This window comes from Oreochromis niloticus, linkage group LG11 (assembly GCF_001858045.2).
Source record: "Oreochromis niloticus isolate F11D_XX linkage group LG11, O_niloticus_UMD_NMBU, whole genome shotgun sequence".
Lineage (NCBI taxonomy): Eukaryota > Metazoa > Chordata > Actinopteri > Cichliformes > Cichlidae > Oreochromis > Oreochromis niloticus.
Window position 1 is genome coordinate 27905662 of NC_031976.2, and position 72089 is coordinate 27977750.

At 41.5% G+C, this 72089-nt stretch overlaps 2 protein-coding genes across 7 annotated transcripts; one reads left to right on the forward strand and one right to left on the reverse strand.

Moving 5' to 3' along the window:
- The first annotated feature begins 15698 nt into the window (after window positions 1-15698).
- fam110d (family with sequence similarity 110 member D) lies at window positions 15699-33846 on the forward strand. The gene is made up of 2 exons (XM_005455319.2): window positions 15699-15846; window positions 29944-33846. The coding sequence occupies exon 2, from the start codon at window positions 30668-30670 to the stop codon at window positions 32009-32011; it is 1344 nt and encodes a 447-aa protein (XP_005455376.1). The 5' UTR covers window positions 15699-15846; window positions 29944-30667; the 3' UTR covers window positions 32012-33846.
- Window positions 33847-55170: 21324 nt separating this feature from the next.
- On the reverse strand, window positions 55171-69121 carry LOC102080552 (uncharacterized protein C1orf232). Of its 6 annotated transcripts, none has more exons than XM_005455321.3 (5): window positions 60099-60208; window positions 59465-59558; window positions 57335-57412; window positions 56997-57103; window positions 55171-56519 (listed from the first exon to the last, which is right to left on the reverse strand). In XM_005455321.3, the coding sequence occupies exons 2-5, from the start codon at window positions 59492-59494 to the stop codon at window positions 56165-56167; spliced, it is 570 nt and encodes a 189-aa protein (XP_005455378.1). In that variant the 5' UTR covers window positions 59495-59558; window positions 60099-60208; the 3' UTR covers window positions 55171-56164. The 6 variants fall into 6 exon arrangements, with proteins under 6 accessions (XP_005455378.1, XP_025767063.1, XP_019219801.1 ...); XM_025911278.1 differs by having other exon boundaries at window positions 59465-59565; window positions 60099-60184; XM_019364256.2 differs by lacking the exons at window positions 59465-59558; window positions 60099-60208 and adding exons at window positions 58034-58201; window positions 59015-59426.
- Window positions 69122-72089: the final 2968 nt, after the last annotated feature.

The following is a 72089-nucleotide window of genomic DNA, read 5'->3' on the forward strand; positions in this document are numbered from 1 at the left end:
GACTCTGGAGTATAAAAAGCATAATGTTTAGCAAAATCCTGGCCATCCAGATGTGTCCAATCACTGCTGCACTAACACTGAAACCCTTCTTTTGGCTTGACCGCACTCACAGGGCCTTTTCTGAATGAGCCATTGTCTTGTGTCTCTGGTCCACAGAGACAAGAAAGAAAGATGGCAGAAAACAACTAACAATTGTTGTTCTTTTGGAATAGGAACAAAAAGTGGAGCTGGTTGAGTTTCCCCACACCAGCGACTATAAGAAAAAAGGGGGATGGAGCAGGGAAACAAAGAAACATGTCATGATGCTTGTTTGGGGTAGAACTTGAACCGCAGCCTCTAATATCGAGAAGAACAAGGGGATTGTCTGATGTGGCGTGTGTGCATGTGTGTGTTCCTTGGTGGGTATGCATGTGATCTTCATTATGCTGTATGGTAACACAAATGTGCACATAATATGCACATGTGTTTGTGTTAGAAAAAAGATAACCGACACACACAAATGTCATTTCTGTGCAATAGATGCTTCTCTAATACGATAATGTCCAATCTAAGATCACTCCAGTGTGCATAACATGCTTTACTGAGCTCTCGCCAAAGCTGAATCTCTCCAACTCCAACCCTTTGACTAACATAGCACCACATTACATACGTGGCCATTAAAGTTAGCTAGACCTGCTGTGTATGTGTCAAAGCAGTGTTTTACAGAATTCACTTCAAACTACAATCAGTAAATATTTGAAGCTGCTCAGAGTGCTTTTATTGGCCACTCAACGAATCAAACTTGACACAGTAAAAGTAGATAAACAACGACTGCTTTGATATATTATTAATCAGTAATTTGTTGATTTTTCCACAGTTCCAGAGCCCTGTTACAAAGCTCCTTTAATAGGTTACCTGAATAATTTACCAGCATGAAATTTCACATCTTTTATATAAGTGTATGTTATTAAACGATAAATCTTCCACGGAAGCTTCTGGGGTTTATTTGGGTTCATGTGTTGTCCTCACATTACTGCTCGGCTGAATGTAACAAAAGCCTCCACCTAGCACAGTCTAACACCACCAGATACAAAATTAGTGCACAAAGTGGGAGTGTGTGTAGGAGCAGGCTCAGTTTCTCCTCGTTGGCCATAGTGAGCACTTAAATAATGTTCCCACTTCAGCAAATGCTGTGTTTATGTTTTGTCATTTACATATCTTGATTTTCTTGATTGTTGTATGAAAAATCTCAACCAGAGCAGAAAAACAAATGTACCCTTTTAATGTTTTAGTTAAAATTAAAGCCTAATTGCTGCAACGTTGCTTGTTCTTTGATGCAGAGTTTTACAGTGTTTAACTTAATTGCCTGATGGATCACTGATGGATGCATTTCTGGCATGTCAGTAATTTTGATTGGCTTTGGTTGGCTGCAGTTTTCAGTTTTGCTTTGCAGTTTAAGCAGTTTCACAGTACAATTTCATAGCTTCTGTCAAACAGCAAAGTGCAATTGATTCAATATTATCAGACTACTAATTAGTGGGGGTCTTTTTTTTGTTTAATCTGTCACTGGCATTAGAAAGGTGTTTTACAACTTTTTTGTCATGGATCGGCTGTGTAGTGGAGGCAGGCATTAGGACCTAAATGCAGACTCAAAGGCGGGATGTGAACTCAAACACACAGCTTTATTTGTTGGGAAAAGGTGATGCTAAACTAAACTGGAAAACTTAAGAATCTGAATACACGGGGAAACACAGGGAGAGAGACACACAGCCAGGAGGGAGATCACGACGCTGGACAGAAGAAAACAAAAGGCTTAAATACACAGGGAAACACAAAGGAACAGGAAACTCATGGGGAACGCAGCTGGGGCAAATTACACACAACGAGACAGAGGACGCACAGCTAAACATAACACATGAGACAAGGTACCTTCAAAGTAAGAGAAGCAAAGCAAAACATGGTGCACACAGACAGGAGACTACCAAAGTAAAACAGGAAGTAATGGGAACACATGCACAGAGGCGCAGACAGACATGACGGGGGAAACGTGGAAAACATTACAGGCAGGGAGGAACAGAATGAAACATGAGGGAAGCAAGACACATGAACTCACAACAAAGATAATCATAGCCACACAGACACAGAGGGCAAAGACACAAGGGGCAATCTCATAATCAAAAAGCTTAAGAGAATAACCTAGCTACTATAGAATCAACTTAAGACTCTGAAAGAGGACTTAAACATAAAACATAATACAAAATTACAAAAACACAGGAAAACTCAAACCGCTGGGTCAAATGACCCAGGATCATGACTTTTGTTTTTTTAAACCTTCGTAACTTGTCAACCATTTACTCAATTAAAAGAATTCCAACGCTTCCTGAAAGCAGCGACGCTATGCTTTTCAGTGAAAGTAAAAAGTTGCTGCTTTTAGAAACCGTTGGAATTTATCAATTGTGCCAGTGGTTCAAGAGTTATGGTAGTTTGACCTAAACATTTGACCTAAAATGGGTTAATCTGTATGGTTGTAACACAGATACCTGATATTTTCTGCCAAGTCACAGATTAATAAAATACTAGAATTTCACTCACCAAAGCAAAGAATCCTTGGACTTTTAATAATCTTTCTAAAGCTACTTCAAGAATCATCAGCACCTCAGAGGTTCAGATTATCTGACAGCCACCAAGGGGCCACAAGAGGAACTGCATGTTTGGTATTTGCTGCTTTATTTGGTGAGAGAAAAATGATTAGTATAGGGTGCAAAAATTGATGAAGAAATATCACACATTGCATTAACTATAAAGATGTAAACAACTTTGATTACATCTTCATACTTCACACTCTTACTTAATAACAGCTGTCATTAGGCAATAGGTGTGGTAAACCTTAGACAGACGCCAGTCTACTGCAGGGCAGGCATATCTCTAAAGTCGATTTTATATCAGTAGTAGAAATTTACGGCGTGTTTAACATGCTGTCCTACTTTTTGTTTTTGGAGGAATGCACTCAAGCAAACTTTCCCCCTTCACCTATCAGAGTCAATCAGAAGAGTTCTGAATCATCATTCTCAAATCTTTCGATGACCGACAGTCCTAAAGTCCGGCTCAAATCAGGCCGACAGGCGTCTGTCAGTTATGAGCACTTCATCATTCCCATCAGCTCCATTAGCGTTAACCTGCATATGCTGACTCAGTCATTAGAGAACAAAGTGCAGATACAAAGACAGAGGAGGGCTTGATTTAATCACACAGACCAGACACATTCAACATGTGTCAAGTAGAACACCAGGGACTGAAGGAAGGGGCGGGACAACACAAACACTCGCTTCTTATCTCTTCTCAGTCCCCTGCCTCCTTTTTTCTCCTTTTTTTTTGTTTTCCTGCTGACACAGCTGCAAGTCAGTCAGGTTAGACTCCCACTCGGATGAGCCTCATCTGTATGTGGGCGTGTGTTTGTCCAAGTGATCGAGGCTGAAGACTTAGGGTTTGTAAGAGAGGCATGGACAAATAATTCAAACGAAGCACGTTATTGTGATCCATGAAGCAACTTTCCACAGGTTTCCAAAAATTAAACACTTGCATCCTTTCAAGGAAACATTTCCTGCTGATTAATAGACATTGTTTTTACTCAGGTTATTGTCCTGAGAGTCAAAAGATAACAAAACTCATGCTGCCTGAAATTCACAAGGAAGTGAAGTAAAAGCATAAATTCCTTATTTCCAGTAATCGTCATTCACAAAATTTCCTCTAGAATTCCTCTCTTTCACATGCCTTCAGTGCAACAATGAAGTATTTCTTCCATCCACGTGCATCTCCTTTCTGAATCCCATTACTTTTTCAGGCTAGATTGATGCTCTCATGAGTAAATTTCCACTCGCCATGTCAACAAGTGGAGGATTAAGGTGTCAAGTAGGTAAATAAAGCCTGATACGTAATAGATACTTAGGACCTTTGGTTTGTGTGTTCTGGGTTGTGTCACTCATTCTCCGAAATGAGGTTGTCTTACTCCAATGAGACAAACCCAGGGAGCGCTGCTGTTTCCTGTTTATAGCCTGTGTGGGTAATGCTTTGTCTCTGGAGACAGCTCAGAAACCTCCAGCTGATAAAAGAAGGAGTAGAAGGGTTAAGAATAACATGAGGACAAACACATTTGGAGTTGCAATGGTGTTTTTTTTGCCACATCTAATCTCTTATTAGAGATATCAGGACAGCAATCTTGTTGTTCTGTCTGAAACATGGTGCTACTTGTATACCAGAAACTTTTTTTTAGACTTGTGTGTCTGTTTTGGAGCGTGAGTCCAGCTCCTTTTTCACATTTGAGCGCTTTAAACCAAATCAACATGAGTGGGAAAGGGGTCGACGCAAACGTAGGTCAAATCAAGTGTGTTGTTTGTGAGCTGGCAACTCACACAGTTACGCAAGAAAAATGTGTATAAAGGTTTTAAAAGGCACCGGCATCTTCTGTGGATTATAATGGAACAAAGTTCAACAACCCAAAACTGCAGAAGACACAGACCAAAGCAGACATGTGACCTTTGAAAACAACCTGTGACCACAAACAGAAGTCAAGCCTCATTCAACATTATTTTGAAGCACAAGGGTCTCCAACTAAGACTTAGCTATAGGCCAGCACACACTGCTGAGTTTCCCCATAAAACTGGACAGCCCTGGATTTTAGCACACACAGTCCCAGTGGGAACCAAATTCTTACCTCTCCCTGCTCAAAGATGAACAATAATAGTTAAAAAAAATGTGTTTGCCAGCCAGTTTATATGGTGTACCCTTCATCAGCACTATTTGTTGTGATTAAGCTCAGCTGGTTTAAATTATGGATACGCCCTTCCTCTGAGACCATTTCTGATGATGCTTCAGTAAAATGTACATCAACTAAAGGGCCAGATGCATCTCTCAGGTCCTGGACGATTTTCTATTTCTTAAAGACATGGTTTTCAGATACTGTTCATCTGTTGTAGATATTTTTTTCAGGCCTGTCACTTCTTTTTTCCCTCCACTCGTACCAATTTCCTCAATTTTTTTGCACAGCATGTTAAGATATTGCACACTTTTGACTAATAGCTCTTTGAGAAACCCTGTTGATGCAAAAATACAATTGTATGCCTGCCAAATTGTGTAATATTAGGCAGAACTATTTTGGTAGAACTATAGAAATGTTTTTGTGACAAGCTGCTGGCAACAAAGTGCCTAAAGATACTATTTAAATTTGGCCTTTGCCTATTATTATGTGTAGAAACAGTGCTGGTTCAACACTTAAATTAGGTGCCATTTGTACACATGAATGATTCATTGGCCAGTGTTAAGTAGTTGAACAAAAAGAAATAGTCACATATAAACAATGGACAAAAAATTAGTGAAAAAGCAGCCAATGTCCAAAGAAAGAAAGACCTTCAGAAAGCCTGGAGAACAGAGAAGTTCATAAACTTCATAAACTCAAGACCGTCTCAGAATCGAAAAGTGGCCTAAGGGTACATCTTTCACCATTTTACAGTGCGATGATTGCAGACATTCCCCAGCTCTCTGTGAATGGTACTCGTGGCCATAGATCAATGGTCATGACAATTTGCATATTAATGATAAAGAAACTGACCTCACAGTCAGTGGGCTAGTTTCAGTCACTATGCAAATGTATAAGGTTGGGGAAACCTGCATTCAGCTGAGACTGAAGAAGTCACTTGGATGAGTGATGAAACCTTCACCCACTGAAAACGCCACGTCCAGATGAACAGAATAAACAAGGGTATTACCAAGAGCACTTTAGAAACTCACAAGAAAGTCTGGCTGCAAGAGTTTTGCAAAGTACTGTTTGCCGCTGTGCAAAGCAGAGAAACGGGTTTAAACTGCCATTTACAACTAACAGTTTAAAGGCTACTATGACTTTATTTTCTTTCAAAATTAAATATATTAATTTTTTAAACTGTGATTATTTTTAATAGTTAGCTTCTGTGCTATCTTTCTATATACATCCTGAGAAAAACTGGACTGTAATCTATACAAGATAATCTTTACAATATGGTATACTACGCATCTGGTCAAGGAGCAGTGTTTTGTTAATTTATCACTGCCCTCAAGCACTGACAAACTTCCCTTATTGTTAACAATTGTGCGCTGGGCAATGGTCCCTGTAATGCTCACATAGAGAGTGTCAGTGTGTTAGATCTGGCATCAGAAGCAGTTGTGTCCACTTTAATGGAGGCTCCTTGATTTAATGACCATGTGACATTAGGCATAGGAGTACCCTGAGGTTATCCATGGTTGGAGCCAGACTGTGCGTCTGCCAATCTGGCCTTGTTTTCTCCTTTCAGTCTCCCCCCTTAATGCTCACATTATGGGTCAGTGTTCTCTCTGCACCCCTCAGGGAAGCTTGGACTGGTCCATGCACTGCTGATTAGGGGTACTAAAGCTTCCTGCAAGAGCTCTAGTAGATCAAAGAGCAGAGTATGGTGGGCAACTCCATCCAACTCCAAAGACCCGGTCTAATCAAAGTTAAATTCAGGATAAACTTCCAAGTCTTACCACGGGCCAATTTCTGTAGACAATGTGATTTTGATTAAGGCTGATATTACAGGGATAATCCATTCTCTTTCAAACTAAGACCACCTCTTGTGAATGACAGCCGTGAAATACGGGGCCTCACAGACGGCCAGCATCAGAATGAAATTTGCCCAACAGCAGAATCAAAGATCTGTGAGCATGGTGAGATCTTGCAAGGTTGCACACAGATTCTGCCGAAAGCCCCACTGGGACACATGAAAAGCTGCCCTCTCTCTACCCACATGTTTGAGTTGAACAAATTAACATGAAACGTTTGTTAGGGTGGGGACACATCTTTAAGGCAACTGTAAATTTGTTTCCCTGGGGCCACAGACTCATTAGTAACAAACAGATATATTCTCTCAGTGGAACTGACATCATATAAAGCTGTAAATTCAGATGGTGTGTTTGATAAATGGCTGTCATTTAAAATCACGATCAACCAATAGAAGACTGCAACATTAAAGGGATCCATATCCATGCCCCTGGCTTTGATCCATGGCTTGTGGTTTCACGGTCATTTGGGCACCGGTTGAATTATAACCAAAGCTTGGCACAGATGCTGGTTGCCTGTTGCTGTCCTCGTCAAAACGACAACAAGCGCTTTGGCACCTGGGTGCAAAGCCTCTGGACTGGCGGCAAGCTGCTGCGCTCCAACCCTCGTTAACTGGAGCAGCGTTTGGTGAACACATGGCCGATCCAAACAGTTGCAAGCCCTCTCTCATTAAAATTTGAACCTTGTTTAACTATACCACACGTTTCAAATTATATCATTCTGCTTACTTCTCGCTTTCATATCAAAAACCATTTGAGTATGCAGAGCTCTGCTCCAGCTTATGTGTTAAAGTTTAAATCAAATCCATCAAAGATCTACTTGTGTGAGCCGGATCAGTAACAAACTTGAGGCCGGGAATTTGTGCCACATCGTCACAGCTCACGTCCCTACAAGGTACGCCCACTTAGTCTCGTGTTTTGGGACAAGATAGGTGTTGACAAGCAGCTTTTTGTCTACATTCGACCACCTTGATGTTCAAAGAGCCGAGCCGCTCCACGAGGTAAGAGTGAGCCCACGCATGTCACCACAGGCTCAAACCCCTACATGGTAAAAGGAGTGTGTCTCCTGTTGAGGAACAAGCACAAAGGTAGGGCAGATGTCCATCCCTAAGGGGACAATAGGGGCTTTTGACAGGGCCACTTATGCTCCTCAACACCTTTTGCTAAGGGACACATGATGAGACCTCTGTCTTCCTGCTGAATGAGCATAAATCAGAGAGAACTATTGGACCACTGAGAGATAGACAACATCCTGTTTCAGTTGACTTCATCCAAGGGTGAATTACAACAAGAAAAGTTGTTGGAGCATTACTCTCTGTAGGTGAGGCTTTGTTTAGTTTATTCACTGACTGTGGGATTTGGACTCAATCTGCAAACCATCTTTTCCCAGATGACCCTGCACTCAGTGTAGCTCATTAGCAAGCATGGAGGAGCCATATATCACCAGAAACAGAAATACATATGGAAACCATTTTATTTTAACCTGGTTAATCTGCTGAAGAAGTACAGTCAAGGTGGAAGTGGCCTGTTTGAGATGTTGCACAATCCCTAATGTTCCTAATTGGTGGTGTAGATTTAGCATATAGACACAGGTTTATAGGTTTTCATTTGAGAAGAAGATTGCATTTGTGCAGACTGAGGTGATTAGCTTCAGCGAAATCTGCATCTGTTCTGTGTCAACTCTATGGCAGATTTTTGTTTCCTTGGGTGGCTGTTGATGACATCTTACATCTGTAATGAAAACCTTTGAAGTATGTTTGCCCTGACTGTTTATTACTGGTAAAAATGAACAAAAAAACTGTAAAAACAAACAAACAAACAAAAAAACAGCAAATACAGTCATTTGCAAAAGAAAGACCAGAAATAAAGTAAAACATTTTCACAGGATTCGAAATAACGTGCACCCTCACTTCCATATGAATGAAGAAGGTAAGTAGCAGCCAGGTGCTGCTGAACAACTGTACTTGATAAACTGATCATTATCAGGTGTCACCACTTCTACAAAGCAGAATTTCTGGCAGTTTGCTGGTCTGGAAAAGGCCACAATCTTCCCAGAAGTAGATGTTCCAGCAAATTCACCCCAATGGTCAGAATGTGTAGTGATCTGAGAAACTTAAAAAACAAAACAAAAACCACCCCAAAGGGCTAGCATGTTAAATACAAAAGTACAATTAGAAAAAGACTTACAAAAGAAAACCAGAGATTAGGTTTGCAAAATTACAACAGAGCAAACCACAAGAATCCTTCACCTTTGGACAGATGGCCCCAGATGGAGAGGTTTGGTCATAATGCACAGTCCTATATCTAGTGAAAACCAAACACAGCATACCATACCAGCGCAAACATATTCATACCAACTGTCAAAGCACAGTGGTGGAGGGGCAATGATTTAGGCTTGTTTTGCAGCCACAGGACCTGAGCACCTGCATTCATGAAGTCTATGAACTCCTCTGTATACCAAACTATTCTGGATCATGCACCAGGACAATGATCCCAAGCAAAAAGAAAATAATCAAGGTGTTGCAGTTGCTCAGATCTCAACCTAAAAGCACCTTATCAAAAATGTGCTTAAACAAAGGCCTACAAAACTCAACAAAGTGAAGCAACACTGTAAAGAAATGTTGACCACAACATGAAAATGTGGCAAAATTATTTAGAAACATTAAAAAGCTGCTACGTGGACACATTTACTTTCTAAAGGTGCAACAAACGCAGTAATATTCCACGCCTATCTAATATCAGTCCCCTACAGTGGTTGATTTAAGAGATTGTTTTTAACTTGTAAAATGCAGACATGATTAGCATAATGCTAACTGTACTCTTGGACTGTATGTAAAAGATGGACGTACCTCTTTGGTATGTAAAGGCCTGTTCTGAAGCCTGTATTTTAGCATTTTGTCAGCTGCCATGTTGGTGTTTTAATGAAACCGAAGTTACCATATTGTTGCAAGAAGGTGGCATGCTAAGTTAGCTGGTTTAACCAGACAAAGATACCTGCTTATTAGCACTAAATACAAATACATGTAACAGATACATATAAAACACCAGGATTTTACTCACCATGCCTGTTACTAAATGTGTGAATTTAGCCCATGTTTAGCTGTTATGAAGAGACGACAGCTGTATTTGTAAGCTGTAAAAATGCTAATTTCCATTGTAACATTTAGCAGTTTAACATAAAAGCAGCTTCTACCGATGAAACTATAATTTCTTAGCACCTCCTCTTTGGCTTGATTTTCTACCTCGATGGTTCCTGTTTGGTTTGAGTAAATTCAATATGTTTGACAGATAAGATGCTTCTATATCACATTACTAACACTACATTTATCTCATGGGATTCAGGATAGAAGGGTTTTGCTGTAAAATCTTTACGGATTATAAAGTTTCTGAGGCAAAGTTGTGATTTTGGATTAGAGTGCCACTTTAATATCAGGAATTATAGGGCTCTTAAACCAGCACACTGTCCTAATTTTCAGTCTTGTTCCAACAAATACCTCGACTTTTACAGTGTTCAGTATTATTGCAGGTGGCAGCGCTGCCATCCAGCCATGACAGACTCTCGAGCGCTGCAGCTTAAAGACTCTGACCCGCATGCAAACCTTAAACCCTTACTTTCCAGTGTTTGTTTTCATAGACAGCTTGAATGTGTTAGTTCGAGCTGTTTATGTGGAGACCTTTTGGCTGATTGACCTCTAAGTCTCTCTGCAGCTTTTCATAATGCCACCTCCTTCTGTGGTGCAGCCATTCAACTACAGGAAGGACGTTCTGCCAAAGGCTATGAGTCCCTCAGCCAGCTGGAAATACCAGGAGAATGTCTCCCTATGAGACACAACAAATAATAAGCTTTAATATAAGGGAATACTGCACCCTCTCCATCCCTGGCATTCTTATCATACACTTAAGAATTTCCAACGCAGTGTTATGACTGCCCTCTTTAGTAAACAATATGATAGAGCTCTGAGCTGTCTACAGCCATGCCAGCAGATGGCTACGATCCACAACGCAGACCTCCACGGCTTGCCAGGATTCGGCCACGACCCAGACATCAATCAGAGCAACGGCACATTGGAGCTAAAGCAAAACAAGACTTCACGTACACCAAGCAGCTGTAGCACTCGATCAACAATTCTGACATGTTTAAGACTTTGTGAACATTGTCCTCTTTTTTTTTTACACTGCTGTCCGTCTTCTGTTAGCAAGATTGTGAGCACTAAAACAGAACAATGCTTGTGCATGGTTTTGCTCCAACCAGATGTAAACTCCAAACAAAAGGCGTCGTAACTGGCAGCGGAGTGGTGGGGAGAGGGCTAAAGGTCAGCACAGAGAGTTAAATAAACATGAGGAGGACACGACGGTCCGAGCATGTTTAGCTTAACCAGCAGGTCTTAAGACAATACACTCATGGGTGGAAAACAGTGATTGCAAGATCTTATAGTGACTAAAATCTGTGCATGGCAAAAGACGCTCAGCTGAAACTTCTTAAAAAGTTCTTTAGAGGTGAACAGAGCTGCAGAGTCTGGTGATATTTAAGTTCATTACTGTGCAAGACCCCAAAAGAAATGTACTTTTTAGGAATACACTGTGGATAACTGTCTGTAAGTTAATCACAGCATGCATGTCTGGCCCATGCACATTTTTACGTCTTAGACAATTTAAGCCAAATCATCTGCTCTTTCTCAAAACTTTAACCCTGTGCCGCTTATTGTTTAACTTAACCTGCAGAATGCAAAGTGCTGCTACATCAGCAGGCACATCAGACAGATCACCTCTGTCCAAATAGCCACCACATGGCTCACGACGCCCTCGTCACCCACAGAGATGCCACCAAATGGGCCAAGATGGGCCAGGACAGGAAGCTGGCCAGTGAGCAGCTTCCTCCCTTTGAAGTGTCATTAATCCTCAGTCCCACGTTGTTTATGTGAGAGTGAGCTTGTGCTTCTATGTTTGCGAGGACCCATTTAACTGTTAAAGTGCATCCATAAATGCATCCATATGAAAATTAAAAGGTTGGGTTCAATCAGATGTTCCTTTATTAACCCGCAGGCCATAAAAAAAACCTTTTAAATGTAAATAAAGACAAACCTGGCAGACAAATGTGCCATTTTTAACTATGAAGTGATGCTGTACACACACCCCAAAAATCTCACAACTTCACTGTTAATACCTCCTTGATTTTTCATGGGAATTAAGCCTTCTTATGCTAGATAATACATGCAAGCAGAAGCTCCAAAGACGGTCCTGAGGAAACGAGTTCAGAGCTGGCTTAAGGAAAGAGGTACATTCAAATAAGAAGACATAAAAAAACATTTCAGCTGGGCATGACTCTGTCCATCAATCCTTTAAAGTGTGCTAAAGCAGACACGTCAAGAGTCTTGAGCATTAAAGTTTGTGGGAAAGTGCTTTTATAACTTCTTTCAGGCAGATATATGGGGATTTGACCAAATGCAACCTCTGATATAACCGTCCCAAAAGATAGATTTAGTGTACGTTTTCCAGTGTACACTGAAAAGTATTCAGTGTTATTCAGAATTTTTTCCATAAAGAGCCCTTTAGAAGTAGTTTAGTCTTTTACGACAATTTTGATTTAAGAGGCTTTTTAATATAATTGTTGTTCTTCTGCATGATATAAAATAGCATAAAGTATCACCTCTAAATTAAAAGAAATTTAACTAAAGTTAGGCACAGATAGATATACCACTGTGATGTTACTAATAGTTTAGTGAAGTCCTGTTGAAGCTCAGTGGTCATCACCGTCTCTGTTTTGATGGTCGAAGGGTGGAATTGACCGAGAAACTGACGCTACAGAAAAAAAATATCCTACTTTACCATATTTTTTTTACCCTAATGTGGACAATAATTTACACAATGAACATCCTGTTTTATTCACAAAGATTATAACTGCTGAGTGAGCCCATAAACTAATCAGGCAAGTGTCTACGGAGCTCACAGAGTAAGGCCTGTTTTCTTATAAAGTGCAATAGAGCCAGACATATTTTTGCTACCACAGCCATTAAACCTTGTTGGCTATTACAAATGATGCAGATTTAACCCATTTCTGCATTGGCTTCAGTTTTAAGAAGTTTTGTGTTTTACCTACAAACTATAGCGTAATCTCAATGCTTTCCTATAATCGTTTACTGACCACTCAATGCTTTTAGAGGATCCCTGACTGCAGCAAACTAGTGTTAATGTGTTAGTGTAAAGCTTTCTACCCATCGTTACGCATTTCACTTGTTTTAAAAGCCTACAGAGACTCTGTCTACCTGAGTTACAACAGTTTTGTTTATTCCCTCATTTGAAATTTATTGAGCATATCGAGAGTCTAAGGAGTTAAACTTCGCCCACAGATCAGCTGATCTCAGTACCAACCCACTTCATGGCTCAGCTTACGCAGCCCTACGCAGCATATCAACAAATCTCACGTCTTCAGACTACCGAGGTTGTTTTAGTCTGCCCACAGCTGTTGCACTCTGCAAGCTGCTTTTCAGCCCACCCCCATGCTGTGTCAGAGTTAATCAGGCTCAGGTCTGCTGTGACTTGTGCAAAATGTAAATAACTACAGATGAAACTATAAATCCTTTTATGACAATAGCCTTCGATATAGTAGTCGTATCTGAAGAGTATTTCTATTTCCTCTCATGCAGTAGCTCTTCTAGCTGGATGAGCTTCGCTGAAAATAGGTGGTGACACATCTGGTGCGGCAATCAGGATGCATTAACCTTTGAATCGGAATCAGAAGACTGTTGGCGGGTAGTTCTGGTTGTTGTAGTTAAAATAAAAATGTTAAATGTTAAAATTGTCCTGAATGAACAATGTTTGAGTACATAATAATGCTGTTTTAAATGAATAATGGCTTTTAGAGAACAAGACTTTGGGGGCTCAAGTAAAAAAATAAATAAAAAAAGTATGAGTATGACTGAGATATTGTTAAATGAACCTTTGCAGAGAGGTGGAGGATGAGAGACTCTCTCACTTCCACATAGCTCCACCAAAAATAAAACCCAGTTTTTCTCAGTTGAAACCTCACATCTCCTTTTTGAGCCTGGACGCAACCCTGTTGTCTCAGTCACCCTCTCAGTACGTGATGTTTCACAGCTTTTGCAGGATTATCGCCTTGAGTTAACAGGGTCTTAAATAACTCACTGGCACCAGGAATCGTACTGGGAATTTGCCACCTGCTGCATCGGCCATTCACAGCCACACAGCAGCGGAGAGAGATGGGGTGAACGTACTCCTGGGTGCGAGGATGGCGTCAAACAAGGCTGAGGGTCACGCGCCACCTCGCGCACCATGCTCAACAGGAAGTGTGGCTTCCTTGAGTCGTTGCCGTGAGGGCAGAGGTCAGAGAACAGGAACGGCAGATCGTGTTACGGCACCCAGATGTGGCAAACAAAAGCCACAGCTCCAGTCTCAAAGTGCCCCAAATGTACTGTGCAAGCTTAGCTCTGCAGAAACTGGAACTTGTATTCTGGAAGTGTCTTTCCTTTATAATAACGATGTTTCTTGATCTCGTTTTAAAAGATATAACCTTCTAAGGCTTTGTTGAGCCCTTTTGCTATTTTTATGGTTCACATTTGCATATTTTCCTATTTTAAAACATCAGTTTAACACTTACCCTGTGAGCTACAGAGAAGCTTCACTGGACGAGTTTTGCTCCGTTGAATGTAAAGTGTAAAGTGTTTGCCAAAGCCGGCACAGCACAAATGACTGGACGAGAGGAGACTTTGCGTATGATTTATACACTCTGGGTGGAATCACGTGAGCCTTTTGCACGTCTGTGTTTCGGAGCCTGTTTATGTTCTCAGTAAAATATTTCCAGTGGCTCTCTGCTACACCGTGCTTCCTCACCGGCCTGTCCGCTCCGTCGAGAGTGATGAGCTTGGGAATGAGAAACAGGTGTGTGTGAAACGTGGAGATCACTCCTTTATCTCTCGCTCTCTTTCCCTCTCGCTTGACCTTTCTGGCCGAGTCATGTTGAGCTGCAGAACAAGCAACAAAAACACAGGAGGAGGGGAAAAAAGCAACAGATCGATCAGCTTTTTAATTTGGTATCAACTGATCACAAACTGTCTGCAGCTAAAACAGCAAATAAATAAGGAAAGTGGAACACAAGATGTAAAAAAAAGCACTGAAAAGTAAATATTTCTGAAAATGTTTTAAAAACTGAAGCCTACACTACAGGCAACTTAGACAACAGATCACATGTATTACATGGTAATTGCATGTATGTGTTAATTAGTCAGATCATCTACAAGAGGACAATAATGATTAAAGACTAAATCCAATCAGATGCTGGACTACTGATAACAGTTAACGAGTAGAACAACCAATCATCCTGAATATAACAACTACTGGCAGTGTTAAGAACTAGTAATAAAAGTGAAGTGATTTAACAGTTTGATGATATCATCTTAGGACAGGGTGGGGGTTTAGCAGATAACACCTCTCCCTGAAAAACTTTCATATTCCTGCCGCACAGATAACATAACTGTCTGAGCCACACTTGTGAGTCTGACATCAGAGGATTTTTTCCTTCACGGTCACCATGTAATGAACTATTATAACTGTGAATTTCACAAGGTCACAATGTGTCCTGTTAGCATAGCAGCATCCACAAATCTGCTAGCATGGTCTCTTTTCACTTGTACTGCAATATTTGTTAGTGTAAGTCAACTTTTTAGCAGTTTGCAGGTAAATTAATAAACGGGTGATATTCTCACTTATGGAAAATAACCTGTTGCCCAATTCCTAACTAGCCTTCCAAATTAAAGCATATAAATTCACCAATGAAGGCGGCTTTTTTGAAAAATATATCTCTATTTTATTATTTATATGGCCATAATGTTGTTTATATGCCAACCTCCACTCTTCTTGAAAAATACATCAATCTACAGCTTAAAAGCTATAATTTTATTACTGTTTTTCATTTTTCTGCACTTCTTTAATGTGAGTGATTTTGTAAGTAAAGTTTACAAAAATAACTGCACGATGTCGTTATTTGTCACCATGAGCCTCACCGTAATCCATAATCTGACAGAGCACTCCTCCACTCAGCTCCTGCCCCCCCCCCCCCTCCGCCGCTGTGGGGAGGTCGGGAGTCCCTCTTTTACTGCCGCTGCCGTGCGTCTTCCCGTCAGTGCGCCAGCAGACCGCGCAGAGCGAAGAGCGCAGCGCCACGCCGACCGTGTGTCCGTCACAGAGCTCCACACCTTCACTGGATTTCAAAGGCAACAACAGCAACAGCGGATAAACTGAGCGAATGCGGTGAGTGCGGACACAACTACGGCTTCCACTGCTCGGTTTTTAATAACATTTTTGTGCTGACGGTGATTTATGACATGTTGCGTTTGGAAGTTTTACCGATCAGGCTGACTCGGACAGGAATCGACCAATCCGCTAAGTGATTATTTTGTACTCTCAGAATGTGAGTGAGTTATTTTAGTAAGCGTGCAGTTACGGGTTAACAGATGGCAAAGAATAAACAGGCTTTAAATAAGTCGGAATCTATGATGGGTTCCGTATTATTCCTTAACTAAGAATCCAGAGACTCACCTCCCAGATCGCACTTCTGAGGTATTCTTGGGTTAAAATAGGTTAAATATTAATAATCCTTAGTCAACAGGGTGTGTGTTTTCCTTTTTATATTTACTACAGAACTTCTTCAAGTCAAGAATCATGTCTGGAAACTTTATGGTGTTTTTGGCTTTTTCTGTGATGGACGTCTGATTCTAGGTAGCTGTTTGATAAGACCATAAACGTTTTTTTAAGTTGGCAAGTGCATCCATTGATCATGTGCTCTGTAAGCCCTATATGTGGACGCCCTGGTTTAACTCAACCTTGAAGTCCAGCTGATAATAACTGCAAATACCACCGGCCTGGAGCAGCAGGTCTTTGCTTAGCTTTGATCTGCACTGAATATTTTCATCTGGATGAAATCAGGAAAATTGCCTAAATGAGGATCTGGTTTCCAAGCATCTAATCAGCAAAGACAAATTTTGTAACCCTAATAAGTGAAGTTTTTTTTTTCTCTCTTGTAACTAGCCAATCATTTGAGACCACGACTAAAACTATAGGAGCTCATTTTAAAGACTAAGACGGTGCTACTTGAGAACTTTCAAAAGAATAGGAAAAAAAAAATGGGGAGGGGCATTATGCAATCCACCCACTCTAAAGTGAAAAGACTGTCTCTTCCAAGGAGACAATCACGTGCCCTCAGGGTCACCTCCACCTTGACCCACCTCCACCCCTGCAGCTCCACCTCTCTTCATAAGGGCTCAAGCATCCTGAGTTGGTTTGATCAGCGTGGGGTCAGGAGCATAAACAACTTAACAGTCAGACTAAACAGACCACACATGTCTTGTAAACACATTCGGATTCATAGGTGAGCATGTGCCGGTTTGGCCTGTGATAAGGGGCTGGAGGTTTGATTCGTGCTTTTTGATGCAGCTCATGAAGTGGCTCAAATGTTGCTCTCGCTCGTATCTTCTCACAAACACGCTCAGAGCTTTTAGTGGCCGTATTGCTGCTTCTGAGCACACTGTGAGTTTTCCTCAGCAGATGTGCTAGCCCTCTTCTCTAACTACTTTAAGTATGTTACGAAGATTTAAATATGAGCCAAATTTTCCACACAGTCTTTGGTGAATCACTTTCCAGGCCTTCTATTCAAGAGGTAGATTTAGCTCCCTCTCCTCCCTACCTTTCACTACCTTACACTTTTGTTTGAATCCCCGAATTCCGTGCTGAACCGTGCCCAACGGCTACGGTGATTCATAGGTCTTAAACGCTTACTGACGACATCAATCATTCAAACTGCATACACACGATTCAGCGTGCAGCGCAAACATCTCTCTGACTGAATACCTGCTTGCAAAATTACAGTGCAGAGGCGGTCGTAAACAGTCGCCGTTTTGTGCCCGGATTCATGTGGCAGTGTGCTAATTTTCCAGCAGTAATACAGCTGCATCTGTGTTTGATGCTGATCCCAGCAGAGCAGACAAGAATACATCCTCCAGCTACAAAGCGGAAAGAGAGCCCAGGGGCGCTGAGCTGCTCACTGCAGTCTCCGTCTGAGGTGTTGACAGGAGCCCTGACATCATTAACATGACTAAATAAAATGTGATTTGGGTCTTTGCCTTCCCGCTTGGCTCGTAGCACCAGCAGGGATATTTATGATGATGGTGTTATTGATGCAACGCTTAGAGGAGCATGCAGAATCATGTTCACTTTCTGACTTTTGAGAGAGTTTGGTTTGACGTAATGCGCATGTTCATGCATATTTATGCACTCACCACAAAATGAGCGTTTAAACAGGAGCTGAGAAACCAGCATCTCTCTGCAGCATGGCTGAAAAACTTGAGCCTATATCACAGGACAGCTAGATTCCTCATCTTCAAGTCCTTTATTTCACAACTTTCTCCGTGTTTTGTTTTTAATGAACAGAGTTTTTTTTGTCGAGGCTGCACAAGTGCATAATCTGATTGGGTTTTAACCACATTATAGCTGAATGCAGAGAACAAGCGGAAGCCGCAGGATTTTTCATGGTTTTACTTCACAATGGGCCACTCATGTGTTTCTTATCAAAATTCAAGGCTCGGTTTTGCTTTCCTGCAGAGCCGGGCTTGAAAACGCAGCCTTTTAAGAGTCCATGTCAAACATTTGTTTTCTTTAAACCCTGTTTTGTTGCATGTAAAGACCCCCAAGTTACGGCGTGAAGCTTGAGTTTCTAATTAGAGGGGAAAATGTGCCCTGCTAATGACATCATCTTCCCCCTGGCACTGCGTTAAGGGACTGTGTGTGTGTTTGTGTGTGTGTTGTTTCACAGCAGCTGGTTTTAGACATTTGACGTTTACAACTGTGTGAGACTTCAAACACTCTCACACAAACCGTCGGGCTTATAATTTAGCTTTTATTGCTCCTTGTCGCCTTGTTTGGGCCATTGTGGCAAAAGTCTCTGGGAACCGTTTTCAGGAGGAACTGCGTGTAAGAGAGGAAGAGCTTGTCGATAAACTCAGCTTCTAAGTTACGTCCAGAGACAAAACAAACCTTTTTAAATAGGCATGAAGTTGTGCATGAAGTTGGCTGAAAGGAGAAGTGAAACCTACCATCTATGTAGCAAGCTTCTTCTCTTTTGCAAACTAGTGTGGAATCATATCCGCAGAAGTATCAATTTGATGTATTTTTCAGGCTAATTTTGAGTCTTTGCACTTAATTTTTTGACATAATGATTATTATAACCAGTCTCGCCACTCTCCGAGACCTGAGAACATTACATCACTCCCATCTCCACGGGCTTCCGAACTCGATTTATAATTCATTGTGAGCAACGAAATCATGAAACATGATCTGACAGATCTCCATCTCCTGACGGTCCCCTGTGTCTGCGTGGGTGACAGCTGTGAGAGCGGCCCTTCTCCCCGCTGCTCTCACATCCCTGTAATTGTTCACAGTCCGACTGGGCGCCTCTGTAGCTCTGCCACATCCCATCACACTCAGCCGTGCCACGCTGTGTCCGCTCGACCGTGAGGAAGACGACACGAGCCTGGACATTCCCTCTGACAGAGGAGGAGGCCGCCGATGCAACTGCACAGACTCTTCCAGATGTTTTCTGATTCTGACAGAAGCGGGGGAGAAGAGGAGGGAAGAGGGACAAATCGAAGGCTGTCTCTCCGTGGCACTCGGGGTGCTGTTAGTGGGGAAGCAGGTCGGTTGATCGGTAATGAGAGAAGACAGCTGGCAGGTTCAGCAAAGGTTAACAACTAAGTATAGATGGCAGAGAGGACAAACAGAAGGGCTTAGTGTAAGGTCTTTGTGTGGGAGGCTGTGGGTGATTCTTGCAGTTTTTAAGGAGGAGTTACCTCATTTTAGTGAGTTTGAAATAGATGAATATTTCAAACTTATCTGTCCTTTTCGTGGTTTCTTGGGATTGGACGTGCATGTTTTTAGCGCGTGACGTTTCTTTTAATGTCCTAGTTTCTCTCTGGGTTTCAGTAGACATCACAAAGCTGTAAAAAGATCTCTTTTTAAAAGTTTTTGTGGCAGTCAGGATTTAGCATTTGCAGTATTTCTAGATTTAGGGGGTATTTTGCTTACGTTTCGAGCTGTGTCAGTCAGATTAAATCAAACTGCACCCACACATTCCTGATACAGCCGTCTTGCTGCATTCGCTTTTTGACTGCTCACCCCTAAATAATTAATGATCACTGTTCAACACTGAATATGGTGGATTTTAAACCAGGGATTTTCCTGGCTTAAAGCTAAATTGGATGAGCAACCTTCAAGTATCCAATCACCAGAAGTGTTTGAGAAAGTTTACATTATAAGAAGCGGCATGCGGAGCGTTTTATTTCATCTGGAGTTGCACACTTTTACACACGCCGTGTTGATTGCAAATCAATGCCGACACGTTTAAAGTGGTGGAGAGTGTGTGGGGACGCAGGAGGAGGGAGTAGATGGGCTCGGGGACACCATAGTTACAGATGACCTAGTGTTTGGGGACAAGGCACAGCTGGAGACGCTTTAAGCCTTAACCGACCCCAAACAGTCCTGTCACAAGTACTCACAAGTTAGTGCTAACCTTTTACCGCTAACATCAGCAACATGTGTTTAGAATAATTCTGCAAGGGTTGTGTGAGTGTCCTTTTAGCAACCCTGTGTGTGAAAAGAGGGTGGGGATACACAGATGCTACTCTGGCTGTCTTTCCTTTTACTTTAACTTGGAGTTCTGGATTGAGTTGCTGTTCACTCGTATGTGGCCCCTGTGCTCTCACACGGCTTTAATCAGTTCTTGTGTGCTCTTACTCATCTAGCTGTCAGTAAACTTTTTTAGTCAGTCATTGTGGAGAGTACATTTCTGCAGTGTTTCAGTCAGCAAAAAGGCAGGTAAACCACTGTTTGATGGAACACCGCTGACTATGTTTTGACTTTTTAGTTGCTGCTAAAGCCTCTTTTGTCACTTTGGTGAAGCCGACGTATGCCTGGCAGAGGGAAAAATGTGCCGACTTTGTGAAATAAAACATCTGGCAGTTGGCCAGACAAAGCTGTCTCTCAAAGCATTCACACCAGCTGAGAGCTTAATGAGGGTTCACAGTGTGAGAACAGAGCTTCATAATTTAAGACTCTGGGAGATTGAGGGACGTGTCCAGATTTATGCCTCTCTACTGTACTGTATAAACAGCCTCCGGGCAAGCTTTTATTCGAGGGAGGGGGGCTGTGTTACCCTGAGTTGCACGGTGCGTTCCCAGTCCAGGGATGTGCCGCACACACACTCGCACACACACACTAGGTCACAGTGGTTTGTATTGCTGGTCACATAATCCAGGCTGGCATGTGGAGGGAGCAGCAGTGGTGGTTATAGTTTACTAAACAATGCCGTCCAGCGCTGGGATATGCGCGTACTAACTCTATAAACGTAGCTCTTGCACACACTGTCTACGCTACACGGTTTCTTTCCCCCTTGAATGTACACATGTCCCCCACAAAAAACAGGTTATGTTTGGATCATAGACAGTATAAAAGATGGATGTAACCATGCTGATGCAACCCAACACTCGAGGTGAGAGTCTTCACTGTCAATATTTTGGTGTTTTGAAAGTGGACGTGGCAAGCATCCAAGTCAAAGCACGTTTATTGGCTGACAGCAAGTTGTTTATGAGTCCTTTCGGACTCTTAGAGCGGCCACAGTTTATAACATGAACATCATGGTGGTTTATTGGGGTGAAGAGAGAAGAGAGTGGAAGGCAAAGCGAAGCTTTTACCGGTCGATCTTTGGCCACAAACTGTGGGTAGTGACCCAAAAAATGAGATGGTGGATACAAGAGGCGGAAATTAGCTTCCTCCGAAGGCTGTCCGGGCTCTCCCTTAGGCCTTTATTATGCATTCTGCCTGCACTAGGATTCACTTTGGTCCGCTTGGGTTGGAGTGACGTAAATTTTGTCACCAGACAGTGAATGTGTGCAGACGTCCGCTGACGTGCCTTCCTGTCTTTTGTGATGGCGTGGATTCTTATATGGAGAACTTATAGACTTCAAGAGGATTTCAAAGAAGTATAAGAGAAATGACGACTAGGTCATGGTTTCCCCAGCTGACTGTGTCTGCAACAGAGTGTAATCAAGGCTTCAGAGGTAGGGTGAGGAGCTTGGTCATTCTGGATGGGCTCAGAGTAGAGCCACCTACCTCTCCATAATGAAAGAAACAAGTTGAGGTGGTTCTGGCATCTCCTAGGTGAGATCCTTTTAGGCATGAGCTAATGTTAAGAAGCTTCAGGGCAGACCAGGACACTGTGGAGAGATTGGCTTGGGAATGCCTCGGGATCAAACCACAAAAGCTGGAGGAGAGGGCTGGAGAAAGGGAGGTCTGGGAATCTCTGCTTAGACTGATGTTGACTGATGGTAACTAGTGATTAAGCCCGTAAAGTAATCAGGAAAGTGTTTATTGAGGCTACAGAACAGGGGATCCGAGGTCTGTTTTCCCAGAGACTCCAATACAACTAGAAATACTTTTGCAAAAAAGTATCAATGTCAGTATTTGGAAGTATTGTCACTCCCGATTTCCAACATATTGTATTCCAGTAGTAAAGCTGGTAAAGTGGGAAGTTTATCTATCACTAGCAGTACAGGGTAATACTTATTTGCAGTTAAAAACACAGCTGCTTCACCTTCATGGACAGAGCCTGGTCAGTGCTCTGTGTATGGTTTATTTAGCAAATCACAAATACAAAACAGATTAAAAGTTTTACAGTTTTATTACTGTTTATGTTCACTGCAGCCATCTCGGGTTATTAACTTGGAGTTGTTGGGACTGGTCCGACCTTTTGAGTACTAACTACGAGTTGAGGGGGCTTTTCAGATTTAAATTCTGACCGGGAACTCGGAAATTCTGACTTCGACCTAATCTGGAACTCGGCATTAGTGCGAGGGTCGGGGTTTTGTCCACGCGCCTACCAACTTCTCTGTGGAGAATTTACATCACAGTGCACCAACTTCGCATGCTCCCCAGGCGGTCAACTTCAAGTGGAAGTCAAACAGGAATAGCTAATCGGCCGTCGGGCCTCCAGCTGTCAGTGTCCGCAACAGAGTATAATCAAGGCTTAACTCAGTACCTGCACACTTTCCACAATTATTTTGCCTGTCGCTGGATTTCACGGACATTTCATGGTCTCTGCTTACCACATTGCTGCTGCTTCCTTCCTGTGCCCTATATTCACATTTGAGATGTCAGAACAAAGGGCTTTATCAGTCTGAGTGCCGGGTGACCTGCCTTTGTAGGACACGTTTTTCATGTGCGTAAATAGATCAATGCTCTGAAAACAGGGGCAGTTAAAAATCAATTCCTTGTTAATAACAAAGGCAAAATGGACTATATAACTGTGCTGTGAGCAGCTGCTCTCCAAATAACTGGTAATTTCCCCATAAATAAAACAGAAGAGGTACCAATTTACACAATGATTACTTTACTGTACGACTATGTATTGCAAAACAGATCATTTTAATCCAGTGTCTATGTGGATCCCTGCCTGCATTGTCTGGATATTTCTCTTTGATCATATATTTTCTGTACATTTCTCACAGTGAGGTATCATAAGGCAGCTTAACATTCCTGCATTACTGGCAGGCTCAGGTGTCTCTCTGCAGCGTGGATTATTAGATTTCCACGCACTTGGCACCTGGTGGACGGATCACAGGCCTCTAACTTTAGATCTTTACACTTATAAACTTTCTAATTTTTAAAATTGGCATTCGAATGATAAAATAGCGTCCTCGTTCTATCTCGATGAAGTGCAGATTTTAAGATGCCTTTTATTTTCAGAGACTTTGACAGGCAAAGCTTGCGTGCGTTTCTTTTTGCTTTGCTGTAATGTTGTAGCTGGAAAAGCAAATAGTGACTCATAAAACTTTATGGTTCAGAGCTATTCGGTAATCACAAGTAACAGAAGCCTTCCTGAGCCCTATGCTCAAGAGAAAAGGAACTTGCCCTGCCTGTTGATAAAAAAAATAAATAAATATGCACACTTTATCCTGGAGCTGGCCTTATCGACGTAAGCACTGCTTGGGTGTTACAGCCGTGATAAAGGCTTGGCTTCCAGTATAATGACTGTAATAGGAGGGGGAGATTGCACAATGTTAATTAAATTACTGTAATGTCTTACTGATTACTTCAACTTACAATTAAAGTCTCTTCTATTAATTAAGCTACTTATTATCATATTTTGACTGATTAGCCAGTGTAGTATAAACAAATAATGCTTGTTACACTTTGCCCATCGTTTATACGCAATATAATACCTTTGCTTTCCACTGCTAAAATGTTTTTCCAATGCTATAAAGTAGAACTGTGTCAACATTTACAAATAGGCTAATTCATTTTATTGATTATGCTGCAGAGCGCAGAGTTAATCGATTGATAATTAGCACTTATGTTCAAAAGGCTTTGGTTTGTTGTGAGTCGTTTGCTGCCTTGGGTAGGCCTCTGTGCTTTGATTGTGTGCTTCATTTTCTACAACAAGATGATGTAAAATCCGCAAATAAAGGCTTGACTTTAAGTGTAATGAAGTCATTAGTTAATTATTAGCTGTCCTGTTGGCCAGCTGCGATGATGTAAAATAGCAAGTTGAGATAATTTAGTTGCTAGCTCATTACTAGTTGTCTTTTAATTCTGCATTTTGTACGTATATGTACGATCTTCCTTTATTAGCTGAATTTTAGCTCATAGCTATGCTAATACTCTAATACCTGATTATCAGATAAGGTCAAATCTTTTTACAGTCTTCCCTGTTTTGTTTTTTCATTCTTGGCTTTTTTGTATCCAGTTCTCATGTACTTGTACCCACCATTAGCCTGAGTACATGTTTTTGGCGTGGCTCTCCGATGTTCAGTTGCCCCCACGATGATTAGCATTGAATGACAAAAGAGCCAGAGCGGTGAGTTTAGAGCGCATCTTGTCCAGTTTACAGTTTGCAAAGAGGTCTATTCAGGTTGGGGGTTTCTTAAGCCATCCCAGGTGGCCTGCTGCTGCTGCTCCTCATGAATGTGGAGAAGTCCCTTGCGTAGCCTCGAACCGTAGATCACGTGGCTAATAGCACTGAAGGCCTCACAGGCATGATAAGATTTACAGTTGGCTTTGTTTTTGAGGGGGGCAGTAGCCTATCTATCATGTGTCTTAATCTCTTACATTTTATTGTCATCATGTTGTTCTTTTCCCTCCCTGACTAATGAGGCAGACCAAGTCTGACTTACCTATAGGAGACCATTGTTGGAGCCCGTTAATGATGCGAAGACAGCCCAGTTTGTCTCTTTTGTTTGGAGGAGAGAAGACAACGCCTCCTTTGCTTTGTCCTGGCCCACGACAGACTTCTTGAGTCCTGTGTTTGCAGTGTTGGTTAATGACCGAAGCCTGCGGTCATGAATCGTGGCTCATTAGTGGCAGACACTTTTATCCACACTGTAGAGACTCTTATGTGTGCAGATGCTCCATCATGACATAAAGTCTTCTTTGAATGAGCGTTGGTTAACGTTTGAACACTGAAACATTTCAGTCCATTAGGGAGGATTGTTAGTCACTGTCATCCTTAATAGTTGTGCCAGATGTTCATATAAAGAAAGTGAGAAATGCAAGACAGTGAAAGAGAGGGAAGATGCTGGAAATGGCCAGTTGGCTCTTTGTCAGCAGCAGATGCCCCTCATCTGCCCAAAGATTAATTTGACAGGTAAATGTGCAGAATAACCTCCCGAGAGCTTCAAAGGTGGTCTTTTTGAATTTATTAACATCTTATCATGTGTTTACTTCACTAAATACATAATTCACAGAGAAACTTCCTTTAACCTTCTGATCCAGGACCAGCTGGGTTTTCTCTGGATTTCCAAGCATGCCTCGATGAAGCTATCCTTCTAGAGGCTCGCTTGAAGCAAACAAACACTTCCTGGGTCTTTTTGTGTGTTTAACTTCTGGGGCATCACTTTCAGAAGAAGAACCACCTGACAATATAACTGATAACGAGGCCTAAATGTGACCCGCTTTGTTCTCTCACTGGGTCAAATGCATGTGGCACAAACAGTGCTGCTGATTAAAAAGAAAAACGAACTCCACTGTGCCTTCCCATGACAGGTCTCTGTCCAAGCATTTTGATGTAGCATGACACAAAACATCTGGTTCCTCTTTAGCTGCATGGGGGCGCCTGGGTAAGCCTCCCCTGCAGGCTGGTCCATCCGCTTCACAGAGGGGAAATGCGGGAGGGATGAAAGGCCGAGAGAGGAGAGGCAGATAGACAGACAGAGGAGTTTTATTAAAGAACACATCGATGGAAATTGCACAGACATGGAGAGCTGGTGACGTGAGAATTCACTGATGTTTGGTTTTTGGAACTATGCTTTCTGCTGCACGTCCCAGGTATTACTTTTGCATCACATGTTTGATGTTTCTGCAGACTCCTCTAGTTTGTTAGAACTTTATGTAGTTGGATAAAATAGCTGTAGGCTGTTGTAATTATTTGTAATTCATAATTTGTTCACAGTGCCTGAAACATTTGTCCCCACACGTCGGAATCTGGTGGGCAGTGTTTGTAATTTTCTGACATTTGGATACGTTTGCAGCCTGACAGAAATTCCCTAAGAGTTTGAACTTCCTTTTCTGGGTTTCATTCTAGCAAAACTAGTTCAGTCAGTTTTCATATGTACAATCTAAACCTTCAAACTCCTGTTGTGTCTCAGCTCACTTTTACGATTATTGACTTTTCACCCATCCTTAAGTTTAAGCAAGTTTCTACTTATTCTTTTTTGTGTTTCATGTTGTGATGTTTAACATTCATTGCAAAGCCTGTATGTTTGGAGCCCGCTTTGCTATACATACACATAGTCAGTCCTGATAAATAGAACAAATATATGTCGGCGTAAGATGGGAAAAAGCTTGAAGATCACACTGTAAGTAACAGTAAATGGAGCAGGAAAAGGAAAGAGATAGAAAGAGAGAAAGAGAGAAGGAAGATATATGTTTACAAGAAGAGAGTGATGAGTAGGGAGTGAAATGAAAGGGCAGAGAAGCCCTGTAGCATGTGCAGAGGAGCTGAAAAGTGGGAAGTAACGCAGGAGAGTGCAGGCAAATGAGCTTGGGTAGCAATAGGAAGGAGAAGGTGGGGTGATGTTCACTGTAGAGACGAGAACAGAAGGGACGGGTTTAGAGGTTAATGACAACCTGCAACGAGAGACAAAAGAAGTCGTGAAACACGAGAGAAAATCCCAAGGCTATCTCACGCTTTGCACAAGCTTCAAGATCACAGGAGAAGGTGCTGGGTACTAATTTGGCTCATTACAGTCAAAAGAACTAATGGCAGCTATTGTTCTCCAGCAAATCCCAGTTGAGTCACTGGTGTCCCCTGTGGTTTTGTGCACATGTGTGTTTCTTCTCTGTGGTTTTCCCGATTTCTGTTTTAGTGTTTTATTATATTATGTTCAGATAAATGCCTTGTAAAATGACCTATGATGCTATTTCTCTTTTTCTGTCATATAATTACAGTCATAATGGTTTAATGTGGATATCAAGCACAGTCACATCAGTAAGTGATCCCTGTGAGACAAAAGCTCAGGCTTTGGCCTCATGCATTTTTTTCACTCTTGGGTCTGTGTGATGTCATTGTGAGTGCTTAGTATGGTCGTCATCATTAGCCGTGAACAGAAGCCTGCTAAACCTTCTGATCGTGAGGGGCAGCCAATGAGTAGAAAGTTGGCTTGAAGAGAGGGAGATGAGTTTAGAGGGACTGCACTAAGACCCAGTATGAAACAAATAAGGATTATCTTGAACTGTGAAATCATGCAAAGCTACCCTAAGTCCAAGATTGAAGAAATGGAGCTAAAGATGACCATAAATCCCAACACTTACACCAACGACTGTCTTCTTAGTGCAGTTTTTCATTCATATATTATGTTCCAAACAAACAACAGCAACCACTGTGACTCACTTAGTCATGTGATGTCCCAGATAGCACTTTGAGCAAGACATAACCTATGAAAGTGGCTTGTTTTCTTCAGGCTCCTAATGTCACATTCATTGAATGCACACTGACATCACAAGAGAACACAACAAGCATTAGCAGTAGAATAAATACAGATACTGCATATTACTGTGATTGTCAAGGATTAGCTGGCATTTACCAGTTCTTGTATTCATAAATTGTCCTTGTTTTCTTCATATTTCTTTCTATATTTAACTCCACCCCCGTCAATAATAACATTAATAACTTAGTTTAGACTCCTATGGCGATAATCTTCTTTAAAGCTTGGGTAGTTCATTTTGAACTCAGATGGGGATCAGAAGAAAGAAGAAGAAAGATGTCTAATAAATACCCCATAACTCTAACCACAGACCATAACCTGCATCGTCATTTCCTGCACATTTTCCACCAATTTTTCTCATTTTTTTTAGCTTCCACACCTGTTGTGATTTTTCTCGAAACCTACCAAAACAGTGGTTGACTTTCCCGAGCTCCCACATACCCGACATCTGGAAAAACTAGCCGGTATGCCGTTTCCCCCATCGTCAGGTAATTTATAGTGCCATTTGACAGGGTCTCTCAGACGTATGGAGACTGAATGAGGGTAGAAGGTTTGGTGAAATTCTAGCTCACCTTCTTAAATATCAACAATTTGATATTAGCAATTAGAAGCACAAGAGTAAAAAGAAAGAAACATATAAAAGAAATTGAGTGAATTACAAGAATTGGAAAGTTATGTAATCAGCTGTAATGATGTTTATTTAATGTAAGCTAAGTTGCTTATTTTGTAAAACAAAAATATGAAAAAAAATTTAACTTATGAATGTTATAATTTACATTAAGAGGTTAAATAAAATAGACGCACACAGAGTAAAAAATTGTTTAATGTGATATGATTTCAGAAGATTTCCTTTTCAAGAAAATAACTAATAATACCATGCGAGTGTGCATGTATGACTTTTTCAAGAAACTGCTCCAGTCTTATGAATAGTTGGATAAATTATGTGCAGTATTGTTTTCTTTGTTTTGTGTCACTCTGTTATCGGATTAGTATTAGTCAAAAATATAAGAAAGGGGTGTATGTTGTGGTGTTTTTGCCATTGCCGGTGTCATGTGGTTCATCCTGACTGGAGACACAGATCCTCTTTCCTGGTCATTCATTGTTTTAGCTTTTGTGAAGGAAAAGCCAAAATAGCATTTGATAACACTTGAGGGACCTGAGAGAACAGTAAGCGCAACGGTATAACACCCTCCTGCTGTCTAACACACCACAAGGGGCATTTGTCTCCCCAGATGGACGTTTAATACATTTTGAGGGAAGTTGAATTGAAAACACGCTCCACCTGTGGCCCCAGAGTATAAATAACAGCTTCAGGTTTTAAAGATGGCTTCTTTGGCTTTCCAGCTTGCACTTGGCAGACACTCACTGCTTTTCAGACAGAAAGGCTTTCACGCCACCCAAACTCTGCATGCACCCCTCTTTCATTTACAGGGCAGCCCCTCACTGCCTTGTGCTGACACACACACACACAGAAATGTTTACAGGAAACAAGTACCCATGACCGCATGCACTAACACGCACATATATACACATACATAGACATATGATAACCGTGCTGGGATGGTTTAAAGCTATAAATACTCCTCAGGCTGAGGCTGTTATAGGCACGTGCACCCTCCTCCCCGCTTGCTCCACCAAATCCTCATATAGCAGGAAAATGTAATATAAAGCAGAGCGTAGTTATTAAGAAAAAAGCAACGTCTGTCACGGTGTCATGCCTCATTAGTTTTACTGTCTTTACTGAACTCTTGTAGTGGCTTTTAATTTAAATAACAAGCAGCATTACTGTGTCTATAAAAGATCCCTTCAAAGGTGTTACCCAGCTTTATTTTGCATTAATTTAAAGAAGTGAGTTACGGCAAGCTGTCAGAAACCTTTATTTTTATGCCTCTCCAATTACACGTCATGTTATGTGAGTTTAGTAGCAGTGACAAAAAGAGGAATTAGTACCGAGACGAGTTTGGGTTTTTTTTCCTTTTAACAAGAATAATGCTTGTCATGTGTTTACGGTGATCAATAATAAAGGATGTTGAGTTTGCAGTCATAAACAAAGCTGAAACAATTGTTCTAATAGGAGATCATAATGAGTCTCTCTGCCTTCCTGCTCAGAAAACAGGTGGAGACGGACATGTCATCATCCTGTCTGGACAGCAAACAGTGCTGTATCCATGTTTTCATTCATTCATCAATGACGGGATATTGTCACCCCTCCCCCCTTCCAGCTTTAAAAAAATCACAATCTATGATCGGCTTCAGGCACCACTGCCTTTGAAAGTAGCACTGAGAACTAAAACCACTCTTTCTCTCTCTCTGCCTCTTCCAGGGGTCCACACAGGTGAAGGATGCGAACTGCTTCTCCGCCATCTGTCCATCAACAAATCAAGTGCTTCGGTGCCGGCCACCCTCAAGTCAGCTCAACCACGACGGCCGTCAAACAAAAGTCTTGACCTGGCGTCCCTTAAACGGCCTGTGCAAAGCAAATATTTGAGGCTGGTATATCTAATTTCTCCCGGCAGTCGCCACTGAAAAGATCCACAGTGAAGGGTGTTGTTAGTAGAGAAAAAGAGAGAAGAAAAAGTGGGGGAGGAAGAAGTAACCCTTTCAAACTACACCCTGCCTGCTATTTCTGCTGCACTGTGGGCAGGGAGCATCTCATTTGGGAGAGCTTCAGGCTGACAAAAAAGGACTTCCCTGTTCCCTGCCTATCCAGATGCCTTTATAAATACTGGATAGAGATATCAATTTGCCTGGGTTCTTACACTGCCCAACAAAGAGTCAGTTGGCTATCTATAGAAAAAGTTAGAACAATCTTGGATTTTGTGGTTTCCTGAATTGCTACTTGCTCTATTATTGTTCAAAAAACATTTAAGAGCTGTGAGTACAGGAATGGGAGCTGCCAGAGTCCTCTATAGTTAGAAACTTTTCTAAACGCTCCCACTAGGCCTGAAATTTCACAGAGCTTACAACAGCTCTCTGTGGGACGTCGGGAGCTGTGAGTCAGTTTGGAGGCTGCGGTTTTGATGTCTTTTCCAGCTCGGTGAATTAACATGAAGCCCCTAACGCCAATTGGATCTCCTTCACCTCTGAGGCTTCTCAACAAGGGTCCAGACTACTTGCGTAGGCAGATTGATGGCGGCGGTCACGGCCGCTCAGTCAGCGCCGTGGAGAGACTCGAGGCAGACAAAGCCAAGTATGTTAAAAGCCAGCAGGTGATCAACACCAAGCAAGAGCCTGTACTTGTACCCTGTGCCACCCCACCGCCGCCACCCCGGCGAGCAATCACCATCCCTGGAAGCCTGACGCCTCATCTTCCCCCACGGCGTCCGTCCAACACTCCATTCCCTCCGGTCTCTGGCTCCTTCGCTGCAAGAGACGAAAATGAAAATGATGACTCGAGAAAGGAGAACAGACGGACTTCTGTCGATGTTGAGGCACATAACAGGAGCAATGTGAACAATGCGCCCCCCAGCCCCCACACACCTGGACTTAACACCTTGGTAGCGCCACACAGCGCTCCCATTCTCCGAAGGAGTACGGGCAAACGCATGCTGAGGCCAGACTCCCTCGTCATCTACCGGCAGAAAAAAGAGTGCAAAAGCCCGAGCAGCACAGCGCTGGGAGAAAACAATAACATGGAGATAAAGGGCTACAGTTTCGTCCGCCGCCTCTTCCAGGGATCCATGAGGGAGAAGAGTAGTGGAGGTGAGAGCAGAATCCAGAAAATGGTCATCGGTGAGGAGAAAGCGTCATCCCGGGATGGCGACTCTCGCATGTCTTGGACCAACGATAAAGATACGCCAGACGGGGGACCGGGGAGCAGGAGGTCCAGCAAAACTGACCACGAGCGCAGCCCAGAGTCTGCCCCCAGCTCCGGGTTAAGCTGCACGCTCGAACAGACTAAGAATGGCTCTACAAATGAGACCAGTGATGGAGTTACCAATGGAAACCACTCAAACAAGCATGACGATGAGAATGACCCGTGGAAACGAGCGTCACCACCAGCGCCCAGAAGACAGTTTGGAGAGTTGCGGCGCTCCAAGTCAGACTTACACCTGCGCTTCTCAGTAGCATTATCGGAGCAGGAGCATTTCTTTGACTTCTGTGGGCTGGACATGGATATGGTAGAGCGTCTGGGTCGTGAGAATTTCCTCTCTGGGGCCAGCTCTATAGACACTCTCTCGTTGGCGCTCCGCAGCGTGGGCGGGGACGGCTGTGGAGGCTCGGAGCCCAGTGAGTTCTCCCGCCACTCAGGAGATGGACTGTTTGAGGAGGAGCTGGCTGAGCAGCTTCCCACTGGCGTGTCAATAATTGAGAGAAATGCTCGTGTCATCAAATGGCTTTATGGGTGTAAAAACGCAGCTCGCGAAGGACCCAAAGAATCAACGGTTTGATAGGTGGATGAGGATTCCTGTGCCATTGACAGCTGTGTAGGTGTTGTGTATTTCACATAAATTTAAAGTACGTTATCCTCTGTGGGCTGCAACAGAGTGCAAAATTTGTTTGTTTTTTTGACTTTTGAGCCTCAAACAGTTTCGTTAATCGAATCTGGCTTCAAAATATGATTTGAATTTTTACATTTCAAACGAGAGTCAAAGACAGTTGACCCTGGATTTGTTTCAGTGGTCAACGTTCATTCGCAGGATTAGCATTTCATGACACGCATCTACCTTTACTCCCTTCACTCCAAAGGCACTGCTTCTTTAAATTAGAGAATAACTGCTACTACTTATATCCTGTCAATTTGATTTGTTGTATTTATAGAACCTGTGGAAGTATTTTGTGACCTTTACGGCAAATTGAGCTATTTTTCGTCTCATTTTTTTATCCCATTATCATAAATGTGTATGAGCGTGTGTGTGGAGTGGGCGCTGGATTACTGTCCTCTCCATTTGTAGCTTCTTTTCATTTATTTGCATAACCAGATAAGAACTGATTTGAAATGAGCCCCCTGTGAATCCTCACAAGGCACATAAGTGTGTGTTTGTTTGACACAGTCAACACAGCTTAGCCTCCTTGACATCACCGCTCTTCCTAATGACTAATTTAAAATGGAAAACCACTAAGCTATGTTTTTTCCAAACAGGAAAAATGCTGTGTGAGTGTGAAGTGAACCATGAGTACCTCATTCGAATCTGTCCCAGTTTAGTTTGTGTGTCGCTTTTTTTTTTTACTCCTTAAACGCAGGCGTTGGAACAAACATGTGAGGCACCCCCATGGGGTTGTTAATGCACTGAACTGGACAGAGTGAGGAAATGACACATAGAAATATAGTTTTGACTCTTTCCAGAGATTTCATCTCATATAATGTTAATCACTGAGCTGGATTCAAAGAAGCTTCTTTGTCCTGAAAAAAAGGAACCATGCTTAGCTAGTTTTCATTATTTGAAAGTCATTTTTCAACCCTTAGTTAGGATCAGTGTTCAGTAATCTAATGTGACCCACTCACAGATTACCACACCTATTCAGTGGTCACTGCTGGGTAAGCTTAAGAGTTTCAGGAATGAAAACAGGGATAAACACCCTGTCGGTCCTGTGACTGTGAAACTGGGCTTCAGCAGGCGAATATTTGTGTTTCACTGAAATTTCAAGACTGAATATATATAAAAAAGTAATATATTATAAGAGTAAAAGAACTCAAGCTGACAGGCCTTTCCTGCCAGATGCTTTAGGATGTCATTTCCACCGTCTGGCAGCTTACAGATGTTAACTCGGTCAACCCGACTCCCATCACAAAACATGCAAGGGGGGCTGAAGCCGCCCTGCTCTCCCTGATAACCGCAGATCCTACCTCACCTTCACCTCATCCATTCTTCAGTTATTCCCGCTATATCTTAATGAAAGGTCATTTCCATTGCTTGCCCTGGACTACGCCACTGTAATGTGAACTGGGGGTCTGCTGAGGTATGTGGAGGTTAGACTGAGAGTATTACTGAACTCAAGGGCATGTTATTTTTGTACATGTGATAAAATAACGCAGTTACTTGCAATGTCAATTATTTTCTGTATTATCATGAGCATGGCACACTCCTGAGAATCTTTCCACCTGGATTTTTTTTTTTCAAATCTCCCTGTTAAGAAAAAAATAAAAATTTGTTTGCATGTTTTGCAAAGTGGCGACGTAACTTCTGATTCTCCTTTTTTAATTTCACACACGAGATGTTCGGCTTTTATTCCAAAGACGTTTGTGTATGATGTACACAGCAAATAAACACAAAGAATGAAACTATCTTCGAGTATGTCATTTCTTGCCACCTTGTTATGTTTTTTATTTTTGGCTAATTTTGGACAGAGTAACCACCGATTGCGGCACAAACACAGGAGAATGAAAGAAATGTGATGCTGTCTCGTCCTTGACTCTTTGTTGCCTCCCTCTGCCACATCACGTCTCATTTTTCCCCATTATCTCAAATGGCTAGGCGCTAATCCTTTTAGCATTCCCTGCATAGCATACTCTTGAGAGAGCAGCAACAGGTTGTGTTTATAGACAAGGAAGCCTCTGTGTGGCCTGATGCTATGTCTACGCTGTCGGAGCGCAGACTCTCCACCCTGTCTGCAGCCACCTCCTGACACTCTTTGTGTCTTCTCTGAGTCAGCATTTGTTTTCATGCTCCAGCTCACAGTGGTCTGAAATCTTAAGAGGAAAATCTAAAAATATTTTGATTTGACAATGACATCCGTCTCCCTAAATCTAGTCACAGCTTTAAAAAAAGCTTTGCTTTTAAAAGCAAAAACGACTGCACGCTGACACTTCTTGGAGACGTCTGTGGACCTACTGAAAGAACACCACAAAGTGCAATCTGAGTGGATTCTGCAGAGGGTTTTTTTTGGGTTTTTTTTATGTAAAACTTTCCCAAAGTCAGAGGAAGTGATTTATGTTTTCATGATGTGAACCCAATGCGGATTCTTGTGCCAAGAGGGGAAAAAAGCTTTTTGGCTTGTGCACCATGGGATTGCTTTGCAAAACCAATCTGCAAGAACTACTTACACAGGCCTCAAATGGTGCTGATATGGTGCCATTTTACAAATGATTGTCATTTGCAAACTGCAAATGAACTTCCAAATTCTGCAGTCCAGCGGTGCAGGTAGTAGTGGTGTGTTCAGACTACCAATAAAACAGCAACTAACTACATTTTTCTACACGAAAGCCAGAAATATGAGGCTGCAAATTCACAGTAAACACGTGCTACCATGCAATGGGTGTGAAAAATAAAGGTTGAGCTGGCCTCAACTTTTTTCATTCCTATAGTGACCGGTGAAGCAACAACCACTTTCTGGACACTTTATTAAGTACACCTCACTAGTATCCATTTAGTCTTCATGGCATAAATTCAACAAGGTGACTGAAACGTTCCTCAGAGATTTTGGTTCATGATGACATGACAACATCACACAGTTGCTGCAGATCTGTCGGCTTCGTATCCATCATGAGAATCTCCTGTTCCCATGCATCCCATAAGTGAACATGGAGAGAGGTCTAGTGACTGTGGAGGGCATTTGACTACAGTGAACTGTTTGTCTTACTCAAGAAACCAGTTCTGGTTTGAGCTGAGCTGTGTGACACGGTCATAAAGGGACGGATATGGTGAGCAACAATACTCAGATATGTTTTTGATATATTTTTCCAGCCTTCTGTTGTCCAGGTTTAGTGTGAATTGTAGCCTCAGTTTCATGTTCTTAGCTGACAGAAGTGGAACCCTGTGTGGTCTCCTGCTGCCGTAGCCCATCTGTTATGTGCTCCAAGATGCTCTTCTGCACGCCTTGGTTATAAGAAGTTGTTATTTGAGCTACCTTTTCCTTCAGCTCCAGGCAGTCTGGTCATTCTCCTCTGACCTCTGGCATCAACGAGGCATTTTCACCCAGAAAACTGCTGCTCACTGGATAGTTTCTCTTTTTTGGACCATTCTCTGTAAACCATAGAAATGGTTGTGTGGGAAAATCCCAGCGGATCAGCAGTTTCTGAAATACTTAAACCAGCATGTCTGCCTCCAACAACCATGCCTTGTTCAAAGTCACCTTTCTTCCCCGTTCTGATGCTCAATTTGAACTTCAGTAAAAATTACGAAAATGCCGTAAGCCAGTTTGTTGGACTCAGTGTCCTGTCATTACTCCAAAGTAAAAACATTTTGCTACCTTTAACTTTGTGAGCTCTGAATCATCATCAGTGTTGACCCCAACACTACCTCCAATCTTTTGATCTCCTGATTGACAGCCTTGATAGCCTTGATAGCTTTAGCAGAACAGTAAATAACCAAAACACACAAAAAAGTCAAAAGAATGCATATTTACAAGGTTACCGTGAGGGTCATCACTGATGGTGATGATGACTTAGACCTCTCGGGGTTAAAGGTAACAAAGTCTATCATTTAGCACCTTAAAGCCTCCAAGCTAACTAGTGGTTGTTTCCAGGTACATAATTTACCATACAGACATGTGAATCATCTTTCTAGCCAAGTGTCCACAGAAAACAGCATATTTCCCCAAATATAATCTATTCCTTTAAGATATCCAGATAAGCTCTCGTCATGTGGGCTGTTTTACTGCAAACTGTTCAATTATTCACTGTCCACTGAGCAGCCCCAGGATTAGTCTGCAGATGACTCATTTAACAGTTTACAGAAAAGAGTTGACTGAATTCACAAAGAGGCTTTCCCAACATATATGATTTCTATTGTAGGGAGTTTCCCTTTAAAGAAGCAGAACACAGTGTGAGGATATTTAAGCAAACAAACATCTGACACGTTCACCGGTTTGCACACACTGAACAAAGCTTTTGCAAGGTTGGCAAGTTACAACAGCAGCACTTACACTGTACAATAAGTGCACACACGCTCACGCACTCACACACACTAATCTAATTTCTTTCTTCTAGTATACCACACTTCCTTTCCCTCTTTCTGTCTTTCCCAAAGCAGAGCAAAACAATAGCCCTCCTGTGTGCCCGAGTCTCTCTCAGCTACGCTGACCGGAGGGCCTGCTGTGACATCCTGTTTTGGGTTCATAGGACAAGGTTTAAACATATGGTCATGTTTTGGGTTTGGCTTTTTTTTTTCTCCGTCTGCCTGGAAATAAACAGACAACAGCTGGAAAAGGACTATTTGGGTCTGATTATTACAGGGTTGACAAAGTTTAGGCTGGTCTAGTGCTGAGCGAGCAGAAAGACTGAACTGGTGTACCTGTTAAAGATTTTAGTGTGCTTGCAAAAAAGGGAAAAAATGCCCAGTAGTTTGAAAAGTGGATGATAAACCAGCAGGAATCCAGCACTCCAGGCTTTGATGCTGCTGCTGATGTGTTTTTTCACTCACTTTAATACAGACACACACACAGAGACACACACACAGTCCGAAGACCTTCCGTATCACACTTTTGCCAACCAGCACATGTGGATCAGCAATCTTTTGACCCATTTATGACTTGATAAACAGGATATTTCACTAAATAAAATCTTTTGAAATCCCCTCAAAACTATTTTCAGTAGTTTAATAAGCTGCAAATGTAGACTTTTAGCTTACACAGGAAGCTGTTGTTGTTCCTCTGCTCAAAGGCCTCCAGTACCACTAAAGCATAACAGACTTATTTCTCAGACAGTGGATGGAAATCTGATTCCACTTTACCAGGGGCTTTAAACACTTACAAGGCTTTAAAAAAAAAAATTCTGGCACTACTCGGTGAAACAAAACACAAGTTTCTTTTCCACTAAAGCCTCTAATTCAGCTGTTTGATAACACCTTAGGTCAAACAGTTCTGTGCTCGTGTGGCCTCCGACTGCGATCCATTTGTAGCTGGGATCTTTCTTCTGTGCTCTGAGAAGTAATATTGTGTGTCAGGGTTAGCATGGGTTGTGAAGTGTGTCAAATCTGGCCTAGTTCTTCTGCGCCAGCAGCTTCGGCAGACTGCGGATGTCTACGCTTGAGAGAAGCTTGGTTCATGACTCAGAAACAGAGAAAGTAACAGCACACGCACACAACCCTGGCACACAGTGGTCTGCCAGGAGAGAAGTCAACTATTTCAGCTGTTAGCAAGGCACACCTTCATCACAGATGTGCTAGAAACATCAACAAGCAAAGGTGACCTGTTTGATGCGGTAGTGGTGGTCATCTAAAACCAGAGGTATCGGTGTAGGAAAACAGCTCTGTCCTACTTCCACACTGATTCTGGCATGTGTGTCAGAGTATAATCCTTTTAGAGTAGAAAGGGCGATAAAAAAAATAAGATAAAATATTTGCCAACAAGTCTTTTGACTAAAAAGAAGAAGAAGAAATAGACCAGGGATAGGTTACAAATTACTATATATATGAATTTTAAACCATGATTATGATTAGGTATTTGTCATTGGTCATTGCTTGCATGAACAGTGGCATCACCATATGTGCACCTTCTTCAAGATTATGTTTTTATGCAAAATGCCTTTTCTTTTCCAACTGTTGCAAGAACTTCCCTTTGTGCCAGCTGGGAATCTCCGGCATTGACGTATCATAGAGATGTCTGCAGAGGAAGGCAGAGGCTGGGTTAATTTGCCATGTTAAAAAAAAATGGGAGTATGCACAACACTGAATCACACCATGTGCCAGCAGTTGTGATGTACTGTGTGTGAGGACAACAAAGACCATAAACCTGGTAAACAAGCAGGAATTACTGGGAAATATCAGCATTCCATTTGAACCATGTCATTCAGTGTCATAATAATAGTAACTGCTTTAAAAGTAATTAATTGGATCGTGGGGGGGGGGGGTTGTGTCTGTAATAAACAAACAAAATCTGAGGACCCAGCATGAGCTTGAAGAAACTAAAAATGCCAAATTCCCATAAATTCATATTGTAAAGTCAGGGAAGACAATTTGGTTTCTTCCCGCTGATGATTTACAGCATAATTCAAAAGTCTCGGTTTAGTTCAGTCTAGACCACTTTAGTCAAAACACTATTGCTGTTTTCATCTGTAATGATTTATATATGACAGTATTGTTGTGGGAGAACATCCTGCTGCCCTCCTTCCATCTGCATACATGAAAAAACTAAGACAGGGAGAGCAGCGGGTGCAGAACAGAGCAGGCATCACTGACAACAGGTATGGCATCAATTAAGCCAGAAACGGCATGAAAAGAAGGAGCTAGGGTGGAGGTGGGTTGCAAAGCAGCTTGCAGAGGAAGGAGGATCTGTAATTAGGCAAAAGAAAATTAAAGAGTCCTTTCTATATATGAAGTTAGCAGATATGGGCTGGCACTGAGTGCAGCCGCTTCAGCTGATGCATGCAGAGTGTGATGTCTAGACATGCCTCCTAACATTTTATTGTCAAAAAAGGAAAATTTTGCATTTTTTATCTTCTAATTGCAGTATTACATCCTAAGAAAATGGGAAGACTATAAAATAAATGATTAGATTGACATGAACTGAAAACCACAGTTTAGGCTAAAGCATGGGTTGGTTTACAAAGTCAAATAAATCACATGATTATAATCCACAGCAGGTGAGGTTCACCAGAACTTGGCCCCACAGTTTGACCTGACACAGACTCAGGCTCCTGACTGACACATCTACTGACAAACTAAAATAAAATCCTTATAACAGAGTCCAAGGAATGACTGGAATGATCCAACACAGCAGCAGTCAATTCAGTTATGTAATTCTGTTCCAAGAAAACAGCAGCTGGCTTACATCTGGTAACGAAATCCACCAGGAAATTATTCAAAATATAAACACTTTGTTGTACCTGCCTGTTTTACCTCTTAGCAACTGCATAACTACCCCCAGTAAGGCTGAAATTTTAAGCTAATGCAGTCAGGAGGAGGTAGCAGACTCCAATTTGCTTTGCCCCCATCTCTGTAACAAAAACCATCCTTGAACTAAAGGTATCCCGTAGCAGTACTGGGTTATAAATCAGAGGACAGACCCCTTTCATTCCCCTTTGTCAGGCATGACCTCTGCTTCCCAGGGGGTCAGGGAGATGGCCTGAGCATCGGCACTGTGGGAAACCTGACCAGGAGCCACGGACCCTCTACAAATAACCATCTCACGTCAGGAAAAGCTGCAGCAGTACAACAGCAGGACTGCTGGCGGGCCTCTGGTTCAACACCAAATGAAATTTACAGAAACAGGAGACAAGAGTTTTATGTGTTTTCTTTCCAGAAAGCAGGGAGGTCAGTTGACCCTCATTGTAGAACAAGAGCAGGGACTGACCACTGCTGACTGTTTCCTAGTTCAAGTGTTATGTAGGTTAAACATTTTTCTTTAATCAGTGAAAGAGTCCTTTTATGTAGAATGTAAATTCAATAAAAGAGACTTTGTAGTTCTCCAAAGTATAGAACTGTAGTCCTCCATCCGTGCATCAACATCTCCTCATTCTTGCACTGCTATTTCTAGTACAGACAGAGAGGATTATTCAGGTAAACACTCTGATCTCTCTGCATCTCTTACCAAAAAGTTCTTGTTTTTATTTCTAACAAGAAATAGCCCAGTTTGTGATATTTTCTTAACTTCTTATCTAAATCAGGATTGCATGTGGACAAGAGCCTATCCCAATTCTTACAGGGCAAGTGTTGGGCCAATAAACACATCAACATACACTCGGTATTTCAGAAATTACTGATCTACTCTTAGCTGAAAACAGGAACCGCAGATATACTTTATATGGGTGCACCAAAATTGGACAACCAAAGATTTAAAAAAGTTGCCTGCTCTGATGAGTCTTGATTTCTGCTTCAACATTTCGATGGAAGAGACAGAATTTGGTGTAAACAGCATGAAAACATGGATCCAGCCTGCCTTGTATCATCAGTTCAGACTGGTTTTAAATGACCATGTCTCTCCCTTTATGTCCACAGTGTAACCATGTTCTAATCACTTCCAGTCTGCCGTCTCATAAAGTTCAGTGTGATGCTATCATGTCAATATAGACCAAAATCTCAGAGGAATGTTTCCTGTATCTTGTTGAATGTATGAAATGAAGAATTAAAACACTCCTGAAGGCAAAAGGCAGTCCAACATTGTACCTAATAAAGTGTTGTTATGAAATTCAATTTAATCATTTATTTGTAGACATGATTATCCCATATTTTATCATCTGTACATATCAATAATAAATCACATCTATGAGATCATTTGTTATTATTCTTTGGCTTATAATGTCAAAAATGTCAGATATGGCATATAATTGCAGTTAATTTATAACAAATTCCCTGATGATAAACAAAAAATGAATGTGAATACCCATCAGTTTTAGGCTGTTTTGCTTATTGATGTGACAAAGTAAGATTATACAAAGTAAGTTTATTGCAGTTTTTTTCTTCCCAAATGGAAACACAGGATACAGTTTCCTTTCCATGTGGTAGAAAAAAATTAATGATAAAGAATTTAACAAATAAATGAGTAAAGACCTTGCAGTGATGTACGGCAACTGGTTTATTAATAGATGACCATTATGCGGGTTTTCTGCTCTTCTATGCAAATTTTTTCAAGTTTGTCCATAACATTTATGATGAAAATAAACTTAGATGATAAGAACCTCCCCATTTTATGCACTGCACATTTGCATTTTTTCAACATAAACAAGTATTTACAGCTTTTTTTGTAGTTCAAATTCCTTGGAGAAGTTTGCATGTCCCTTTGAGAACAAATCGTTCTAAAAACAAGAAGTAAACAGATTTATAATAAAACTATGAAAGTAAATCAGAGCTACAAGGTTACCCACATGACATCTTTGACCAGATGTTGATGCTGGTGAACAGGGCGGCAAAGATGTGCGCTCATCAAAGATGTTTTAATTTTGGACACAAACCATAATTACAGTTGTAAGAATTCATTACATTTAATTAGATTTGAGGTGTAAAGTAATTTTTTTTTAACTTGCCTCTCTTAACTTTACACTTTATTATGCAATTTCTAATTTTGTTGATACTTTTGCAAACTGATGAATGCATACATTTCATTTAGCAGTAAATATCGCCTCATGTTTTTGTAAGCAGGCAGAATCTTTCTAGAAGAGCACAATGAGCAGCCGCTCTGTGGCAAGTTAACAGTCAGCATAAATTTGCTGATTCATAAACAGTCCCAACACAGAATTAAGCATATTGCAGTTACCAAACTCTGCATCCAAGTAGCACACTGCAACGGGTTCCTTGCTGTGAAAACATTTGTGGCCACATCATGATGAGAAAACACCCCAGTCACACAGTCAGATCTATTCCCAGTCATGTGGGAACAAGACAAGCTGTCAAGCCAACAGCTGGCCCTCGCTCCTCATCTGCATCCATGAAAACATTCATCTACACTTCTCTTGCTCTGATATCCGACTCCCAGGAGGGAACAGAGTTCGTAACCCAAACGCCACGAACCGGTCGCTTTATTGGTCACTTTATTGCATCCCTGTGGTTTTTGATTACTCTCTTTCACTTTCAGTTCTTGATGTTTTTCACCAAGCAGGGTAAAACCATCTCCTGGGACCATATGTTCACAATATGGCCAGTGAAAGGCCCTTCCCTTTTTAAGGTGGCAGCTTTGATGTTTTCCACAGTCAGTGAAACTGGTTTGAGAAAATGTATGTTTAAAAAGACAAATCATCTGCAGATTCAAACACTCTCCTTCATCTTTTTCTCTACCTCCTCTCCCTCCTCACACAATCCCCTCTGTTACTAATGTTCTTTGAGCCACTCGGTTTACCTTCAGGTCAAAGCCATGCCTTATAATACATGCTTTCAATCTTTCTATTAAGTGTACCTTGGTAGCATAGATAAGCTGCTACAGGTCAGTCCTGCAACCTTTTCACTCCAGCATGACTTCCATTATGTAAGTGGCAATAAAAAGATACATAGTTAATACGTGCTGAAAGTCAGAATTCAATTTAATAGTCATGACTGATCAGGCGCCATCATATCTCGGAAAGGTCATATCACCAAGGTTTTCCAACAGAGCACTTTGGTCTTACTATAGGCTTAGTTGTGGTTTTTAAAGTTGAACTGGAGTTGGGGACTATTCCCTAATTAGGCCTAATACTTGTGCTTATGGCACAAAGTCCTGTTTTGTCCTGTGAAACACAGATATGTACATATTATGAAAAAAATGTTCCTTTTGGAGCTTTTTATTTATCTATTAGTATGGCTTGATGAACAATATCCTACTAACAGCTCAAGAAATTAATTTCCTTTGACTATTTATTGTTTAGACAAGAACTTTTCTGCCTCAAGCCAAGGTGAGACCCTTTTTTGTGGCACAGATTAACTTTGAGAACAGCTACAGCACAGACAGGCTGAGTCCAGGCTTAGACTGTAACCTTGAGGCTGTAGTGAGAGAAAAAATAGGCTCATGTCACAGCAGAGGCAGGGGAGCTGCTGAGTAAATCACTGTCTGGTCTTCCTGTCTCTTTCTGTACCACTAATTGACTATTTGCTAAACTCAGTTCCTGTTGCCACACCTGTCAACCTGTTTTGTTTTTGCACAATCCAAAATGTAACTTGCAGTAAAAGAAAAGCCCATTTTAATTTTTTATTTTTGAAGCAACACGCCTTTGATTTTTCCCCACAAAAATGCAAGGATGATACATATTTCTAGCCAACAGCTGTTTATTTTGGTCTTGCATGAGGACTGCCAGTTACATATTTCATGATATGACAAGTATTGGGTATCTAAATTAAAGTGTTAGAAAGCTATCTTTCAGACAATTTGGTTGTGCATATGTGATTGTGACTCCAAATAAAGCATCGCTGCAGACAGTTTTTATTGGGCAACAAGCTAAAAATGTAGCAGAAGATTGACCACGTTAGCTTTATTTTTCATGAACATAAAATATGCAGAAATAGCCACTTAAGTTAGCTTGTGATTAATATGATGTATGAGCATGTTGGCAGTAAAATATCAATTTTGTTTGGACTGAAAGCAACTTTTTTTCTTTCTGAAGGTTAGGCTTTAAAGTAATGCTAGGTTGCTACTGAAGCTAGTAAGCTAGTTACAAGGACAATGCTAACACTTGTTAATTATTCATTCAGAACTCCTGTCCTCTGGTGCTTTTAGCTTTTTAACATTTCAGACTACCATGTATTTGTTATTAGAGTCTAGTGTGGGCACTATATAGCAGAATCTAAATCCTTACATGCAGCTGATACCATGGAAAATAGCTTTTTGGTAAAGTTCTCATTGAAAGCAACTACAGAGGACAGTATACTACACTTTCAGTGCATATTTCACCAAGCAGGTTTGATGTACAGGAATAGGCAGCAAAAAATATGCTGCAAACCATTTTTGAGAGATGACAATGAATTTTGACATTTGGCTTATATTTGTGCACATTGTCCCTCTTGGCTATATGCACATAACTCCCATCTCCGCTAGCGTGCACCCAGAACAAACAACATTAGCAATTCGCTCTCAGCCCGTCAGCTGCAGATGAAGAACGTCTACTGGATGTGCTCTCCAACATCATCAAAGCAAAGCAAAGCACTTGACCTCGCCCTCGTCTTTACCACAGTTCTGGGGTTAGCCTTTCCTAATTTAACCCCAGTCTGGTTGCGAGGGCGAGGGAAGGCCCATCTCTGTGGCGCCATGTTGGGCAGGACCTCCTCTGAGGATTCAGCCAGTGATATCCCTCAAAACCCACAGAGGATTCCTACCTGATCATCCTCAGTGGGACTTAATTGCAGGATCCATTGAGGAGGGAGGACACCTGTCAATCATAAGCAGCATTGGTGGAGTCTCATTGGATTGTAATGCTTGCATGATAATATTTTGGACGTTACTGTGCAATTATATCGCAGTGGGTTAGATTTTTTCAAAACTTTGTTGAGTGGAAATCAGCAGAAGTTTTAAGTATTACTGCTTAAAGCATTATTTGCAAGTACAAGCTCCTGCTTCTATAATAATATTACTTTAGTGAAGATAAATGAAGCTAAAACAAGCTGTTGGAAATAATAGTAAATATATAAAGCTCACTGTGGTCATTCTGACAGCCATCCAATAGTGCTGATCATAACTGGCAGACGACAAACTGGAAAACAAATTATCAGTCAAGAAATTACATGAGAACTGCCAGTTGACCTGGTGAAGTCTAATCTGATCTAATGCAAACTGTTTCCTCTAATTACATTCTTCAGTCCATCGGCATGAGCTCTCATGACTTGTTGCCAAGCTTGTGAAGGACTGTGCACAGAGAGGAATGCAGCGCTGTGATGCACACACTGCAGAGTATCTGAGTTATGTAAAGACGGTGTCATTACATTTTTTTTCCCCATCGTTTTATTACTAAGCACAAAAAGATAAAAGAAAATCTCTGCAACAGTTTATGCTTTTTCTGTAGCTAATTTTAGTCATTAACAAGAAATAATAAGAGGATCCTGCCACAAAGTTACTAATTAGTCCTAATCCTGTCTAAATTACATACTGGGTGTGGCGTTCAGCTTCAGCTCAAACAAGCAGAGGAAATTACTGGCCTGAAGTGATTTTGCTTTTGTTTTTATACTAACACAGAGGATATGCTGCTTTCTTTTGTGAAGCTTTATGCTCTAAAGCGCTTCAGGCTCAGTGCAGGATTGCATAAAGCTCTGTAACATCATCAGATGTCAGACGGCAAGAGTGAAGGGCACAGGTGAGCTTCTACTGAAAAGTCTATTGTCTTTGATATGGTGCGTGTATCTGACACCCAGCTTTGCGACTAGGTCATGAACTTTGACAGCCATATCAGTTCCTCCTGGGAAAAGAGTGATCCAGGTGTCTAACTGGCCGATTAGTGTGTCACCCACACTGGTGTAAAGGTCCTCAAAGAAGCAGTTTCTCACCATATTAAAAAAGCTCAGTGGTGTTGAAGTTCAGGATTAGGCCTTTGATTCTTTACAAGATTTCTCTGTCAGTGAAACACCAAGTACAGAGGAACCTTTTACCTCCCTCAGTAAATTTACTTGATAAAACATAAGAGCAAACAAGATACCAGCACTCACATATGCATATATTTCTTAATGTTTTTTAGAGGAAAACATTTTATTTTGTGCTTCCTTACAAAAAAGATCAAACACGATTCGAGCATGGCACGATTGAGCTTGAATAGCACGATGTTTTCTTCCACATTCAAAGACTCATGCACACGATATCTGACTGTAAAAGTTGAGTTCTACTGTAACATCCTGAGGCATCTGAAGGAGCACATTCAGCAGAGCCAACCATTCATTATACACTGAAAACATGGGAACTTTTTGGCTGCACAAGCATTGTCTTTTTCACTTTCACTCGCCAGGTTAGCATCACTCTCTTCCCCAAAATGAAATTCAAGAAGAGGCAGTAATAGCAGAGGTGAGTGTGTGTGATCTAAACCGGTCCAAAGGTGCACAAGGCGATAATACTGGAGAGATCAGCCAGTTATTCATTTTACTGGTGAGGTCTCTGAACATTGATCTCATATGTTGATAGTTTTGTTGCATCGTGTTCTTACAAAACATACTCGCTGTTGCAAATTAGAAGCACTAGTGCATGCTCATGCTACAGTAGTCTGTTGTTCGGGGCTTGATAGGCAACATGATGACATCATAACATCTGATGCATGGCAAAGGTTTTGTGGATATAAATAAGATGTTGTTGTCATGAAATCCAAATTCTAAAATGTTTTTAAGGTGTTATATGTGCATGAATACTACAATTTTAGCCTACTGTAAGGTGGGCAGTTTCTAAGGAACATGATGGCTTTATAATATCTGATTTAGATGAGAACCTCCAGGGGCCTAGTTTTTATGTTTTCTTGGCAAATGAGCAGGATGGGACTCAAACTTAATGATAAAAAACATGGACAAATCTGTGTCAATTAGATAAGATGCAAAAGTGAAGAAGCATTTTCTCAGTTTCATGAAATATAACTGGATACAAGATGGTTGAAACTGCTCGATTTAACTGTCCACACAAACTTGCAACACGCTCCAGTGCTCGTAAATCCCAACTATCCACAACAGCCTTGTCCCACAATAGCTGTACCTCCTGACAGCCTCCATCAACTTCTTATCAAGTGGCACTGTCTCCTTCTCCAGTCCTCCACTCAGACAGCCTGACACCCCAGATTCCCATGTCAGAAATAGAGATGGACCAAAGGAGGACAACGACTTGAGGAGAAGCAAACATGCAAAAGAGCACAGGAATTTCTGTTTGCAGCGGAGGGGGCAAAAGTCGGAGCGGCCAAAGAGAGATGGAGTGGGATTTAATGACATGTTGATGACAGGCTGGAGGGGAGTATGCAATGCTCCTGCAGGAGCGGAGAAAGAGAAGGGTGTAAGATGAGCCATACTGGCTTGTATAGCTGTGAATAGAGGTCTGCTCTTTTACACTACGACAGAGTGTGTCTTCATACCTGCACTGATCGTACATGACGAGAAACAGGGGCAGTGAAATCTCCAGCTGTGCATCAATGTGTAATTTCCGCTTTGCCTACTTATGGGTCACTGGTTCCCCGAGGCTCGATTTGCTCGAGCATGGATGAATGATCAGTCTGTGGTGCATGAGGGTTATTCCTAATGTGGTGGGGCAACAAGAACCATTTTTTCTATATAAATGTATTAAAAGCCATACATCCACCTATCCATCCACCCATGTACACCTGTGAGAGAAGCCACTGTGGGCAGGATGATGAAGAAAATAAGAGGCATTTTTAAACTGTTAAACAAAAGATAATTTGCTTACTTGTTGAGCAATAGATGACAAGTCAGACACTGATTACTTTATAGTTTCATGGAGACCGAAAATTAAGCAGAACAGATAGTCACACAGGCTGTAACATAACCCATGTAAACATCATTAGTTACAATTTTATATCTTGTTTTTAGTGAGGTTCTGTCTGCATCTGGCCACTAACCATGTGACGTCAGGCATTTTGAACATGCGATGATCATGATTACAATGCAGGGTCAAGTGAATAAAGCCCAATTCCCGGAGGCCTGCCCCTGGCAACCACCAGTTGCTAAGGAAATTGCGTGTTCCCCAGCTGGTTGACAAAAATCTCCTTGAAATTGCTTTAGTTGCTACCAAATCGCCACCATATGCACAGAAGATGGCAACTCATCCATAAACACTCACCAGCGGGAAACTGTGAAAAGTGCAACTCAAACATAAAATAAAACATAAATAAAAAACTTTTGCCTTCAAAGTAAAAGTTGCACCTTTTGAAATGTCCTACCTGACAGTGCAGATTAGTGAGCATCTTCCACGCAAACCGCAGCAATCGTTCAATGACCAAAGCAATCACAAGGGCTTTTTTGGTGCAGCATCTTCTTTGCAGCTGATTTCACCTGGAGGAGCCACTCACCTCTCAGTTGGGGAATAGCAATGTGCCCACGGCATCGCACGGGAAATCTTTATCATTTAAAAAACAACGCAAAAGTTGTAGTTTAACAGGAGGGATGTTTTCTACTACCTGTTCTTAGAGAATAGTGATTTCCTGAGCTTCAAACAGGTAGTTAGCATCAATTGTCTAAACCTTTATATTTACCCAATAGAGTGGTAGTTTGAATTTCCTGTTTCCACCTAATGCATCCAACTGAGGTTCACTCTTGTTTTACTTTCAGCTTCCTTCACTCTCCCGCTTTGAATTTTTTTTCTATCCTCTTTTTCTTTTATCAGTAAGAATTTTTACAGTTACTTCTATTGTTCGACCATCCATCATTTCATCCACCTGGGAAGGTTAACAGTCTCTCCCCTATTGTTTTTTTGGGGGGGGGGTTTTGACATCATATCCAGTGAGAGGCAGAACTGCAGAGTGAAAGAAGCGCTTACAGGGAAGCAGTGTTTCTATACTGCCAACACTGTGAAACTTTTTAAAAGTTTTTCGGTAAAAATTTTGAAACACAAAGCTTTGGGGGTGTTGTATAATTTAAAAACAAATGTATTTGAAGGATGCTGTGGTTAAATATCCATACTCATTCAAAACCAGATGAGTATTTCTGAGTGCCAAGACTGATTAAAGTATTTTTTAAAAAGTATATTTTACTATCAAGATATCAGAAGTTTTGCATTGTTTATTTTTTTTAACATAATATCTTTTTTAAAAAACATTACATGAGACGACATTTTTGTGCCCATCAGCCTCTAAAATTAAGAATTCAAGATGCATTTTTCAGATGCCTTCTTAGCGTCTTGTTGGAGTCTGCTGGTTCTCACGGTGAGCTGCGTGTGTGTGTGTGTCTGGTGTGTGTTTGTATGTGTGTGTGTTTAGGCTTAGCTGCAGGTCGGGAGCAAAAGCAAAGAACAACAGCCATAACAGCTGTAGAAACAGTAACTCGAGCCCGACAGAGACTTTGTGGAGGGCCAAAGAATCAATTTGCATTCCAGCAACTATACAATACAATATAAAGATATAACACAAACCATCACTTTTACTGCGCGTGAGTGACCGCTACAGCCAGTGACCCGTGGCATCGAGCTGACAAACCAGCTTTCAAAATCAGCACGACTGGTGGATCGTGAGCCTCCTGCATATCGCTCCCTTAAAAATAACTCGGCAAACTATAATTTCAGAAGAGAAACATCGCAGCTGCCGAGTTATATTTTCTGTGCCGTGTGTGGAAATCCCACGGCTCAAGTTCTTCGAGCTCAGCACTCCTCCTGCTAGGTGGCCACTTTTATCTGAAAATAATCATTGGAGCCAACAAGTACAAACATGACCCAAGAAATAAACACACATATTGACTGAAAATGCATTGACGGTCCTGTAAGCCCCGAGCTCTTGTTCGAAAGTATGAATGAGAGCAGATATTTTCAGGCAGGCCTGCCTTTGGAGATGGGTGATCAGATTTCAGCAGAGATACAGATGGATGATGGGTGGCAGGACGTATGCATGCATGTGTGCAGTTGCGTGTCTGTGCCTGCGTGAGTTTTTACTGGGTCGTGGTGTGGCCGCGGGGGTGTATGGGGGGGTAGCTTTGCAGAGAGCTTACCCTGTTTGCTGGGAAATAGAGGGGGCAGGAGGCAGATTTTATTTTCTAAGGGGGTCCCAAATCCATTCCTAAAGAGTCACAAGATTATAAAGCCTAGATTGAGCTAGTAGATTACAGGGACGAGACACCATGTGAACTTCTGTGATGTGAGGTGAGGGACTGTGGTTCTCTAAATAATATACCTCCACTAGGCCCCTTCCTCCACACTATAAAACTGATTATCCTGGCGGCTGGGGGGGTATTGTTATTGGCCTTAGGTGGCTGTATCATTTATAACATGTTTTATAATTTCTTAAAACTTTTGTATGTATTTTGATTTCTCATTTATACTTTTAAACCTTTTTGGCATTTTGTTCGGTTTAACTGTTTCCGAAATGTTTAGGAGAATCCCAAAAAGTTGATTCTGTTCATCCTGGATGTTTTTTGGAATCAACATTTTGGGATTTCCTTACCAGGATGATCGAGCATGCATCAAGACGTTTAGGAGAATCATGAAAGTGCATAGTTTCCTCTGATTAACATCTTGTTTCTGAATGACACGAGTCGCTCCACGTTCACACTGCAGGTCTTAATGCTCAATTCCGATTTTTTGATCAAATCTGTTTTTTTTGTCTGCGTGTTCACACTACAAATAAAATGCGACAGCAAACGCTCTCTAGTGTGAACGCTCAAAGCAGCCCGCATGCGCAAAAGAAGACATCACACACAACTCGCTCTGTTTAGACCCAGAGCAAACAATATTGTTTGACTGATGGCCCTTAATATAAAGACTTCGGACTTTACGTTTCCCAATTTTTGCTTTAGTTATTTTGTTATTTACATAATAATGTAGATAACCTAATAATTATCCTTATTGCTGTTTTAGAGAGGAGCGGTGCTTCAAAGGATAGTTGCAGATTTCTGTCAGAATCTGGATTTTATACATCACAAATAAAATGTTCACGTTTCTCCAACGCTGTCTTCCCAACAGTTTCACTAACATCTACCCTGGATGGCCAGGAAGCGTTCGCGATGGTCTTCTCGGGCGCTTCTCCGGCGCTGATAATTGGCGTCTGTCTTGTGTCAGTGACGTAAAAGACGGATTTAATGCGACATGACCGTTCAAACAGCAGTCGCTTTCTAAAACATCGGATATCGGATTCAGTACCACATACGAAAGTGACCCAGATCGGATTTGAAAATATCGGATTTGTGCCGTTCACACTGTCATACCATGATCGGATATGGGTCGCATAGGGTCAAAAAATCGGATTTGATGCGCTTTCGCCTGCAGTGTGAACGTAGCCTAAGCAGGTTAGCTTTTTCTAAAACATGCAGACATCTACACATTATCACTTGAGGATTAACAAGGCCACTGAAACAGAGGTCATAACAACCCTGCAGAGAGCTGAGTCTAACTTCAAAAAAGTCAAGTCGCCACCTTATCTATGCAGACACACTGCAAACAGTGGAGATTAACCCTGAAAACTGCTTTGTCTGCCTGTTTGTTTGGTGGATCTCCTCCTTTTAGCTGATAAACCTATCAGGGTGATGTCTGGTGCAAAGTTACAGCTAATCTGTCAAAGTTTTCTCCCTGAAAATGACCTCTGTGCAGTGATTCTGAAATGTCCACTCACTTAAATATACTAATGGCCATTACTTTGGGGCATTAGTGTAATTTCTGTAAACAAGAAGGACCATTAGGGAGGAGATAAGGAGCCTTGGAGGACGTTTTATATTGTGACCGCTGCTGGCTGTTATTTCATGTTAAATCGACAGGAAATAATGAGCAGTGCTTTAAAAACGCTGCACTTTTGCAAATCAAAAAAGAGAAAAGAACTATTGCACGGTTAATTTAGAGGTGGAGCAGGTTTTGTAAACACGAAAATAATGGTCACATTTACTCACACCAAAATAGATGGTGTGTATTCCTTTTTCATAAAACAATGGAGAAGGAAAAATCTCCCCTAGACTACACTGTATATACAGTAAGTGTTCATGTGCCTCCCTCACATAAGCCACAATTTTGCCTCAAGCAGGTGTGCTGTGGTAAGCTGCTGAAAGAGACCAGTCATTGTTTTTGCGAGAACATCTTTGGTCCCGTAGTTCGACTTCCAGATGTGCCCGCTGTGCCGTGTGTGACTCACCTCGTTTGTTGAGACAGCCGACACAACAGCGTCATACCTGAGCGCTACCAGACATTTCTGTCTGCCTGTGAGGGCTTTCATAAACGCTATGCCTATTTTGCTTTTACAACCCTTTTCATAATTTTGCTGATAAATCTTCTCTTCCCCCCTATGTCTGATCTTAGATTTTCTTTTACTGATTAACCTCATTTCATAATCTCAGTAAAACATTTGAGACCTTGAGCTGTAATCTTGAAGACAAACTTCTTAGACTCTGGCACAGTCCGGTCACTTTGGCCGGCTGATTTATGGACTGGTGTTGGCCAAGCGAGGTCACAAAGGGACGGACGATGGAAACGCAACAGCTTACAACATAATCACATGGTAGTTTGTTCCAAAGTCATCAGACTGTGCTACATCTTAAAACTTGTTCCACTGACCTCATGTGATGCTGTTTTAAGTCTGTTAGCAAATCCATAAAGAAAATAGTTTGTGGATAACCAGATTTGCCTCTGAGGATTGAGAAAGCATCTATATATATATATATATATATATATAATACAAATTTAATCTTTTTGTATTTTAGATTGCCTGACCTTCTAGAGTCCTACTCAGAGTATGTAAACCTTTGTAACATTAACCTGGGTCCTTAATTACCACCATTATTACTATACACCATCATGATTACAAAGGTAACCCCACTACAAAAAGAGGTCTTGGATATAAACAAAATTAACTCATCTTCTCTCAGGTTTGGGCTTTTGTTATATAATTAAGGCAGGCTCACACATCTTTGTGGGGTTGCTTTTCTCTTAAGTAATTGCAGTGTGTGGCACAGAGCCCAAGGCAAGCTGTGAAGAAGAGTGAAGAAACAAGAAAATAGTGTGTTCCTGTCTGTGTTTTGTCTCTGTGGATGAGGGGGGATGGTGAGATATTTGTGCTGCACTGTGAGCCAAAAGTGAACCAAATGGCAAAGGCCTACGGGACTTTGAGAGTGTGGCGGTCACACACCTGTCTGACAGGACCACAAGTGATAAAAGAGTTTTACGCTCTGGGACCAGTATGAGCATGTGTGCATGAGTGAGTTGGATTAACGGTCGAGTCCCCAGAGCTGAAAGTGCTCCTGCTCTGTGTATATGGGCGCACGACATGAAAGCAAGTTGTTTTGGCATCCGTCAGATTATTTTGTTTAAACTTCTCGCAGAACCGAAATTACAGCAGGTTAACGAGAAGCCGTGGCAGCGAACCAGCGTCCACAAAGGCAGGATATACTCTAAGTGGAATGACTCCATCATTAATTTGCCTGTGCTTTTCCTGCTTTGACACATAAATGCCTGCTTGCTGAGGAAGGTCTTGCCCAAAACCACACTGGCCCTGAGATGAGATCTTATCAGGCAGACTAAGAGAAAACACCTGTGAGAGTCTACTGAGGGTCTTAAGTGCATATAAAAAAAAATAAACGATGATCAGATGAGGGAAAAATGGGATAAAAAAGACCCTACCTGAAATCCAACATGCCCACAGACATTCCCATGCTTTGACCTTCAGAAAAGGACTCCGTCACCGTGACTTTACCCATTTGTTTTTCTTTTTCATGTGTTTAATGTGTTTTAATTTTTATTGTTTAAGCATTTTAAACCTTAATGCACTTAAAACTTATGAGATACTCAAAATAAATCTACTATAGCAGTGCTTTGAAAGAAAAACTGGCAATAGAGTCCAAAACCATTTTTGGCTGCAGGCTGTAAATATGTGCTGTAAAGTTGAGCATTATGTCACTGCAACCTCCGGGGACTGACCCACTTTTTGAGCCAGCCTGAAGTGGTCATTTGAGGAACTGTGTTGGCTACCTTTTCACCCCAGATGTTGCTTATTGTGTCCCCAGTGGGTGATTCATGTGTATCTAGCAAGTAGCAACAATGTAGCCTTGAACCTCAAGTCTTACAAGAGCACGTAGTCGTGCATAAACATCTGTTCTTTCTAACTCAGCATGCACAGACTTCTATATTTTTTAACTCTGGGTTTTCAGAGCTAACAGAGGCTGACAAAATTGCATTACCAAACAGCTTGTATAGGTTAAAGTAGCCTTATCCCTAAGACCCGTAAACAGACGTCTTTGAGTAAAATCGGTAGCGCTCTTTGGTCTCACTGTTCATCAGTTTCGTGACAGCTTTACTGTGTGTAGTTGTTACATTTAAAGAAAGAAAGCTCTGATAAACCAGTCTCCAAGGAGTCAACAGAGACCACAAAGCTAACCTTAAATAATGATAGCCTTTCAGCTTTTGTCTGGGCAGAGATTCGGTAACTTAATCTACTGCCAAAGCGACTGAAAATCTTTAACCTACGCCACTTTAATCTTTTCCTCTTAAAGATATCCACATAAATAAAGTCAGAACTCATGAAAACTGCAGTACTTGCAGTACTTGTGTGTTGTTTTATTTCACTTCAGCTTGTGATCTCAGCAAAAATGGTTTCGAGCACCGATAAGCAGCCCATTATTTCTGAGCTCCCCGAGATGCATTTTAAACAAAACTACCAGACATCACAGACCCCTCAAGTACCCAGTTGTGCCTCTGTGCACTCTCCCTCGTCTCCCCCCGCGTAAACTGCCAGCCCTGCCTGCTCGCCTTCTGATGCTTTCATGCTCTACAAACCCCATTTCCACCGAGCATTGCTGACTTGATGTCATGAAACTAAAATATGGACCTCAAAACATCAAGACAGTAGTCGTCAGAATTTCATCACCCCACCCAACCCGAGCCATCAGCCCAAAAATCAGACCTTTTGGAATAAATGTTCAGTCTGAGTTTGTTTTAAATATGCAAGAAACACGAGTTTGTCACTGAGCTGCGAGTGGGGAAAGATCTCTTCTGACTCAAACTGAGACTGCTGATGTGAAAGTCTGTACACAGCTAGTGAAACTCCCTGATTTCCCATGTCCCATTATGACAGGATAAAATCTGACTGACAGTATAAACACATGGAAATGGCACGAAAACCATGGGGTTGAGTTCAGGCTACACTCACTTGCATCATTTTCGCATCATTATTGTATGTTGCCAAATTCATATAGAAATGCCAAGAAAGACTCTTACATTTAAAAAGGAAGCTCTGTTCTATCTGAGGAAACATGACACAGTAAGAGAGAGGAAATGGGTGTGAAAAACAGGACACGAAAGAGATGAAGGAAGTGGGATATGAGGAGGAAAATGGGCTATTTTTGACAGGGTATCTGATCAGGCTGTTGTCATGTTTGTAAAAGACTGATTTGATGTAAATGTGAAGGACATGAAGGCAGAAAAAAGGACAGTTGAATATATGCCATACAAAATTTAAGAGGTGAAGAGAACCCCCTGCTGGCCAGAGGCAGAATTTCGTGCTCTAGATTTTTTAAAAAGGTTCGAGTCAAAGTTTCTAAAAAGAATCTTCACAGAGATCAGCAAATGAAGCTGACACACATCAGAATTTTTTTCCTATGTGGCTCAAAAGTTACAATTTTTCAGTCACATGTTCATACCTTACAAGACTTTCAGTGCAGTAGTCTTTATTATTATATACCGAAAACAGCAGAATAAAACATGGAATAAGGCATAAACCACAAAAAAACAGAAATAATACAATAATAAGCCAAATTTGTTTTAAATCACAACATTTTGAAAGTCAAAAAACTCACACATTTCAGTCTCAGTCACAATCACAAAATCCAAGTCATCAATTTTCCCGGCTTTATCTCACCAGGCGTGCATACGTGTCAGATAAATGTGCTCCACATTTTGCATTCCTGACGTTTAAGGGAAACTCGGAAGATTATGTAGTATCTACATCACACTGCCAAATTACCTTTCTATAATCCGCTGGCCTCTGAACAGGTTAAGTGAGATAATCCCCGTCTAATCCAGCTATCACTGCCTTTAATCTCTTAATCCGGTTTTTGTTAAACTACAGATTAGATCAAGTTTGCTGACAGGTGTGGAGGCACATGTTCGTGGTGAAAGAAGCTCTTTAGGGAAGTAAGTGTAGCCATACAGCTGCAAAAGCAAAACACTGCCGTGTGCTGCCTAAACCAGTGTGGTCGTCACCAAAATTCTGCTTTACTGCATTCTCTGTGCTGCGGGGTCTTTTAATACAAGCAACTTTAAACGTTTTTTTCATAAGAAGTAGTGGTTGGAGTTCAATCACTGGTCCAGGACCTGGACATTACCTCTGGCTCTGTGCAGGCAGAGAAATGGAAGCTCTCTTTGTTAAGCGTCGCCTATGACCTATACTTCCTCTTTCATAAATAGACTGACCTTTAAGTAATGGGGAACCAAAGATTACAAAAAAATAAATAAACAAGAACACTGTTTTTCTTTTCATGTCTCAACCAGCAGTCAGGCCATTGGTACTAATGTGGCTGTGAACACACGTTTTCTGGAGCGTATAATAGCTGACAATACAGAGGGACTTCAAGAGGCGCCAGTTTAGTTACAGGATATCCTTTGCAAAATTTACCCTCCTCCTACATCTACCACCCTCCTCATGTTGTTTATTTTCTTTTACTTTCTCCTCCACCATGTTTCTAATTGGTCTTGGTCTTCAGCTCTGCCAGTTTGCTGGTAACAAAGTTCCATTTGAAAGACGCATCCTCGTTGCCTCCTCCCAGCGAGACGTACTTGGAGAAGCTATTGTTGCTCCTTCCTCCCCCTTCACTCTGCTCTCCCTCAGTGACCTGCCCATCCTGCTGGCTTTCCGCCCCTCCAGCCTCTCTCACCCCTTCCTCACCTTCCCCTGTTGCTGCCTCATTCTCAGCAGCAGCGGCGGCGGCCGCAGCAGCTTCGGCCTGCTTCTTGGCTGCCCAGTTGGACGCAAAGCTATCCCAGAATCCCGTGCGCCTGGTGGGTCGCGGAGGCTCCTCGGGCTTTGCTGCAAGTGGACTGAGAATTTAGACAAAGCAGTAGGTGCTTTAAATTTTGAAACAACTGATGAAGATTTTAGATTTTAAGTAACTTAAGTTTTAAAATTACATGTAAACACAGAGACTTTATAAGAAGGGCTTCAATAGTGATTAATCTAACAATCATCCCTTTATGAATATGACAAAACAGCCAGATTTTGGCCAGTAAGTATCCTAGATTTTCATAAAATAAGAATTTATGTCTTCCAGTAATTATCTTCACTTTTATTTGTTTTTTATTAAACCTCCTTTTTTCCCTTTCAGTTCAGTCTGTACACCAATTTCTGCCAAAACATTTCTTTGGGTCAGTGCAACGAAAGTAAAACTTCAACCTTATGAGTTACAAAATCTGATAAAGGTGTGATCTCAGTTGGAAAGTGTAAAGCTCTATTTCACCAGCACAGGTAACATCAATATTCATGGATGCATGTGAGAAGATAGATGATAAAAAACGCACTGGTCAGCGACAGGGGGGCTCTCAGTCTCCTCTAGGAGCTGGTGTTCATCATCTTTGTTGAAGAGCGCTGATAGCCGATTCCAGCTTTTAGCTCCTGCCCCCTGCATCTGGACAAGGTCAAAGGTCAAAGTAGGGATTTAGTGCTGTCAAATATGACTTGACTAATGCTCCTCTGTCATATCTTTAGACATATGCTTAGCGTGAACCTTTGCATGGATATTCTCACTTTACTCACTGCATCTGTGACCATTTTATTAAGTATTTGTGAAGTCTGTGTGATTAGTAAACGGACAGAAAATACCCTACAAGATTTACAAGCGCCGCCAGGGTTCACATACTTTCCTGGCCAGCTGGGAGACAGCGTTGGGCCCCTCATCCTCCTGCACTGGACTCATATCGTTCTCCACCTCTGTGACCTGCAACACCAGGAAACAGAACAATATTTTATTAACCTGTCCACACACAGCAGTTTCCCAGTCTGGTCACAACAAACTGTCTGAGTTTAATGCACAACACAGAATCTGTGCACAGCAGTCGCCATCTGGTGCGTATTGTGGGTACTGCAAGCTGAATCAGACCTAGCTTAAGTCACACATGACACTATTATATGGACTGCTGGAGAGTAAAAATAAATTGCCACCATAGAAAAAACGTTTAATATTTCTTTATTAAAACTAACTTTAACATTTTCCACATTGTGTTTTAATTGCTTGTTTTATCTCTTGACCAACTTACTAATTACTTAACAGTAGTATTTCCACATCAGTGGATGTTTTGACATAAGGAAGAGTGATAGTCAAACGCTTTAGTGGTCTCTAATTTCACTAGAACGTGTGAAGCAATGGCGACTCAAATAGCAGTGATGACATCTCTGCATATCTATCTAGATGGAAACTATCTCTCCGGATTCCCTGTCGTCCTTGCAAATGCCCGGGCAGCTCAAGAGGCCACAATCTGAAGCAGTCAGCTGGCAGATCTGAATACGCCAGTGAGGAACCTGGCTATCTGTCTCGCCCGCCTGTCAGCCCGTCACTCACTGGAATGCCAACTAATCCGTTTGTTCAGCTCCTGTGCAGGATCGAATTTCTCAGCTCTCTGGAGATCTGGGTCAACGCAACACTGTTTCACGAGAACCAAGTCCTGCATCGAGTGCAGGTGTTGCAGTGAATATGAGCGGTGGGAAAAGTCCAATCCAACAAAAACCACTAAAAAGAAAGTAAAATTACAGTTACTGATGCAAGGTACAATCTTTATTTTACTGCTGCATGTGTTCAAAGTGAAGCTTGTTTTAACCGTTTCATTTACAGCACGGATGTCTGACCCTTGGAAAAGGTCACAGCGTAACTCGAAGACGTGCTGAGAGCTTTAAAAAGGTAGAAAAGGAAAAAAACAAGAAAGTTCTGCACAAGAGTGTAAGAGTGTCTATTAGTCCTTTCTCTGTCTTTTCTTTTTGCGATAACATGTTTTTATGTTTACTTAAGTCACCACAGGCATCTGAAATATGACTACAGACCAAGACTTGATAATGTTTTTATGTAAGAAGAAACCAACCAAAAAGGGCATTCTGTGACTGCTGAAAACATCCCATATTGCTTGCAGTGTTTCCTGTATTTTGGTTAAAAGCTGTTCTATTATTGCTGTGACTGCTCTTATGTATCTGGATTTCATTTTAAGTCCACATTTGTCTAACAGAAAATAATAAAAAAGTAGATTTGATGCACGTGTCAGTAAACACAGTATCATCAGAGTTGACTTTGCCAGCATGCATTAAGGCCAGCATTGCTGTTCCCAGGCCGAACATCTGTCTTAAAGTTCCCATTGCATGGAAAACAAATCAGCCCTGCAAGCTCATCTAACGCTGTGATGAATAAGAAATGATCAGCAAAACAAAACCAGCTGACTTTCTGACTTCCGTGCCAACAATTATGTCAGCTTTCTTGTACTTTAAAGTGTTTCTGACAAACAAATTAATGAGTAACATGAGCAAATGTGGAGAAACGTGTATATATATTCTGTACCTCCTCGGCAGTGTCCTCCTCATATTCGGGATTAATAGTCTTCAGCACTTTGCTTTTATAAACCTTCCACATTGGATTCATACTTGCAGAAATAGATGCTCAATACTTGAGAGCAAGACCTGTGAAGATGCCTCTGCGCTCCACCCTCCACCGAGTCTCCACGTCCAGCTTCAGCTCAGTTGGGCCGACTTTGGCCTGTTTCCATGCGTAACGTTCTCAGCAGATTATAAATGCAGGGAACTTGTTCAGAGCTGAGGCCCAAACTTTGTCATGCTGCTTCTCCTGGTCAGATTATGTCTGTCTCATTAAGCCAGCGGGGCTGACAGCTGCTTTCATCCCCACAGAGTGTCTGAACAGGTAAAAGCTAGGAAGTTGCGCTGCTTGTGCATCCGCCTACGCAGGTACACACACACACACTAATTGTCAGCGTCACGGTACTGCCTTGGTTACCTGGAAACAGGTGTGGATTTCCTCATTCATATTTCAGAGGGTTTCTTTTGCAGAGCCAGAGGTCCATTGTCATCCTGTGCTGGTAGGATGGCTCCTATAACCTTGCCACACAAACACACCAATACAAACCAGTTTCTAAGAAAGTTGGAACTACTGTCTAAAAGGTAAATAAAATAATATAAATTCCCCAAGTATATAATTAAATTAGTCCAAAGACTGCTTAATAAATGTTCAAAAGTGAAAAAGAAATTTAAAATTTCACAGCTTACATTTCATCTTTATTATCTTTGCTGTTTACTGTAGGCATTAATATAATTGTGCATGTTTGCCTGAACACGGGGTGTGCAGGTGATCAGTGATATACAAATGTAAAGGGTAGTGCATTTCCACCTTGATCTATTTTGTGTACATGAGCACAAAGCTTTGAGAAATTCATGTTCTGACAACATCCTCCCCTTCCTTCCAAGTCCCGTCTTATTCAAGCTGGAGGGTGATTGTGTAAAAACGTGCAACAGTCGCTTGTAATCTGAACTGTATTTGAATTAATGCTACACACGTGCTCATGTCTGCTTTATTTATGGCAACTCATCTTTATACTATCCGTATTAACAAGTAACTCCTCTTTCACTGTCACCTGGCCACTTCCTCGCTGTCCTCCTCTCTGCCGCTGCTATTGGCTGCTGTAACAGATGAGACGAACACCAATCAAATTCAGGCGCCATGCAAGTTTTTTTTGTGTGTTTTTTGTGACTGGTTGCCTGGCAACCCAAGCGGGCTGGCTAGTTTCATGTAGATAAAGAGAGAAGTATAAAGCTCTGATGACAGATTGGATTTCACCAGCCACAACACAAACAGCCGACTACAGAAATACGCCATGTTTTGCTCACCTGGCTCAAACGTTAAGGGTAGATTGACAGAATTTTAACTGTGGTGATAAACTCAAACATCAGTAGCATAATTGATCGCTGTAAATGATCGCTGCAGGAAAGGATTGATCATGATCTTGATTATCAGCAGAGAAATTTGACCTAATTTTGACCTTGATTACCATACAGACTTCTACAGTAATGAAGCTGTAAGGTCGGGTACATCCATATGATCAGCGTGAATTATGAATGCAAGTCTATGGACGACACATCTACACATAAAGACTTTGGTTATTTGAACAGCAGCCAGTTTGGGCAACCTGAGGAGCTCAGGTTTCAGACGGGAAAGGTCACACCCAGCGATTTATCAGTTACCACAGCACACACAGGCAGTAGATTATTATGTATGACTGACATGTTATGACCTACATATCTTTTGAAGCATTACAAAGGAAGCTGGAGAGTAATGTAACCAGTATGTGTCGGGATATTAAAATAGATCAAATTAATCTAGGTGTCGTTGATAAACTGGTGAAATGAGGCTGATTCAACATAGTCTCACTCTATCTGGATTTAAAGTGCATATCACTCCTCAAACTACAGTTTTGAGATGTTTACATCAGACATATTTTTCTGAAATAAACTTGTCAGAGGAGAAATACTTCCACAAATCCATCTACCTGAGTACTGTACTTCAATAAAAGCTTGAAATATTAGAACGTTTTTGTGATACTTTACATTTTTAGCCCCTTACATTTCAGTTTGTTAAGTTTGTAAAAGAAAATAGACACTTGTACCTGCAGATCATTGCACTGATAATTGCCCTAAGCTTTTAGACCACAGGTGCTTGGCTCAGTTATCATTTTTATCTCTTTATAACCTTATAAAAAGATAAATTTTTATAAATAAATTAAAACTTATCAGAACTGAGTTCAGCTTACTGGTGTGTGGCCTTCCACAACAGTCCCAGTTTTCCATGTGGTCTCATAGGAAAATTAATTGCCTAACCTTGTTTTAGACTATTTAAAAACACAGCACTAACTGGGGCTTTCCAGCCCTGTGAAGGACTGGTGACTTGCACAGATTATACTCTGCATGTGGCCCTGAGTCAGCTCCAGCCCCCATCTTCAACTGGATAAGTGGTTTATAAAATAGATGCATGGAGGCCTTTCCACTGAGTAGCAAGAATTTTAAAGTTAGAGAGGCAAGGTCGAGATGTGTAGAGCAGGGATAGTGGATGTAATGGAAAAAAGGATGTTGAATATGGAACTGTCAGATAAGAGGAAAAGAGAAAGATCACAGAGGAGGCTTATGGGGAAAGGATAGGATGAGATGGAGGCAGGTGATCTGCAGTGAGAGCAGCCGAAAGAAGAAAAATAGAACTACAAGTTCATTTTGATTATATATTTTAATAAGTTTATTACCTCCTCTATCAGTTCTCCACATTAAACACAGATAACCTCAGATCACCACTAGGTGGCTCAAGAATCCTTAACAATGCTGACATCAGTTTCAGAGAATCCTGAAGTCGCACTCATTTCCTTTTTTTCAAATGCTAAATGATTAAGGCCATGATTTTACCCCACACAAGCACACAAAAAACTGAATAAATAAGAATACAATGCAATATAAAGAGGATGTCTACTAGTAGCGAGTGTGACTGCATCAAATAGATTTTTGTTATTGAAAGAGGGAACAATAGGATTTGGTTGCTTTACTAATCACCCTATTTGCATTGCAAATAAACTGAGTACAGACAAAGGCTGAAGTCAGGGTTCTGGTGGTTGATTTCACCTTCTTGACACTGTTCGTTTAAGTTCATTCCAATTTCTGTTAGGCCCATTGTATTTGTATGGTCTACTGACAGAGGACCAACTTTTTGTATTTCACACAAATGTTTCTATCTAAATTTAGGCCACAGGTCTTTGTCTCAGAGCAGTTTATTTTGTATTTGAATTTCAGAGAGAAGTATATTTGCATTTCAGCTTGTCCTCCTTAACAGAGGGTGGCTACCCAAAGACAGGAACTGGTCTTTTCTGTCATCAAAGCATAAAACCGTTAAAAATGGACTAAAGCCTGTTTCGATACTTTGAGTGCTCACAATAGCTTAACTATGCGACTCTCATGAATAGCTAGCAAGACAAAAACAAGAAAATAAATCTACTATTCTTGATTTCATGAGACCAAACAAGCTTTACCTATGTGGAGCTAGATAAATACTGCCTCCTTTTGGTTCTTACGAACACTGTGTGGTCTGCAGGAGGTCCCTGAGTTCATCCATATGCGTATCACATCTCTTTTGACCACTGGGGGGCGACATATGAAATAATTTCCTGCTTCAGTGGTTATTTGAGAGATTCGGAACACAAAGTACAGAACACAGTGTACTGAATGTCATCCATATACTGCCTCTGCATGCATGCTACAGTGCTAATATGCAAGCCTCTCAAAAATCAAAGATATTAACAAGTGAAGATGATTTGCAGCATCGTTAATAATCTAAATGGAACTGCACAGGAGCTGCTTCACCACATTCAGTTTTCTGTGCATGATGCTACATTTTCCTTTGCAATGCCTGAAATCACAGCCAACTGAAATTAGGAAGATTTTGATATATGTAAGCTAAACAAAAGGCCCTGGATATGCTGAAGCTCTATTGTCTGAGCAGACATCCCACCACACAGGAATGCCATTCATTTCAGTGACTAAGCTTAAAGCTGGTTTCCTCTGTCAAGCTTCTCATTGTTGTAAAGCTGATATCTGTCTGTGAAGGTTCTCAGTCATCCAGGTCATCGTAGTCAAAGGAGTTTGCAAAGAAAAGCGTCTGGACTTCTTTGAGTTGCTTGAAGACGTTTCGGATGAGAGGTGAAACGTCTTCAAGCAACTCAAAGAAGTCCAGACGCTTTTCTTTGCAAACTCCTTTGACTAAAGCTGATATCATAATCCCCTTTTCATTTTATCATACAGGAATTTAACTGTAGTGATGTTAAAGAAGTTTGCATCTTAATGCTGAGATGTTGTTACTTTATAACCCAACACATTGAATTAAACCCAGCATTCATACTGTAGGTATGTAGTATATTATTTATTGTGTATTTTATTAATTGTCCTTAAACAAAGTTAAATGACAAAATATTTGTGTATATTCATGCAAAAAGTCCCGGAGTAACTTCATTGTAGAGCCTGTGCAAAGAACATTTCACTGCATTTGTACTTATTGACACTGGCCTGTTACTTCAATCTATAAAAATGCATCATATTTTGTTATCTCATAGGCTTACTGATTTTATATAAAAATATTTTCAAAGAAAAAGATGCATTAAATTAGTATCATAAATCTAAGTCCTCACGTTGCACTACAGCGTATTGTTGCTCTCAGTACTGGTGTAAAAAAATACCCTTAAACCATCATGTTTATTGAACATGCGCTGTTCAGGAAAAACACCCACAAGTCAGTGCAGGTGAACCGGTTGACCTGCTTTAAAAAAATACATTCATAACTACTTTGGAGTTAATGCCCTTCGCTGCACGCATTGACTCACATCTGCGCTCTCCCTTCTTCTCACCTCCCCAGCTACAGTATCTTGTCACAAGACAAGATACTCATATTCGCTGGCATGAGTCTATTTAAGAGTTTGTTGTTCAGCCTCCTGCAGCGACTTGGAAGGGAAAAGTCAAATTCCACTTCTGTGGGCGCAGGTCTGCGAGCTATAGTGCTGATGCATGTGTAAATGCACACTGGACAAAATGTTTCTACACCAAAGGAGATCTAAGTGTAAAGACAGATTAATGCACTACTGGTTGTTTCTTTCTAAATAAAATGTTATTTCATTTTACAGCTGTTTAGAAATGGTGACATGTGGTTGAACGGCTTCAGCTGGTGACAAGCATCAAGAACGTCCTGGGAAAACAAAGATGTCTGGTTACTCTCGGGGAGCATGAACCCAAAGGCTCTTTGCTATATTTATTCTGTCCAGTGTCTGAAAAACCTGAGTCATGTACTGCAGTGTTGAAGATCAAGGCAAACACAGCTGAGAATTTTAGACTAAAAGGATCTGACATTCAGTTTTAAGCTCTAAGAGTGATTTGCTGATGTTCACTGCTGCAGCAAAATCTCTGTATGCAGGTCAGTAGGTCAGACTGCACGAGCGCTCTATGCCCTCTTGCTCATGCAGTTCAGCACATTAACTGAAAGGTCTGACATTTTGAAAAATACATCTAATGGCTTTTTTAATACGAGGTGAACAAGAAGCTGCAGCAGAAATCAGTCATATTGAAAAAAGGTAAATTACAATGATGGCCTGGAAATGACCACACGAAAATCGACAGTTCTGGTCCACAGTTTACATCCACAGGCGTGAATGTCATGGTAATTTTGGGATGTCTGTGAAGGTTCTCAGTCATCCAGGTCATCGTAGTCAAAGGAGTTTGCAAAGAAAAGCGTCTGGACTTCTTTAAGTTGCTTGAAGACGTTTCACCTCTCATCCGAGAAGCTTCTTCAGTTCTAAGGTCAAATGGCCGAGAGTCCCAGATTTAAACCCAGTGGGAGTATCCCCCCCAATGAGGGACAAAGGACCCCCTGGTGATCCTCTAATCACATGCGCCAAGGTGTGAAAGCGGGTGTGGGACCTAATCAGCCAGGGTTTCGGGTGAGCCCATTGTGAAACCTGGCCCCACCTTGTCATGTGAATTCCTGAGGTCAGATGGCCCAGGATGTGAGTGGGCGTTAAGGCGTCTGGGGAGGGAACTCAAAACTGGATTATAGATGGCAGACAGTTGGTGTCGTAAACCACCGCCTCTGTTCAAAGATGGTCGCTCACAGTGGACATAGATGGCCTCTTTCACTCCTCTTTCAAACCATCTGTCCTCTCTGTCCAATATGTGAACATTGGCATCCTCAAAAGAGTGACCTTTATCCTTAAGATGCAGATGGACTGCTGAGTCTTGTCCTGTGGAGGTGGCTCTTCTATGTTGTGCCATGCGCTTGTGAAGTGGCTGTTTGGTCTCTCCAATGTAGAGGTCTGGGCATTCCTCGCTGCACTGTACAGCATACACCACGTTGTTCAGTCTGTGTTTTGGAGTTTTGTCTTTCGGGTGAACCAGTTTGTGTCTGAGTGTGTTGCTGGGTCTGAAGTACACTGGGATGTCGTGCTTGGAGAAAACTCTCCTGAGTTTCTCTGATACACCGGCTACATAGGGGATGACAATGTTGTTGCGTCTGTCTTTCTTATCCTCCCTCGCTGGTGTCTGATCTTCTTTTCTGTGCCTCTTTGCTGACTTTATGAACGCCCAGTTAGGATAACCGCATGTTTTCAGTGCTTCCTTTACATGTGTGTGTTCCCTCCAAGCCTGAAGGGAAAAAGAAGGAACACACACATGTAAAGGAAGCACTGAAAACATGCGGTTATCCTAACTGGGCGTTCATAAAGTCAGCAAAGAGGCACAGAAAAGAAGATCAGACACCAGCGAGGGAGGATAAGAAAGACAGACGCAACAACATTGTCATCCCCTATGTAGCCGGTGTATCAGAGAAACTCAGGAGAGTTTTCTCCAAGCACGACATCCCAGTGTACTTCAGACCCAGCAACACACTCAGACACAAACTGGTTCACCCGAAAGACAAAACTCCAAAACACAGACTGAACAACGTGGTGTATGCTGTACAGTGCAGCGAGGAATGCCCAGACCTCTACATTGGAGAGACCAAACAGCCACTTCACAAGCGCATGGCACAACATAGAAGAGCCACCTCCACAGGACAAGACTCAGCAGTCCATCTGCATCTTAAGGATAAAGGTCACTCTTTTGAGGATGCCAATGTTCACATATTGGACAGAGAGGACAGATGGTTTGAAAGAGGAGTGAAAGAGGCCATCTATGTCCACTGTGAGCGACCATCTTTGAACAGAGGCGGTGGTTTACGACACCAACTGTCTGCCATCTATAATCCAGTTTTGAGTTCCCTCCCCAGACGCCTTAACGCCCACTCACATCCTGGGCCATCTGACCTCAGGAATTCACATGACAAGGTGGGGCCAGGTTTCACAATGGGCTCACCCGAAACCCTGGCTGATTAGGTCCCACACCCGCTTTCACACCTTGGCGCATGTGATTAGAGGATCACCAGGGGGTCCTTTGTCCCTCATTGGGGGGGATACTCCCACTGGGTTTAAATCTGGGACTCTCGGCCATTTGACCTTAGAACTGAAGAAGCTTCTCGGATGAGAGGTGAAACGTCTTCAAGCAACTTAAAGAAGTCCAGACGCTTTTCTTTGTAATTTTGGGATTGTAATGATTTCTTTCAGCTGTTGTTTTTCCAGCATGGAATGATTCACAGCATACATCTGTGAGTTGGGTGCACACGTTTGAATTTATTCAAGATGTTCTCTAATCCACACGGGGTCAAAAGTATACATAGAGACTCAAACATATGCACACACTCTCTTAAATCCGGGATACTTGAAAAGGCCAAAGCCTATTAGCCTCTCATTATTGATCATTATTGACTACAAATGGTAGTTTCTTCAAAGGGGTTTGTTTGACAGCACTCACTGGACTTACCAAGACTTAGGAAAATAGTCAAGCCCAATGTAAGAGCTGTCAAATATCCAGCCAGAATTAAGCTTACTGATGGCTACCAAAAGCATCTGGTTGAGGTGCAACTTGCTACAAGACACTGTAGAGCAGGGGTGTCGAACTCCAGGCCTCGAGGGCCGGTGTCCTGCAGGTTTTAGATAACACCCTGGGTCAACACACCTGAATCAAATGATTAGTTCATTACCAGGCCTCTGGATAACTGCAAGACACGTTGAGGAGGTAATTTAGCCATTTGAATCAGCTGTGTTGGATCAAGGACACATCTAAAACCTGCAGGACACCGGCCCTCGAGGCCTGGAGTTCGACACCTGTGAGTTAAAGGAATTGTGATAAAGAAACAGGAGGGGAAGTGAAACTAAATGCAAGATGCTGGAGACAAATGATCATCTAAGCAAAATAGGAAGTGAATAACAACCACAGTGAAACAAGGACACCCAGGCCGTGACTGGACAGAGGGGAAGACACAAGGTAAAAATATAAACAATAACAAGAAGTAAAGGCTTGCGATACTAAGAAATTACCAAGAATCAAAAGCTAAATGTTAAAAAAAAAAACTAAAAAAAAAAAAAACTAAGAAGTAAAGAAAAGGTACCCAAAAATAAACAAGACTTCAATTTCTGGAAACTAAATGCCCAGGTCAAAAAGCCCGGAGGATAACAGTAAATATGTTCATTCTGTGGGGGTTGACTCACTTCTGGAGCCTCAAGTAAACATCCATCCATCCGCTTCCGCTTTCCTTTTCAGGGTCACGGGGGCGCTGGAGCCTATCCCAGCTGTCATAGGGCGAGAGGCAGGGTACACCCTGGACAGGTCGCCAGTCTGTCGCAGGGCCAACACACAGGGACAGACAACCATTCACACCTAGTGACAATTTCGATTATCCAATTAACCTATCCCCACAAGCTGCATGTCTTTGGACGGTGGGAGGAAGCCGGAGTACCCGGAGGGAACCCACGCAAACACGGGGGAGAACATGCAAACTCCACACAGAAAGACCCCGGCCTGATGGTGGAATTGAACTCAGGACCTTCTTGCTGTGCGGCAACAGTGCTAACCACCGTGCCACCATGCTGCCCCCTCAAGTAAACATTCAACTTTAATCCCATTAGCTTCACTTTTTTAGAGATGAAGTTGCTACTTGGCCAAAACATAAGACACGTGTAAAACTGTCCTCTCTTTTTTTTGCAGGAAATAGTACATTAAATACATAATTCCCCGTCAATTAATGAACTTACTAATGGATTTTTTTTAAGCTAGCTCCATTTCCACTCATTACAGCTAAGCTAACTGTCTCTGCTAGAGGTAGCCATACATAATTCAGCCACCAACTAACTTCCCTCAAAGTCTCTTTTTGTCATCTGATTAAATCTTAAATGCTTGAATATGTAAACTATTTTGGTTTTTTACAGAATATTATTTTTTACAAAAGAAAATCAAAGATTGAGGAAAAGTTACTACAAAATCAGAACAACTTATCTTCCCAAATTGGGGAAATGCATGAAAAATTAAACATTGTTTAGGTAAATTAGTGGATGTTTATAAGAAAGAAACCCTAATAATTTAGAATTGTCTTATAAAACATTCTAATGATTCAGGTAGAATTAAAATCGTGCACGCTTTGTTTATGCAAATGAAAACATGGTTAAATGTAATATAGGCTATCACATGGGTTCTTAGCAAGGCGTGGTGTGTCGCATAAGCTTAAACAATAAAGTGTAGCACCAAAAAGCAAGCAAAACAATCAGTGAGAATCCTTCCAAGTAATCAAACAGGCATGTTTTGATCATTTACAGCTATCTGTAAGAAGAAACACACTGACTTTGCACCGTAACATCAGGCAAAATGCTCGTGTCAGCATGCACGATTTTTTTTGTCATTTTTAATCAGCACTGATATCGATCAGTGGAGTGCACGTTGTATAAAATTGTGCGTCTGCGTGTTTTCCTATGTTCTACATTGCGTGTTTCTTTTACAAGGACCTGCAGGCGTGTGAGTTTCAGTGCAGTTGCTTCCTGTCGTGCCAGCAGTTGTGTAACACACAATAAAAATTCCCTTTCACAGCTCCTCTTACCTTCCAAAACAGGCTCGTGTTGTCATTATGTTTCCATCGTCATTTTGGCATCAAGCTCCTGGTTTACATAAGAACTCTCATGGTTATTAGTAGCACTTGTTTTTTTAACAACTTAGCAAAAATGCATACAAAAGGACACTTCTGAAGAAACTACACCTCTGACTTTCTCATTACTTGTGCAATGCTGCAGGTAGATTTCACAGTTAGCACTACATGCAGTGTTTGCAAAGGCCATAGCATTTGAAAAAGCAGAAAGTTTGCAGTCTAATCATATTCCACAAATGAGGAAGTGTGGAGACGGTGAAGAGGTGCAGCACAGTAGTGCAGCATTTAGCACTGTCATCTACTACAACATCCTGCTCAGATTGGGCCTTTCTGTTAGCAGCTTGAATGTGTTCCCTGTGAATTGCACAGGGAATTACGCCCACAGTCCAGAGACATGCCCGTTAGGTTCATTTGAGATTGTAAACTAGTTTTAGGGGTGGATGTGAGAGTAAGTGGATGTGTGTTGTTTTGGCCCTGTGATTGACTGGTGACCAGTCCAGTGTGTACGAGTACCAGTGGAAATGAACCCAGCTCTAATCCCAAGTAACCTGTTCTATCAAAAAGAGTAAATAACATCACAGTTCAAAAGCTGCAAACTGTTTTGGTGTGGCTCTTAATGCACATAGCCAACTTCCACATCTGCAAAGGTGTTAAACAATATATGATGTACTACCGTCCAGATGACATCTTTTTCAAAGAAAACCTGTTATTTAAGCAAGGCAAAGCAGAAACCACACCTATTAAAATACCATGGCTCCACATAAAGAGTTCAGATTCGAAACTTCAGTTCATTAACTTTTTAAAAGGTTTGGTTCATTGTGAAATGACAGTTGGGAAACACCTCTGAAATATGACTCAATGTTGAAAGACAGTGGTGTTTCCTAGAAAAGTTGTTCTCTTGTAATTAAATCCACACAGGTTTCTCCTCACACCAGGATCTCAAAATCACAACCATGAAAATCACAATCAAGACTTTTAACCTAATGTATTTCAGATCTGCTGAATCTCTATGAAACCTGCTTGATAGTTACTTCAGTAATATTTTTGTAGTCACATCTATGCTCGTATATTTATGTATGATTGTACAGTACGTGCAACAGTTTGTTATTTGCACACTCACAAAATCCCCTGAGGACATCAGTGAGAAAGTCCAACCCTTTTGTCTAACTGTATATGTGGACGCATGCCTGCTTATACTTTTTTTACTAGATATAACCTGTTCAAACCGGCTGTGAAGCGGTTACATCCAGATTTTGAATGCATCGATGAAGGTAGTTTCCCCGCTTGCTGTTTCGCTTAACAAGAATTTGAAGTTATTGGCCAAGAAGAAAAACATTCACAGTTGTACATAAAGAGTCAAAAGATTATTTCAAAGATTTAAAGCAGATGTGCACCTCTGATGGAAATATAGATGCACACAATCATGAAATTGGTTGTTGCCGCACTAAAAAGTAATATAGGAAAAGGTCTGGCTTCTTTTACATACAGTAAAATAACCAAAACCAATAACACATACGTGTGTGTGAGCAGATGTGATCATATATAAATATGCTTGTTGCGAGGGGTTATATGGCAGCGTGTTTGCAAGCATGAATAAATGACCAGTGTACATGACAGAGCTGTGAATCATGTTATGCAATCAAGCCAAATGACCTCATATGATGGAGCTCAAACAACTTCTTTCTCTCACCCTTGCCAATCCTGGAGCTTTGACCTTAATATATCAATTATCTGACAGCTCTTTTGGGTGTCGAGGCGCCACTCGGATCCAGAAAAAGGTTCACAAACGAGCACTGGCAGTAAATTTTCTGGTGCTGGGTGTCCTCACGGTTTCAAGTAGATGTAACCTCGCAGCTTACAATCAACATTCATACGGAGCACCACATGCCTCTGCAGCGCCTCTTGCAACACCCGTCTCTCAAATATCCATGCACACCTGTCTTTAAATGTTGCCTCCAAAATTAACTTGCGATAGCCTGTTAATAGTATCAGTGAAGAGGTAGAGGGGGCTGCTCCCATTGGAAGATTAGATGGAAAGATCAGGGGATCAGAGGAATGAGATGAGGGGATTAGGACATAACAGCTATCATTCAACACTGAATTCTCTTTATAGCAGTGTTGGGTGTGGAGCTTTGGAACAGCTACTGGTGTATCTGGAACTAAATCAGGTGCTGTGTGATATAGCAGTGACAGAAAAGGAAATGGGGAAGGGGCTGGGGAGATAACAGAGGAGCGTGTCTTTCGTTTGGACATGATCGACTTGTGTGGCAGGGAAAACAAGACATTTAATGTAAGCCAAGTTACAAAGCTGTTCTTGACTACAGCTTTGTTATGTACAGTAAATACACACTCCAGCATGCAAGTGCATAGATTAAAGTCCATAAAAATGCATGTATAAGCAGCTGACACAGTGAAAATAGATTGGACATTGTTATTAATTCACAGGAGTCAATGTAGGACTTAAATTGTACCCTGATTCAGCAGGTAGAAACCCAACAACGTATAGTGGGGGAAATAATTATTTGAGCAGTCTCTGTTTTAATGGTAGTTTTAATTAATGGAGCGAGGCCGAATATCAACCAAAAATCCCGAAAAAACACATAACATAACATATACACTTATTTGCACGTCATTGAGGGAAATAAGTATTTGATCCCCTACAACCCAGCCAGAATTACAATCAATCAGTTACAGATACCCCTGATCTCAACTCACTAAGTGTATAAAGTACACCCCCATTCCAGCCACCACCATGGGCAAAACCAAAGAGTTGTCAAAGGATGTCAAGGACAAGACAGCAGAATTTCACAAGGCTTCAGTGGGCTACTAGACCAAGGTTGGTGAGAAGTTGACAATTGTTGGTGTAATGAAATGGAAGAAATATAAAATGACTATCAATTGCCTTGGCCTGGAGCTCCATACAAAGTCTGCTGGTGGGTCAGCCCAAAACTACACAGGAGAGCTTCTTAATAATCTAAAGGCAGCTGGAACCACAGTCACTGAAAACACAATCGGTAACACCATAATGGACTGAAATCTTGCTGTG

What these genes read in the sequence shown, in the direction of transcription:
- fam110d (XM_005455319.2), top strand. Translation starts at nt 30,668, where the DNA reads ATGAAGCCCCTAACGCCAATTGGATCTCCTTCACCTCTGAGGCTTCTC.
- LOC102080552 (XM_005455320.4), bottom strand. Translation starts at nt 59,095, where the DNA reads ATGAATCCAATGTGGAAGGTTTATAAAAGCAAAGTGCTGAAGACTATT. An exon ending in TCTCCCAGCTGGCCAGGAAA is followed by an intron (nt 57,104 to 57,334) that starts GTATGTGAACCC and finishes GACCTTGTCCAG; the next exon opens with ATGCAGGGGGCAGGAGCTAA. An exon ending in AGCCCCCCTGTCGCTGACCA is followed by an intron (nt 56,520 to 56,996) that starts GTGCGTTTTTTA and finishes CTAAATTCTCAG; the next exon opens with TCCACTTGCAGCAAAGCCCG.